Here is a 55206-nt window from a genome sequence, read left to right on the forward strand (position 1 = left end):
CCCTATAGGACCTTTGCTATAAAGGTAAAAAGGTAAAGGTACCCCTGCCCGTACGGGCCAGTCTTGGCAGACTCTGGGGTTGTGCGCCCATCTCACTTAAGAGGCCAGGGGCCAGCGCTGTCCGGAGACACTTCCGGGTCACATGGCCAGTGTGACATCGCTGCTCTGGCGAGCCAGAGCCACACACGGAAACGCCGTTTACCTTCCCGCTGGTAAGCGGTCCCTATTTATCTACTTGCACCCGGAGCTGCTTTCGAACTGCTAGGTTGGCAGGCGCTGGGACCGAGCAGCGGGAGCGCACCCCGCCGCAGGGATTCGAACCGCCGACCTTTCGATCAGCAAGTCCTAGGCGCTGAGGCTTTATCCACATCCATTAGGGCATCTGCTGTCTCTTATGAGAGGATACCTGACATGAGTAGGAATAATTCCCAATACCCCTCATGTTCTAAAATAATCACATGCCGTCATTTGGCGCCATGCCCCAGCATTTGTCTTGCATGGTCTCCTTGTATTCACCCCCCCCCTCCCGCCCGGAGGGGTGGATTAGCAGTAATACAAGCACACTCTGCAATTTTATTCCTCATTCAGGTCTGTGCCAGAAGCTAGATTGTTCACGGAGCTAATCTCCCAGTACAGTGAGCAGGAGTGACAACCATTGTAAAGCAGTTCCAATACTGCAGGGACAACAGAACCAAAACGCTGGTAGAACAGGCGAGATGTTGATTCTGTACTTCTTCAGAGAAAAGGGTTTCTCAGGTCCTGAGAAGCCAGCTTCTCAGTTTTTTCATGCCTATAGCTGGAGCTTAGCTTACAGGTCACAGGAAAGTAACTTGCCGCCGATTCCTATCACACCAGGATTGTTGGTCATTTCACGACTCCATAGGAGGTAGGAAAAAATGCTCAGAAAGAGTTGTTTGGTGGAAAACAGGGGTGGGAACCCTGCAACCCCCCCCCCCACCACCACCCCCAACTACTAGGACTGGCAAGAGCTTGACTCCAACATTTGGAAGGTCACAGGTTCCTCATTGCTGGTCTAAAGTGAACACCTAATGGCTTTTAGGATACCTTAAGTGATGCATGCACAATATGTCACAATAATAAGTCCCATTCAGAACGGCAAGTAAAGACTTCCAGGATCACATGCAGCTTGGCATATTCAAGGAGACAGAGGCTGCAAGTCAAACTAATTCGGGAGTAAGTCCCATTGAACACAATGGGGCTTCCTGCTGAGCAGACACAAAAACGACTGCACTATTAGGTGCCAAACCAGATGCATCTCAAGCACTCTGAGCAACAGCAGGGTGTGTTGTTCCAGTCCCCTTTCCTATCCAGTTGGGTTTCTGAATTCAAACATATGGAAAATTAAGTGGGATAGTTTTACGAAGATAATATTAGGAAAAGCTTCCTAATCATAATTGTTCTGGATTATAAACAAACTCAGTAGTAACTGGTAAATGAAATAAGTTTCTGAAGGACTTAGCCCTCTCCGCAAAATCTCAAGAGGAGACAAGTATCTTAACGAAGGGGAAGGACTGTAGCTTAGTGGTAGACAGGGGCACATCTACTATGAACTAATGAAGCTTCAGCTTCAGGGCCCCTTAATTCTGGAGGGGCCTCAGAAGAAACTTTAGTCCACACTGCTTAAAAGTTTGGGGTTTAGTAGACCCAGTTTGAGTCACACAACTGAAAGTGATTATTTTTGTTGTTGTATATATTTCAACAATCCCAAAGTTTGAGAGTCAGTAGCACAGATGTTATAAAGGGGTTGTGATTTGCCCAAGCTTCAGGGCCCCAAAAATGGAGGTCCGCCAGTGGTGTTGGAGCACATGCAGAAGCTTACAAGCAAGGCCAGGAAGAACTCCTATCTGCAACCTGGAGAGCTGCTGCTTGTCCATATAGACACTCCTGAGCTGGAGGGACCGATCTTCTGTCTCCACATAAGGCAGATTCCTACACTCTGATCTTGCCAGGGACTGCTGGGGTTAGCATCTCAATGCATCACTGCATCCTTGAACACAATAGCTTTCGAGAGCCTTTCCAAATGTGGAATTGCTCCTATGATTCTAAGCTTTTTGTCTTTTTAGCAGAGGCGAATTAAAGATGCACACAGAGCGGTAGAGTTGCACAACACAGAATACATTGTGAAGGAGGGGGACATGACACAGTTTTCTGAACTGAAATTTCAAACAGAATACATCACAAACATAAATACGAATGTGCCAGGCCTGGGGTTCACAGCACCATGTGACTAAGCACCGACTGAAACCAATGCAGACAATAGGCACTTGGATCTATCGACAATAATACTACGGGAAGGTCTGACTATTTCAAACAAAATGAACTATTATCTCCCTTAGGAGCAGCAAGGGCTTCTAAGCTTTGAAAAGCACATCAACTTAAAAAAGATCAGTTCAGAACTGGAATCTTTGTCTAGCAGCAGCTGCTGTTAGGCGTTAGTGGACATGGGGGTACTTCCAGCGAAGGATGGCACCATCAGCGCTCACGCTCACAATGTATTTGTTGTTAGGGCAGATCTTCAGGCGGGTGATGCTGCCACTGTGGCCAACCCCAACAAACATCACTTCACCCTCGTTGTAATCCCACACTTTCACCAGGTGGTCATCACCTCCTGAAGGGGAGAGAAGGAAGGAAGGTTAGACTTTGTGAAAGACTGCCAGCAATCCACTGAAGGAATAAGCAAAGAAAAGGGGCAGCTGCAACAAAATGCATGCCGTTTAGAGAGCTCCTGCTCAAGGTTCCAGGCAGTCTGCCCATGGAAATGTATTTCAGGAGTCTCTAATCCATCAGCACCAACGTGTCCTCAGCAACACAAAACCCTTCATGCTTACCAAGGCTCTCCCAATTTTTATTTTTATTTTAAAAGGGTTGGGGGTATTTTGTTGCTTTCCTTGTTCATGTTTTTGTTTTGGGAGGACATGGATGTTTTACGTGGGTTTTGGGGGGAGGAGGTGATTCTGAGCATTGTGTCTTTCGTCTGCGTGATCATTTATTTTGTGGTGCAGGCTCAGGTTCTTAGCTTTCCCAACACTCTCCCGGGCCCCAAAAGGTCGGAGAACCATCTACACCATCATTAAGTCATCTGCACCACTTTGTCCCCTCTAACAGTCAGCACTCTGAGCCAGTTAAGTCTACTCAGCCCTCAGTGAGTTGCTTTGGGTTTCCTCTCTCCTGGGGATATTTTCCAAAGAGTTATTGTAGCTATGCAAACCTTTGACTTCCCCCAAGGCTGCTGATACCTTTGTTTTGTGGGTGGGTGGTGCCATTTTGGAAACATAAGGATCCATACTCACAGAAAGAGTATATATAGAATGAATTTTGGGGCTAAAATAGGCTGGAAAATGGTAGTCAGAAGTGTAAGTTGTGCAACATGAATGGAGGAAGGGAGCCACGAGTATGCTACATGAATGAAGACTATGGGGAGCAACTCCCTAATCCAACAATGGATTTCAACAGGGACCTCAGAGCGCAGTCATTCACGATAATGATTATCATTGAAGCCTATACAAGTCTACTCAAAATTAAGCACCATTGAGTTCAACTGAGCTTATTCCCAGGTAAATGAGTATAGGATTGCAGCCTTTCAGAAGTCGCCCACCACCACATTTTTCAAAGTCAAATCTCATTTTCTTTCTGGCCTTTACAGAGTATATCTGATTTCTTTAGTTTCAGTTCTCAATAGCACAAGATCTTGTCAGGAATGAATGAGAAAAGGAGCAAGTATCTCTGCAGAAGGTTCATTTTTAAAAATTCAACTTACCAGTGACAAAGACGGTTCCATCTGATGTAATATCCATCCCATTGATAGAACCAGACAGGGAGCCCTCCAGGTCCCTGATTGGGGACCCATCAAACACCTCCCAGTAACCAATCTAGAAACCAGAAGAAAACCTGTGTGAGAGAGCCTTCCTCTGTGCAGCAACAAGTAACCTATTTCATACATTTACTCCAAGAGATGTCTGAGACATGCAGCTGGGTATTTAGGCAGTAGCCCGTCTTGCTGGGCTCATGTCTCAGTGTTTCCTTTACTCACCTTCCGGTCTGTGCCACTTGTAATAAGCTGGTGCTCATCAGGATGGTAACACACACATTTGAACAAGGTGTTGGCCAAGATCATCTGACGCCTCATGAAGCGACTGGGGGTGGGGAAAAAACACCCAGTGTTTCTGAAGTTACGTATTGTTAGGTTTAAGCAGAGCCCTCCACCAATAACTCTTACTTTTCAGACCCTGATCTACTGATCTGTGATTTATTAAATAGCCTAGTCCCCTTCAGCTGCAGAGGCATGCACTGAAGTCCCTGGAGTCCACCCTGCTTTTTTTCCTTTTTTGTCTCTTCGAGATAACCCTCTTAGTTGAAAGAAGAAATTAGCACAATACTGTGGCTGAAGACAGCCACGATTCCAAGCAAGAATGGCCTTACACAAGATCCCAGATAATGCATGTTCCGTCGATACTGGCCGTGACACACTCCTGGTTATTTTTCTTGATCTTGATGCATGAAATAGAAGAGATGTGCTCTTTCATGACCTCTTCCAGTTTGCGCGTCTCCTTGCCAACCTCCCATACTCTCACCTGTAACCCAAACGCAGAATCTTCAGAAAATGCATTTATATAGTGTCTTTCTCTAAGTGCTTTATCTTGGCAATCTATAAATATCCCGTATATTTTGGGGCCAGTATCATTATCCCCTGTTGTAATGTGGACTATAGTTGAGGAATTGGTCTGCTTAAGGCTACTTGGGAAAAAGCATTCATGGTTGAAATGAAATTTCAACGTGGGGCTTGAGCTTTATAGGCTCTTGGGTCTGCTCTGCCACAGGATATATACACCACATAGTTATTCAGCATGCAATGGCGCACAACTGGCCATGTGTCTCATTAAAAAGAAATGTGTTGTAGGTAGGAATCAATCAGTACAAAAGTTGGTAAAATCTGCAAAGGAGATCCAAGGACTTTTGAGGGCTCATTACCTGGCCTTCGCCTCCACCACTGATGATTCTTTTGCCGTCACTTGTGGTAGCCACAGCCGTCACACCCATGCTATGAGCATGTTCGATCACGTACATTAGCCGCCCAGTTTCTGGGGTGAAGGCACGGATCTTCCCATCATTCCATGCTACAATAATATAGAAATATTTTTGCTAAGTCTCTTCTACTTTTCCTTCCTTCACCTGGTGTTTTGCTACTTTCACATTCATTATGGCTGGAAGCAGCAAGAAAACGCACAGTTCTACTACAGAGCTCGCCAATGCCCAGATCACATGGCTTTGATGACCTGCTCTCGCCAAGGAAAATGCTTAGGAAAAGATATGGCACTCACAGCATCACTCTTCAGCGGGTGATTTCTATGTAAGAAGCCGCAGCCACAGAATTTAGGTCTGTGGGGATTCAACAAAACTACTCTCTCTCCGTTCCATGATTCCAAATTATGCAGTGGACAATTGTAGCTCAATTACCCATAATGCAACAGCAGTTGTTCTACAAAGACCTTAGAAAGCGCTGGGCAGACTCTAATTAGACAGAAGGGTCATTAGGCTAATGACAGAAGGACAATTTACAACAGAGGGCAACTGCTGTGGATACAATTCTACAATAAACTGGAACATGCAAAATGTATTTACCTGAAATGATGCTCTTGCCATCCCTCATAAAATCTATGGCATGGCAGGTCATGTTGGGGACTGTTATTCGTAGCAGCTCCCTGTTTTCAGGTGTATACCACACACGGATATCATTCTTGGAGCAGGTGGCAAACAAGTCAGATGTACCACTATGGGAGGCAGAGAAGCTGGCTTAGGAAGATTCAAACAGAATTGCTGCTAACTCTCAATAACCGCAGTATTAAAATGCCAGAGCTGAGCCACTGGGCCATATTCCCCTGAAGGCCTTTCTCATTCAGAACACCCAACATAGTCTTTTGAGAAGAAACTTGACGTGTCTAAGTCCAGCTCAAAAGTGAATGTTATAATCACATTATAGCAAATCCACACAGTGATAATTAAATGACCATAATGGAGAATAAGATCTAACCACTTTCAAACTGGCTCTCAAGGTAATTCAGAAATGGATGAGAGCTTGAATGTCACAGATCTGGTGATTTGCCCAGTGAGGGAAGATAATAGATATGAAGCATGTAGAATACCATGAATCAATGGGTGAGCTTATTACTTGCCACTTTGACTGGTGCTACTGGTGTATTACTAGTTCCGGGCAATTCTGATGGAAACCAGAGCAGCAGATCTAGGGAGCAAGTGTGAGTAGAAAAAGGTAAGGGACTTGTTACATTTTCCCCTCCACATGTTCAAAACCTCCAGGTTGACTGCTCAAAGTTGTTGCTGGATCTGGGGTAGGGCAAACCCTTTCCTTAATGCTGGACTTGGACTGAAAGCCCTTACAGCAGGGATGAGGAACCTGTTGCCCTCCCAATGTTGTTGAGCTCCACTTCCCAACAACCACAGCCAGCATGGCCAATGGTCAGGGATGATGGGAGTTGCAGTGCAGCAACATTTGTAGGCCCACGAATTCCCCAACAGAGAGACATGTGCTAAGAATGTGCTAAGCATGTGCTAATTATGTTAAAGCCCCAGCTTTGAGGACATTGCATTTCAGTGCCCTTCATGGCTATCACACCTTAGCTTCCAGTCATGTTTCGTTACTCCCATGAGCTCTTTACTTCCATTCCACTTAGAAGAAATAATCATAATCATAATCATAATATTTATAGCCCACCCATCTGGCTGGGTTTCCCCAGCCACTCTGGATGCCTTCCAGCAGAATAATAATGATCTAGTGGTATATAAATGCCTTAAACAAATAAATAACCCCTCATAATCTTTGCTTAAAATAACATTATTCTGTCAATCTCATACTAGAGTCAAGCAGTCCATCCTCTGTACACAGAACAGTAGAATACTACAATCACTTTGAAGTATTTCAGAATAAGTCAAGACAGAAAAGAACAGTTCACAGGTTGCACTGTATCCTGCTCAGAAAGAGAAAAGAGATGAGTAATTCAAGTGAAAGCAAACAATAGCCATTCCATCAAGCTCATCTGAACAGCTCTCACACAGGAGGCATGAATCACACGCAAGCGTCAGATTACTGTAAACCTCACAGGGCTGTCTCATTAAACAGAAGATATGTCTGTTGGCACTCCGGTGACAAGGGCGACCTGCAATTGTTCCCAGCACTCGTCTTGATGTAACTTAGCAAAATGTTTGACACTGCATGAAAGGTAGGGCAAGGGAGACAGCTGTGGCCTACAAAACCCACCGTGTCCTTCTGCCCCATACTGCCAGGCTCCATTTGCAGGAGACAGCAACTGAACCATCATTTCGAAGAAATGTCACGGTCTCAGTACTGACAGCAAATGGGAATTCACCTGCCTATTCATGAGGGGAATTCAAACAGATGATGAGCTAGGACAGACAGCACAGCATATGGCACACCCAGAATCTAACCAAGCAAAACACCTTGTGAAACACAACATTGCCACTGCAGTGCTAGCCATGGATTAATTTACATTCAGCGCTTTAGAGGTGGAAAAGAGGGCAGTGAGACTTGCAACAATAAATAAAATGCCATTCAACTGGCTGCAATGCATCCCTGTTTCTTTGTTGTAAGCTGCTTTCAGCATGAAATTTGGGTGGGAAAATGGCATACAAATAAAATGAATGGCTGAATGTCCCAGCTACTTGGGATCAGATTTCTCCCAGTGTGGCTCCCACATTTCCATGAACAGATTGGCCACATGGGGGGGGGGGGCAATTGAAGTGGGTCTTTCTCATGGGATCAGTGTGATTCTGCACACCTGACTGAATCAATTACATACAACCCCAATTATAAGGGAACTTTTCATGGAAAAATAGCTTCCATGAAGCTGGGGCTGCATGTAAAGGACACCTTAGAAATGAAATGGAATCTTCTCACAGAAATGCTCCAAAGGCCTTGCAGACCCAGAAAGAACATGAAGAAGACTGTGCATATAAATCTGCGTATAAATCTACTTGCAGTGCAGAATTTGGCAGGTGTCTAGTCATCACTGAAAGGTAAGAGAATGTGAGGGCCATATTTGCTGAAACATCAATGAGCAAAGCAATTTTTTTTGGAGAGCAGCACTAGCTAGAGTGTAAACCCCCCCCCCCCCGCCAAGCTCCTATTATGTGAGTATCCAGCTGTTTCTTTCCATTCATCCTTGCCCAAAGTATTCTATTCTCTAAATTCTCTTCTTTTCCCCAGAATGTGCCAAACCCAGAGCACTGGGATTGAATAGACCTTGGGCTTATTAGAAAGAACCACCAACTTGAGGGTTGCTTCCAACATTATTTCTTTGCTGGGTGTGCTCACATCTTTTCTGGGGAACCTTATGTGTGCATTATGTTTTGCCATGCATCTTAACACATTGGTTTGCATCCCAATGTCTTTGAAAATAACATAAGCAGAAATGCTTTGAAACGACTCTGTGCAGTGTCAACATAGGGTGTCTTATCCAAAGCTCCAAGACAGAGAAAGAAGAGAGAAAGCTTACAAAGAATCAGATAGTAAAACCACAACCTGGTGCACACCAGATGTTTAAGACTACAACCTTCCAACCCCATTCCGTTACTTTCTTGTCTGTCCTGCTTCCTGGAATTTCCTGCAGGCTAGAGCCTACAGTTTACTAGCTGGTTTTGTTAACCCTAAGTGCCCCCCTTTGCAAATCAGTGAACATACAGGACCATCCAAAAGATTAAGATTGCTGCCTACCAAACTCACTGTACCTTGTACATATATGCAGGATTAACAAAATTCTTTGGATTATACTTACTATGGGAAAATGATATCATGAATGGCCTCATTGTGGCAGGTGGCTATGAGCTCATCCCTAAAGTCTGAATACGAGAACCGATAAATCTGTGCCTCCTCAGTGCCCACAAAAAACTGGTGCCCCTGCCCTCGTGGCGTGATGGATGTGACAGCACCTTCCAACTGAACTTTTCTGTAAAGCCAAAAGAAAGTTTGGTACTGAAAATGACTTTTTTAAAAGACCATTCATCCTACCCAGGCCTTGCTTGTTTAAGTTAATGTTTGTTTTGTGCATTGTTATCCTTTCTTCCACCAATAGCCCATGGTAGGACCTGGCTTCAGTACTCGGTCTGTAAATTGAGAGATTAGGAAGCATCTAATGTTCCTGTTTCTCCTATTAATTGTTGTTGCTGTTGTTGTTATTAATGCTTCTTTGTGATTTTTTTTAAAAATCATTTTCTGAGAAAAAGCTGTGGATATTTTCTATAATCTATTAACTGAAATTGGCTGAAAAATAAAATTGGTTTATTTTTGAGCACAACTGGATGACAAGAATACACTTTAACAAATCTATAGTTCCGCATTGGATTTTGTGAACTGAAAGCCATCAAATTAAGCTAGCAATTCTTGTGTGAAGATCCATATTTAGTGATTTTGGTCTGAAGTTCTCTTGACAAAATGGAACTTCTAATTTCATTTTTCAGTCAAAAGCTCTCTTTTCTAGTGGTCTAGCTAAGAGCACCAACACTCTATTCTCTAGTTTCTCTGCTTACAAAGTAGAAACAAAATGTACTGTATTTTTCGCTCCATAGGGCGCACCGGACCATAGGGCGCACCTAGTTTTTAGGGGGGGAAATAAAGAAAAAATAATAACACACACACCCCGGTCCAGGAGCAGCAGCAAGACTGTGTGCAACCTCGCCGCCGCTCCCGGAGCTTGCGGGGCTGGGGGCAGGGAAGCCCGAGCTTCCCCTGACCCCAGCCCCCAGAACAGACAGATATCCACAAGCCTAGAGAGCGCAGTGGGAACTCCCGCCGCGCTCCGAAGGCTTGCGGATAGCTGCCTGAAGAGCGAGAGGGGTCGGTGCGCACCGACCCCTCTCGCTCTCCAAGCTTCAGTGAAAGTCTGCATTCGCTCCATAGGACGCACACACATTTCCCCTTTATTTTTGGAGGGGGAAAAGTGCATCCTATAGAGCGAAAAATACGGTATTTGACATTCAAAATAAAATTCAAATTTTGTTTTAATAAATTCAAAACTGACTCACTTCACCCCATGGAAAAAGTAGGTGGCATAATGTAATCATACATTTAGTTCATTGTCCTCTAAAGTGATCATTAAGCCTGCTGTCCTATTGGAAGAAAGTCCCATTGAACTCAGCCGATCTGAAGTCCAGCACCATCTAACTAAAGCTCATGCTAAACAACTGTGAATTGCTGTACCATTTTGTGCAATGTACCGGTATGTTTCACATTATTTCCATGTTGAATGCGACTACCAGGGTGCACTAATATCCTTGCTAATGAATGTTCAGAAACTCACTTTATTACTTTATAGTTCGATTCTGAACAAAGAGCTACAATTCCAGCTCCTGTACCAATGACTAAGTCTCCCGTCTTCAGTAATAGCAAAGATGTCACTCCCTGTAGGGGGAAAAAAGCAGGATTAAGACACTTATATGCTAGCCAAATCACTGTATTTGTGCAGGATGATGGGACAGATCAGAGTATTTGCCTTGCAAAGGTGGTGTGTATGCATTTAAGATTACTCCTTTACCAGTGCTGACTTATCAAAAGAGGGAAAGTTGTTGTTATTCAGCAATGTAAAAATAACCAAGGAAAGAAACACCTTTTACAACTCTATTCATATCAGGTTGAACACCACCTCCCTGGACAGACAAGCACATTCATTTTATGTGGTCCATTAGTATTTGTGGTAAGCACATAAAATATGATGTCCATTCCCCAACACAAAGTGTGTATCTGCAGGAAGTGGGAGCTTCACAGTGTTCAGGTTCAGCAGGCTCTTCCTGCATCTCTGAGTGTTTCATTGCTCATTTAGCAGTCACATAAGAACTTCCTTCCTGAACCAGATTAATAGTTTATGCAGCCCTCTATCTTCTTCCCAAAATGTCCCCATTTGTCATTTCTGCATTTATTTCAGCATAGGGCACCAATGGATGATTCTCCTCCTCCCTTGATTATTTCCAGGTTTTTACTGCCAAACACTATGGGACACCCTCAGCAATCTTAGGTCTGATTTGTATCGCAGAGGTAGCTAACCTGAGGCCCACCAGATGTTGTTGGTATGACCCACAACTCAAAGAGACTATGAGTTGTGTGGCAGAGAAGAACAAGACTTCATCTTTGTCCTTGACAGAAGAACTTCCAGGACAGCACAGCCCCAGCTAAGGGACAGAGCCTTGCCAGTCTCTTCCAATTTGAAGGAGACCCCCAGTGCACCATTGTCTTTCCAGCTCCATAAGGGTAAAAGGCTGCAGAACAAGGTCCCTCAAAAACCAGCAGGTTGCAAAGATACCATAGCGGGATATTGGAACTATCCAAGGTCCTGCAAGTGTTCCAAGTGCTTTCAGTTCCTGCTTTGGCATCTTGGTGGGGCACTGCTGCACTTTCCATGAGCCTTGAGCTATTGTAGTTTAAGACAGTTGAATTTCAGCTCCTATCAGCACCAACCAGAAAGGCCAATGATCAGGGAAGACAGGAATTGTAGTCCAAAATCATCTTGAAGATAACAGGTTCATCACCTCTGTCCTATATGCAGCCAATCACATGAACATTTATGAGCAGAGCTCTTGTGAAGTCTGGGTAAATTTTAACCATGCAAACACAACCTCATAGTCTTCCTCAAGCTGACAGTCCAAAACATCTGGAAGACACAGCTCCCATTATCCCAGACCATTAGGTTTGCTGTCTGGGGTCAATGGGAGTTGTAGTCAAAAACATATGGAGGGGGGCAACAGTTTGGAAAATGTCATATTGTTTCAGTGTTCCAAGATGTAGGGTTGCCATATTTCAAGAAGTAAAAATCCAGACATCCCAAAAAATTGTTGAGGGTTTTGTTTTTTTTAGGAAACCCCCCAAAAATGTGATTTCTGCTGCCTTCCAGAAATCCCCACCAAATTACCAAATGTAATGCCCTTCTAAAACAAAGAGGCATAGAAGAAACATCTGTGAATGGTGTGGAACAAATTATTAGCCAAATGGTAGGTGTTCCTATTCTCTATAAATTATTATCCAGAAGCAAGATTACTTTTAAACACAAATCTTTCTTAGGGGTGTCAATGGGACTTTACAAGTGTCCAAATATCAAATCCACATCAGCTCTGTTTTTTGATATGTTGCAGGATACTACTTCCTAAGACAGGACTTGGTTTGAAGAAGGGGAAAAAACACACAGTTGGCACAATTACATATAAACTCTCTTACATTTGAGAAGCTTCATGATGACAGGTTTTCACTACCTTGCTAGGTAATGTGTGGTGTTAACACGATCCTGTCAGGGCTTTAATTTTCCTGGATAGACTGCTGACATCACTCAGTCCTAAACAGCTTGACTTGGAAGCAAGTTCCAATTATTGCAACGGAATCATATCAGAAACCAACTAACAGCCACCAAAAAAGAGAATCTTCAGAAGGACAAGGCCTGCCTATGATGACTGTCCCTTGAATCACAGTGAGAAAGCAGATAGCTTTATAATCCACACTTGTTATTCATAATGCTCAGTAGTTCATATTAATGATGCAATACTCCGCTTTACACCCTGCCATTTCCCTTGTGAGCTAAACACAAAGGCTGCTGGATGGCTTAACATTTCTTTTATTATTTACATGTTACACAAAGAAATCACAGCCATGACTGATTCCGATTACAAGAGATAACTTCCAAGCCAAATAAAGCTCACTTATTTCCCTGCAGGAAAATGAAGCTCTGCCTCCATCCTAATTGCTTTCAAATGTAAACATCCCAATATCTCTGATAAAACCCCTTTCCAAGAAACACAATTCTTTCTTTTCACTTGAATAACTCAGGCTGCAATGTGTCTATAATGAAATGCCTTTTTCCTTACTTTGCTTTCAAAGCATCTTTCATTGTCAGTTGAAAATAAAACCATATCCAGATAGTTACAGTATTGATAACTCGGTGGAGAACATCTCTGCTGCCTGCTTCAATGCATTTCCTATTAAACCAACTATAAAAAAATCCCAATGATTTAAATGGCAATATAATTGTTTTATTTTATTTCTTTTAAATCTGAAGCCCACCCTTCATTGAGTTAATGATCCCAGGGCAGGTTACAGCATGAAAAGATTAAAAAAATATCCCAGTCAAAGAATGAAAGCAGATAAAAGATCATAGTCCAAACCATCACATATTATTCTAAACTGTCTTAAACCTACTATAGTTGACCCCCATTCTTTAACAGATCAGCTGAACACTATTAAGTAAACAAGGCTGGTACCAGCTATACTTCAGAAGGGAAGGGCATTCCGTAAGTGGGGGTCACCACAAAGAAGGCCCTTTCACACATTACTTCAAGAAACAGCTACCCTGGAGAAGGGTCAGAAAGAAGGGTCTATCCTGAAGATCTTAAAGACTGGACTTGGAGTCTGGAAACAATCAGCTACATATTTAATGGGGGAATATATTCAAAACTTAAATAAATAAAGGGATTTATGTGAATGGGGTTACTTGCTTTACTTTTTATTTACCTTTTTATTTTTTGTGGCATTTCATTCAGTAGATGTTACTGCAGTTTATTATATTTAAAATGAATTATGAAGCTCTGCTAATGAGATCCAAATTTGATAAAGTACTGAGCTCCAGAAGCCAGCATGAGAGTCTCCTTGTGTGCTATTTACAATGTTTTATAGAAAACATGTTTTCATGTACATTGTATCTGAAAGCTGAGGGGTTGTTTTTTTTAGTTAAACCAATTTCCTGTCTTGTGCTTCTGATGATATGGCTGAATCTCTCATAAGTCTGAAAACTAGAGAAAGAAGAGGTGAAGATATAGCAAAAAAATAATCTTTAACAGGTGTTTGGTGACTGGAGATTTTGCTTCATGTCAAATATTTGGATTGTGATGTTCTGCTCCAGTTTTATAGGCCTATGATATCAAATCAACCATTAACATGTCTCTGGCCCATGTGTGTCATACATTAACAGGCAGCATATCCTGGGTCCTTCAGACATTATGTTAATGGAGTACACTATCATGAAATAGAATCTCTTTCTAATGTTTTCGTTGGCTCTAGAAAACTACTCTCTGGCTCTAGAATAAAGAATATTTGAAGGACAGTATACTTTTTCTATCTAGTCTGTGCAAACAAGTAGGAATTAACTTGCACATCTCAAACTGTCAAGAACCATCCAAGCTCTGCATCTGTCATCAACGTCATTTATGCAAAAGACTTATAAAGAACAGAGCATGAGGCTCCTAAATTACAGTTGATGAACAAATATATATCTCCCTTTGAATAAAGATTATGACTGATTTACTCACTACAAAAAGTAATTGTCCCTAGTGTGATGTCATGCACATTGAGCACCACTGACTTCAAGTGATTGGGTATTGTTGACTTTGTTGATTGGATCATGTATCGTATTCTGTCTGAGTACACTGCAGTTGTTTTACTGTGCTTGCCATTGTGCTTTTGAATGTTTTTATTATTTTATTATTTTATGACTTGAAGCTGTCTCAAAGCTGCTTGATGAAGATGATGATGATGATGATGATGATGATGACGACGATGATGATATGAGCACAGGCCCAGGAGGGGATAATTATTTGCAAGATGGGATGAAAAAGATAAAGGAATGAATCCTGATACCATTTTTAAAAAAGAGTCTTAGGACATCTTAGAAGCTAAAACAAATATTGTGGCATAGGTTTTTGTTGGATAGAGCCTACTTCATCGTACACATTTTTGTGGCTCGATCTATATGAAATACCATGAGTATAGCAGAGCGAATAATGTACCTTCCTTCAAGCTTTTACTTCATGTATGTAACAAAGCACTAGTCCACAAAAGCTTACATGCTTAATCCTCTATAAATATACAGTGATACCTCGGGTTAAGTACTTAATTTGTTCCGGAGGTCCGTACTTAACCTGAAACTGTTCTTAACCTGAAGCATCACTTTAGCCAATGGGGTCTCCTGCTGCCGCCATGCCGCCGGAGCACGATTTCTGTTCTCACCCTGAAGCAAAGTTCTTAACCTGAAGCACTATTTCTGGGTTAGCGGAGTCTGTAACCTGAAGCGTATGTAACCCAAGGTACCACTGTATAGAAATATGTGTTTAATCTTAAAATGCCTCAAGAGTCATATCCTGCAACACACACACACAAAGAGATATAGAGCAAAACAAATATAGATTATGTTAGGAAGACTCCTTTAGATCAGCATTCCACAAGCTGCTGCCTTCCAGATGTTGTTGGACTACAACCCCCATCAGCACCAACCAGCATAGACAATTGGTTAAGACTGATGGGGGCTGTAGTCCAACAACATCTGGAGAGTACAAGTTGAGGGAAGAGTGCTACTAGTGAGCAGTCCACATCCAAATTGTTGACATAATTTATTAGACTAGAATGGAGAGGGGAGAGAATCACACTGCTAGCCACATGGTATTTTCCTTCTCCCTTCTGTAGAGAAGAAATGCTGCTCCTCTCGCCATTTAATATTCAGTACCAATCAATGCAGATACTGTACAGTCATAGTTAGAAGGCTTATAATCTACAAAAGGCACATGATGTAAAGGCGAGTATCATAGAGCAGTGAGTGAAATATCAAATCAGGGTGAGTCTAGAGTAACTCAGGGAAAGCTTTGCTAATGAGGCAGGTTTTTCAGGAGGAACGGAGGAGAGAAGGGGAAAGCTTTCATAATCACAGGATCAGCATAGCACAAGACACAAAGATAGGAATGGGAGAATGGGGAAAGGGAAGCCAAGAGCAGATCTGGAGCAATTCTGACTTAGGGTGAAGGGGATGCATAGGAAAAATTGAGTGGGAGGACGGATATGATTGAGAAAAATTGTCAACAGAGAGCAAACAGAAAACAAGTAAAGACTAGAATTCTGATACATAGCCAAGAGTCAGTGTATGTAATGAGGAAAAGAGCTGATATAATTATGAGAGTGTTGGGAAGGACAGATTAATTTCACCAGGTATTCAAAATTGCCCACACAAAGATGCTACCATTTGGTCAGGTAGGCGGAGGAGCACTTAGAAATATGAACAAATTTAGCACCCTACTAGATGTTATGTCAGGAAACCCATGTCCAGATTCCTGTACTCTACTATACATAATACTAGTGCTTTTGTCATTCCTCCTAACAACAGTTCTGAGATATTAACTTTGGGTTACGTCTTTCATGCAGAAGGACCCATGTCTAACCATGGCATCAACAATTAAAAGGATCAAGTAGCAGCTAGCACCAGTTAGCATGACAGTACTGAACTAGGTAGACAAACTGTCTGACTTTGTATATGGCAGTTTACTATATTCCTAATACTTACTGTTAGGGATCCCATTTTACAGTGGGAAACGAAGGTTGGGAGAGATTTGCCCATAGACACTTAGACATACCATAGTTTACTGGAGATGTGAACAAGTCCATGCCCAACTATCAGGTAGTCCAGAGAAAAGAAGCTAGGTAAATGGTAAAACTTCCCTGCAGATACACACCAAAAGCCAAGGCGGAGGTAAGCTCAGTCTGCACCCAAATAACAAGTTGCTCAGAATGAAGGGTGCACCCAAAGTCAGGAGTTTTACACAGGATCAGATGCAACTATGTTGGCACTTTGTCACCTGACACCTGCTAAATGTTTGTTACAACCAGAGATTTTGCTCAGCAGGAACTCAGCTCTGGCACCTCTTAGGTGGGCACCATTGCCATTATAAGAGAACAAGGGAGACGTTCATAGTTCTGGCACCTCTTTTTCTAGAAATAGAGCACTGGTTACAATGGTTGGTTGTTGCTATACTATCTGCATGACTACACTCTCTGCTAGTGAGAGGTGGAGCACAGCAGCCACTTACCAGGCTGAATTTCTCCTTCACTGGGCCAAAGGTACTCATCAATGTGCTTTTTGTATTGAGTTTGAGGACATCACCAGTGGATGTCCCAATATAAAAATAACTGTCATCATCAGTCATCTGGGGAAGAATGAAGAGGAGAAAGATTAGAAGCACACGCCACACCTTTTAAGATGACAAGTAATCCTAAATTCATTGTCATAATTTCTTTTGAGTGATATAGGATAGAGATTTGATGTCATCTCACATAGGACCTGGAAATCACAGGGAGAAAGTTCTTCTTCTGTGTCTTTATGTCTCAAACACCATTGCTGTTCAGCTTATTTATTTACACACTCAGAGACAGATGGATGCCAACCAATTTACTTATTTTATTAAATTGTACCCCACACCTTCTAAAAATATTTTTACTTGACACAATTAAAAAAAGACTAAATTGCCAAAAAGTATTAGCAAGCAATGAAAACAAGTGATAGCAAAGTAAAACACAACAGCAGAGTTCACTAAAGCAATCCAACTGTTAGATCAGCAGCTTGCTTACCATAGCACATGTAACTATTCTTTTCAGCTGCCCTGTTTGACACTCAGTTGGTCGGATTTTTCTGTTGGGTAAATCCAATTCCCATACGCGAATGGTTCCACTGCAGCCAAAAAACATATTTCAAAATTGATTCTAAATAGAAAAAAAGTCACACAATTTTCTTGATCATAGTATTCAAAGGTGAATCTACTATTCGTCTTCCACCTACCAATGCCTGGCAGCTTTCGAAAAGTATATGCCAACTAACGATGTGTCACTGCAGCTAAACACAAACTCATTCTATTCTCTTGTTATCCAGGGACAGAAGGCGGAACTGGTTGGTTGATTAGATCATTTCAGAGAAAATAAATATATTTTCTGACCATAACATAAAGCTCCCACATACTACATTATTTTCTATGGAAACTGCCAGCAATTGGCTATAAGTAGTAATCATTCAAGATACAGCAAGCCCCAACAAAAATGCAGGTGACTGATTCCTCTGCCTCACTCTCTATTAAAGCAGATGATTGCATACCATGGGTGATGAAAGAAAGAAACCAGCAATTTCAAAAACACCCTCCTTCCAGTATTAAAAGGCCACAGTGCAGAGCAATTTTACATTGCTCGGCCATTGTAAACGTTATAGATGTCTGCTGTACAACCTCTTGTTAATCGCAAAATTTGAAGATTTAGCTCTTTCTCAATACACTGGTAAGTTTAAAACTGGTGGAAATGCCTGTCAGGAATCCAAAACCATTCCATCATTACTACTACAGTGGTACCTTGGTTTTAGAACAGCTTAGTTTATTAACAACTTGGAAATAGATCACTGGTGTTCCAGTTTGTGAACTTTGCCTTGGAAGTAGAACATGTTCCGCTTCCTGTTGAGTGTGTTCCGTTTGTAAATTGAGTCCCCCCGCTGCTAATCAGAGGCTTCCTGTTGAGTCTGTCAGCTGCTGAGTCCCAAGCACCCATGCAACACAGAGGTGATATTTGGAGCTTTTGTTTTTGTTTTTTTTTGTGTTTTTGTTTGTGTGGCTTTTTCATTTTTTTGACTGTGATTTGTTCTTTGTTTTATGGGATTGACTTGTGACTGTGGCTTATGATTTCGTTTTTGTGACTTGTTTTTGTGACTGTGTGGAACCCAGTTCAGCTACTGATTGATTGATTGATTGATTGATTGTATGACTGCAGAAATGGATAAAAGCCCCCCCCCATAAAAACAATGACTATCATCAGTGCACGTAAAGAATTTTTAAAGTATTTTTTATCACCTACAATCCTGTCTTCTTTATTTTATAGTACAGTATATTGATTATTGCTTTCATTTTATGGATCAATGGTCTCGTTAGATATTTAAATTCATGTTAAATTGCTGTTTTAGGGGTTGTTTTTAAAAGTCTGGAACAGATTAATCCATTTTGCATTACTTTCTATGGGAAAGAACGCCTTGGTTTTAGAGACAGACAGGTTTTGAAACAGACTTCTGGAACAGATTAAGTTTGGGAACCAAGGTACCACTGTACTCAGGAACACTGAAGGAGAAGCCACTCTCTTGCTCATTCAGCATTCCTGCCATTCACTTTTGTACAAGGAAATATATTTGCAGAGTTTGAAGTTCTAAAATGAAATGGGTGCCTTTGTCACAAACAAAGCCATACCTTCCAGCAGTAATGAACATTTCATCCCTGCAGTTGGAACACACCAATGTGGTGGGGTTCCCAGCACTACGTGCAGCAGCAGGGCTACCACAAATGGCCTCTTTCTTTGGGATGCTCCACACCACCACGCTGCCAAAAAGGGGAAATAATTTTTAGCCAGTCATCCATTCATTTAACATTGTTCTCCGGTCAGCTTACAACATAACGTGATAAAATACAATGAAGAACTTCCCGCTGAATTGTGGCTCCAATGTAAGTATGCACAAAATCAGAATCTTAGAAGCGTGACATGTAGAATTGGGTTCAGGCATAACAACAAACCATGGCATGGCATTACAAAAACAAGCAGTCAAGGAGCTGCTCAGTCTTACATGCTCCATCCTCCTCCCCTTGCACCTGCTGCTTTCCTATCTTCAAATGCTGGTTTCTGATGCCCATTTACAGGGCAGGAACAAACTATAGGTTGCCAGTTCGGATAAAATGTTTCAAATCAGGAAGATAGGCAGAAAATCACGGAGAACAAGAGAAAGGAGCACACAAAACCCGCAGCTCCTTGACTCCTCATCGATCACTAAACCATCATTTGACATCATTTGTTACATAGCTGTTCTAAAGAAACTGATTTTTCCATTTTGAAACACTCCCCCTCCCCAAGTTAAGTCTGACACTCAAAAGATAGTTGGGTACAAGTGAATCTCATCTGGACTATTCCTTGGGACACGAGTACCTTAGAATTAGACTGTAAATTTAACTTTGCCAGTGAATAGGACTGAGGCTATTGACTACAACATCGCCACAACATCACAAAACATATTGATGCCAATATTTCAGGTGTTGCAAGCAGATACACTGTTACCAGGACCCAAACATGGTGGAGGAAGATACACTTTACTGGGACTAAGATCAAGGTGGAGGGGTGTCCAGCCTAACTTATTTTGCTGTATCAATGTACAGTAGTTAGATGTTGTGAGATTTGATGGAGTCGATCAGGAGTGTTAGGGTAGAACAAGCACGATTGTGAATAGTGTGTGTGTGTGTGCGTCCAGGCTTCCAGGAGCCCACCCACCATTGGCATTGTATTTTAGTCTGCTTTATTACTTAACTCACAAAGATTGAAGGCTGATTCTCTTAACCCTTATTTTTCTATTTCTCTTACATTTGTGTCAAGAGTTAGAGATAGAAAGGCCAACAGTGTAAACAGTAAAACTAGAACAGTCAGACATGATTTTGACTCATTTAATTGACAGACCAGTTTGCAGCAGCTTTGTCACTTGTGCATATCAGTCTCATTTCAAAATTACAAATACATCATTTGCTAATTTCTCCCAGCTTCCACACTTGCATCTTTGGGAAACACACGAGTAGGGAAAAATAATGTTGGAGTTGTTCTGAAAAGAACTCAAAGCAAATAAATGGAAACAGACATAGACAGACAGGCATAGACAGGGGTTGTCATCTACTTCACATTTGATTCCTGGTTTATCTAATGAAAAAGGAAAAAGAAAGCCACTTTTCAATTAATGTTACCTTCCATCATCCTGACCTCCCAGCGATACTAGGTAAAGGTCATTTGGAGAGAATGCTAGACTTTCAATTTTACCCTTGTGAAGTGATAGCCGAGTCAACATCTCTTTTTTCTGGTAATCCCATAAAATTATATCAGCCTGGAACACACACACAAAAGTATCAGCATAGTAACAACACTTAGGTCAGTTCCAAAACATGTGATGTGAAAGATACTGGAACAAAACAAAACATGAAATTTAAAAAGCCATAAACAACGCATCTTAAACAGCCCTACAGATCAGCTACAGGCCTACTGAGTAAGAGAGCTTGCTGAATCAGTTACCTAACACAAGCATATCTCACTTTAAAGGCAAATGGCAGGGCCAAGAAGAATGTATGGACACAAGGCAGAAGTGCTGAAAAACATGAATGGTTTGACGTGATCCATATTTTTAAAGCACTGTCAAGTTTCTATTCAGTCTTCAGTCTAGGTGTTTACACAGTAATTAAGCAACACTGTGGGCTTCCATATAAGGAAGTAAAAGTTTCTAAGGCAGAGATGGCTAACCTGTGGGCCTCCAGATATTTTTAGAAGTCCAACTCCCATCAGCTGCAGGCAGCATGGTCAGGAATACTGGGAGCTGTAAGCCAACATGGAGAACCACAGGTTAGACACTCTTGCTTGAAGTGATTTGCTCAGGGCCACATGGTATGCTATGAAGTAAATCAGAAATTCAACATCTTCCTTGTTTAAAATTTGGTTTGCAGCATCCCCCACGAATTGCATGTTTACAACTGTACTGGGCCTACATGAGAGTAAATAAAACAAGGTTGTTCAGAGGTATTGCTCATGGGTGTAATGTTATGAGACCTAAACCAGTAGACACAACACAGCCTAAAGGCTAAACAACCATGCCAGTATTGAGAAACCAGATATCAGAACCATGCTTTTGCTAGGTCTTTGTTTGCAGCATCCACTGAGTGTCCAATACATTTTTTAAAAGGTTTCCTTATCCACCTTGAATCCCATGAATGTGATCTGACCAGAAGCCACATAGGATCCACTTGAAGAAACAGTGACACAGGAGACATTGTTGGTGTGACCGTGTAGAAAAGCCTGAGTGCGAATATTTATGCCTTGGACAATGACTGTGCAGCCCAAAGGATAGATGAGGTGCTCTCGATCTGGGTGGCAGATGAGGCCAAAGGGTACATGCCCTGTAAGAAAAGGAAGGACATGAAAGAGAAAGTTTTAGGGAACTAGTCTGAGCATTAGTTAGCTGCACTGAGGTGAGGGAGGGTTCTTCTTAGATACCTTCTACTTTGCTTTCCACATGCAGTAAATGACAGTTCGTGATAAAACCGTATGAGCACAGGATGTCTGTTCCATGCTAACCCACGCTGCTCAGCATACAGACTGCTCTGCACTTCACAAGTGTTTGATAATGCTTCCTGCCACTCAGATTTTCTCCCAATCTCTCATTCCACTCTGCTCTTCCCAGGCATTAGGGAATATACTGAACTGAATACAGAGTTTGATCTAGCCTAAAGTTTTAAGGCAGAACTCTGTGCTCAGACCCTTTTTGATCCATACAGATTGGGTCCCAGTCCGTCCTACCTTTGGGCAGAGATCTAAGAGATAGAAGGTTGTGGTTCTCAGTTGCTTTAAATATTTAACCTATTTTTTTTTCCAGTTGTGGCTTTTGGGAGAATGCTGAAGCAGCTCCCATTCCACAGTCTGAACCGCAACGGGATTGCTGAAAAACATAGATGCTCAAATCTTTTCCTGCAACTCTGTGCTTCCTCCAAATCAAAACTCACAAGTCTCACTCACTCTGTGAACAGAACTCTACATTTTATGTCCCCACTAAACCCTTTAAAATGCAACTATTGTACTCACTTTCCGTAAAAAAAAATGCCCAGTCGCCAATGCTGGTTTTCCATCGTTTGCTTTTCATGGAAAATTCCCCAAGGTGAGCAAGTATTCTGAACTGAAGCTCCTCCTTTAATATATTAGACTTACAGAGAATGCCTTCAGCCAGAGAGGGCATCTGGTTTGCTTCCATGAGGACTTTAAAAGCACACCAAATAAAGCCCAGCAACTGATCACTCCTCCATATCCAGACCCCTGAACCAACTCACTTCTCATTTCTTGGTAAAGGTAAAGGTAAAGGGACCCCTGACCATTAGGTCCAGTTGTGACCGACTCTGGGGTTGCGGCGCTCATCTCGCTTTATTGGCCGAGGGAGCCGGCGTACAGCTTCCAGGTCATGTGGCCAGCATGACTAAGCATGCGAACCAGAGCAGCACACGGAAATGGCTGCCAGAGCGGTACCTATTTATCTACTTGCACTTTGACGTGCTTTCAAACTGCTAGGTTGGCAGGAGCTGGGACTGAGCAACGGGAGCTCACCCCGTCGCGGGGATTTGAACCACCGACCTTCCGATCAGCAAGTCCTAGGCTCTGTGGTTTAACCCACAGCGCCACCTATGTTCCCATTTCTTGGTACTGCACCCTAAAGACTCCAAAGCTCACCGAAGTTACATGCCAGAACATTATTTTATTTTTTGTGTGTTGGTTAGACTTTCCGCTTGGTATGCTCAGAGCAACTAACAAAATAACCATTGCACAAAACAGTTACATCAGTTTGGTAGAAAATCATAAGAGGCACAAGCTTTCTTGATTGAGAGACTTGGAAAAACTGGATTTGGCCACTTCTCTCGGCCGCTGTCAATTATACGTCTTGCTGCTGCAGCAAGAATGGAAATGAGAAATGTAGGCATGGAAATGGGAAAGCTAGATTTATTAGCACTACCCCCCCTTCCCCACAACTGGCGGGTAAAGTACGGTATATGCACGTGCAAAAGTTTTTTTTAAAAAAAAAATATTTATATCCCGCCATTCCACAGTTCTGAGAGGCGGTTTTGAAAGCCATAGCTAGGAAAGAAGGCAGGTGCCCCTGAGCATGGAGCAAGACGGCCTTTCTCCAGCTTCCGAAACCGGGGCGTCCCACTTCGCCAGGCACCCAACTTTGAGCCTTTTCTTCCAGCGAGCGAGCACTCAGCGCCCCTGCCCCCTTCACCTCACTCAGGCACAGGCGACAACCTCCCTGCCCCTCTTCTCGCCTGGTACCATTGAAGCCGATGATCGCCTCCAGATGGAGGCCTTCCAGCTCTTCGTTAGTGGACCCGCTCTCCCCGTTCGGGAGGGCCGCCATGGCCTCCTCCTCCAGCGCTCAGGGGCTGTGTACGGCCGTCGCCAAGGAAACCGCGCAGGCGCGCAGGAGGCCCGCGCGCTCTCACACCCCTCTGCCCGGGGACCTCTGCGCGCGCGCGCGGGCGCCTCTTTGGTGGAAGCGAAGGAAGCAGAGCGTGGCTTCGGCCCACGGGAGGAGACACGTCTCTTGGTTTCTCCTCCTTTTGAGGCACCCGCAAAGCTACTCGGTCGGCGGGCGAGAGGGGGTATCATTCTGAGCTGTGTGGGGCAGCAGTTCCTTCCTCCTGCAGACCCCTAAGTGGGGACCTCGAGGGCTCCTTCTGACCAGATCATAATAACCCAAGCACGCTGTTAAGACGCGGGAGCGGAAGGGGCTCTCCAGGCTGCCAGTGGCCACCTGCCCCGCACCCCTGTCTTGATACAGTTCGTCCTGTATTTCAGGTCTGTTCCTCTCCAAATGCATATGTTTGAAAGGGGGCGTGAAAGGTCACGCATTTAAGCTCTGGGTTGCAAAGCACAGGCAGAATTACACATTCATGTGTATGTGTGTGTGCACGCACACACACTTGTGTGGCAAATTCCAGAGGTGCCATCCTGTTAGGCTGCGATAGGTTGCAATGGATTGCTTTGACGTCACTTCAACACCAGATGGAAATAAAATCCCAACCGCCCAGCCTCGCCTTGTCCTGTATTTTGTCAGAACAAAGGTGGCAACCCTAGTTGGACTTCAGTTCGCAGCAACAGCGCCTTTCGCCAATGGCCCATGGAGAGGGATGGTGGGAGTTGGAGTACGATACGATACGATGCGATATCTTTATTGTCATTGTCCCTTGCAGAACAATGAAATTGAAAAACTACATAAAACTACCACAAAACTACAAAAAACTACATAAAACATTCAAAAACCCTTAAAAACTCTAAAACCCCATTTTAAAATACACTATACTACATAGACCCCTTATGCTGCGTTTAGAACCAGAATTGCATTAGCGTAGAAACTGTTTTTCAGGCGGCTAGTCCTGGCCTTTATAACCCTATACCTTCTTCCAGAAGGCAGAAGCTGAAAGAGATCATTTCCGGGGTGCGTGCTATCATGTGCTATCTCTGCCGCTTTCTTATATATATGGGCAACTGCAGGGTTCCCCACTCCTGCTCTGAGGTGATGCCCTCAGCTCCTTGAGGAGAAGCTGCAAATCTCAGCGAAGGATTCATAGAAAGAGTGGGAACGGCCAGCTTTTCTCTACGTTCTCCTCCCCCCCTCTCCAAAAGCGTTCTTTGTCAGTTTAAAAACTGTGGATCCTATGTACGTTTACTCAGAAGTTAGTGGAGTTGTGTTTTATGGGTCTTGTGGCCAGGAAACTATGCATAGAGTAGTACATGGGAAGGCTGAAGGAACTGGGTATGCTTAGCTCAGAGTTGAGATGTGATGCCACTCTTCAGATGCCCTTGTCGTGTAGAGAAGAGCAAATGGACTTGTTCTTTGCTGCCACAGAGAGCAACAGACCTAAGGTGAATTTCAGTTGAACAGTAGGAGACAGTTCTTTATAACAAGGGCAGTTCAACAATGGGATCAATTACCTGGAGAGATCAGAAGACTTCATGACTGGATGTCATCAAGCAGAGGCTGGACATGTTTTTCCCTCTAGATTTTCTGCTTAAAACATGGTGTTGGATTAAATGGCCTCCAAGCCTCTCCCGCCTCCTTCCCAACTCTCTGGTTGTTTTTGTTTATTTCTGTGTTTCTATGCTGCTTTTCTGCCACCAAATGGCTCTCCAGGAAGTTTACAATCGGTGCTAAAAAGAAATCATATGTAAACAATCAATATCACTGAACAATACTGTCTAACAAACAAATTAAAATAGACATCCAGTTATGAAGGACAGCAGCAGTTAAAACCATCCTCAAAATTCAAAACAGGAGAGCAGGATGCATAAAATAACTGCTTAAGGAGACCTTTTAAAAAGGCTGCTTTTAAAAGCTTTTTGAAAGGTTGCTATGGTTACGTCTTTTTTACACTACATAATAACCACATATTCAGGTGCTCCTGAATACATATGCATAGTCTCAAGTATGGAATGGGTTTTTCATTCCCTAAACAGTGCTTCCCTGTCTATGTCTTCTTCTTCTTTGGCAATCATTCAGAGGCAAGTAAGATTGTCTTCCATAAACATAAACACAGTTTTAACAATGAGTCTGTAAGTGACTGTGGAGGCCAATTCTGGATCCACACGACCAGAATCCACAGTGGGGAAATTAGTTTCCAGGCAGGAGTTTATCACAGTGTGGATTTGCCAAGCATTTCTTCCTCTTAGCACTTTTCTCCTTTGTCTCCTGAGTTCGAGTGTCTTCAAAGCCCATGACACCTTTGGTAAAGGCTGTTCTCCAACTGGAGCGCTCGCAGGCAAGTGTTTCCCAATTGTTGGTGTTTATACTACATTTTTAAAAATTTGCCTTGAGACAAATTTTGTTGACCACCAGCGTTACTCTTTCCATTTTTAAGTTCAGAATACAGTAATAGTTGCTTTGGAAGATGATAATCAGGCATCCATACAACATGACCAGTCCACCAAAGTTGATGTTGAAGAACCATTGCTTCAACACTGGTGATCTTTGCTTCTTCCAGTACACTGGTATTAGTTTGCCTGTCTTTCCAAGTGATGTGTAAAATTTTTCGGAGGCATCGTTGATAGAATATTTCGAGGAGTTGGAGATGGCGTTTATAAGTGGTCCATGTTTCACAAGCGTACAGTAAGGTTGGTAGTACAATAGCTCTGTAAACAAGCATTTTGGTTTCCCTGAGAATGTCCCAGTCCTCAAACACTCTGCACTTCATTTGGGAGAAAGCTGCACTCGCAGACTCAGGCGGTGCTGGATTTCAATGTCAGCCCTTGTGGAAAGATAACTGCCCAGGTAGCAGAAGTGATCGACATTTTCCAATGTTACACCACTGAGTTGGATCTGTGGTGCTGCAGAGGGGTTATTTTGTACTTGTTGCTGCAGCACTTTGTGGTTTTTGTGTTTTTGTTTTGTCTGTGTACTATGACATCTGTTGATGTGTGAAGCAGAAGGGCCCAGAGTCATGCTCCCAGTCACCTCCCCAATACATATGGAAGCAAAAGTCTCCTCTTTTCTATGGCATAATTATGACTAAATGTTGATCAGCTATACAGACAGGGAGATTTACAGTGCAATGAATACATGTTTGCTCAGAAGTAAGCCCCATTGAGTTCAATAGCACTAAGATTCTGTTTAGGGGGAAATAATGGGTTTCTTGCAGTTCTTTGAAGATCTTCGTTTATAATGTTGCCATGTAGAAATGTGGAGTAGAATACATAACCTATACAAACTTCATAGCTCCAAAGAAACATAATTGATGTGTGCTTCCTCTCACCTGTTCAAATTCACCTGCTCGTATCATGGGGGAGCTTGGTCCCTCTCAGGAAGCTGAATTGGAGGTATGTTCCCCCTCAACTCCACTGAAACTAGAAGTCTGGGACTTACAGTGCAATCCTATGTGTATCCAGACCTGTTCAATGGGACCTTATTTCCAGGTGAGTGATAGAGGGTTACAGCCTTAGAAAGCTCATCTTCATCCTCCGTGGTCTGTCCAAACCGCTTCCAAATGGTTTCAGAACGTTGAATAACTGAACAAAGCATAAATAGAATATTGCAGGCACTGATAACAAGATTCAACATTTTCTGAGATAGGATCTGGAGGAGCTAAATCTTGCCTTTCAGGGAAATTCCAGGGCCCCATCACTCCCAGTGAAACAATAAGGAGCCTCATATGCACTGCTCTGGTAAGGCCTAGTGAGGATGACTTGTTTCTTAGAAGATGCCATTGTACCAGTATACTAAGTTTTAATCTCCTTAGCTACCACAGGGAGAGGAGAACAATTAGGAGATATGAGAATGCCATAGGGACAGTGTAAATCTCTTTATATTTCTTTTTTTTAATGTTCTGTGTTGGTTTTTTATGCGGATTTTGATTTCTTTTTATGCTTTATATGTTTTCATCTTGGTTGTATTAATCTGGTTTTCAATTATGCTTTGATGTGTTTGAACGTGCTGTTATATTGTTTTGTGAATTGCCCAGAGGCCTTGTTTTAATGGGTGGTATATAAATGTCAAAATTTAAATTAAAACAAATTAAATAAAATAAAGCCTGACATGCTAGAAGCTAAATCCTGGCTGGAATCAGGTCCTAGACAAGTTCTTATTTCTGCTCACTGATGCCGCAGGACACCCAGCTCGCTCAACTGTTTGAAAAATGCTCCAATGTCAAGTAATCTTTTGAGGGAGAACCACTCTTCTCCTCAGGCCGTAGCAATGATTGTTGGGATCACTGCAGCTTCTTAGGGCTGCCACTATACTCAAACTGTAAATGGACAAAAATGTATAAGCTTCTGCCTTTTTCCATATTTTTAGGATTCTGTTGAGAGAGTAATGCCAGGATCAAATATTTATAGGGGCACTGCTAACAAATTCACCCAAAGTGTCATTAAGGGTTCCCTGGAACGTGGCAAGGCTCTTAGCTGGATTGGGTGGTTCATTGTCAAATGTACATTCTGGGAGCTTTTCCTTTTGCATGGAGCAAAGCAATCATTTTTATAAACTAAAGTGTCTTGAATCAATCTGTTTCCCGCCCCCCTCTCTTCCAGTTGACTTGCTTCCTTTCCTTCTAGCTACTGTAGGGTAGAGAATCCTGCTTTTGATAGGGGCTGCCCTACTTTCAGGCAAGCTGCCACTTTTTTAGTTTTTTCCTAAGGTAGGACAGGCAGCCAATTATGCTATCTTTGGCAAGTGCTGGTGTGTGTATCTGTGTGTCCTACTTTATCAGGCATCTGTACCTGTTCTGACTAAAGGAACACTTTTTCTCATCAGGAGTCTGTGTGGTTTGTGGAGATTGAACAGCCTGTATCTGCCCTGGCTCCGCCTTTTAAGCCTAGTTAAGGAGTTGGTGTGTTTCTCAATTCATGGAGCACTGGTCATACCTATGAGAAATTGAGCACATTAGTATCAGGCAAGAAGGAGACAAACAGTAGTCCTGGAATACAGCAGGCCACGGCTTTTATCTGATTAACTACAGAAAAATCAATTTATGTCAGCGGCTGTGTGAAAGAAAAAAGGATGGGGAAGACAAGGAGTTTGATGTCTGTGCTGCCTGCATGACTGGCCTGGCTCTCCATGGCACAATTGCCTTCAAGCCTACTGCCTATACCAGTTGATGGGAATCACTGTCCTGTTTGCCATAAGCATCTAGTTGACCTCTGGAAACAGAATGCTGAACTAGATTGGCTTTTTGTCTGATCCAGCAGGGCTCTTCCGATGTACATATATTCAACAAAGAAGCTCTGTGTGTGTGTGGTGAAAGGGGTCACAATTCAGTGGAATTCAATGTTGTGCTAATATGATTGTTCCATCAGTGCAAGCATTTCTGAAACAAATCTCTCCTTCCCTGTGCATTGTTCTTGGGGTTCTCCCAAACCTCCAGAATAGATTTGGGGAAGGAGAAAAGGCTCATTGCACTAGTGGAAGTCCTTGCACAGGCTTCCACTACTGCACCAAGTTTGTTGAATCTGGCCCGCTCTGGTGGAGCACATAGTTCAGCCACAGCACATTCTGGTTCCCACAGCTGCCTAGAACCTGCAGAGTGGTCCTCAGCCACCCCCTTCACCCCAATTTGTTTACAGGTGCCTAGCATGTTAGCACAGGTGTCTTGCTTCAGCATCAATGAGCCTTAATCTCCCATCCCTTACTGTTCCACCTGTGATGAAATCTATTATCAGTAATAATTAATGCCACATTTTAACTGAAAGGCAATAACACAAAGACGGTGTACATGCCTCTCCACTGCCATTTAGGACAGCTTGAAACCATTCCTTCCTGGCACTCAGTAGAACAACTGGCTACAGACTAGAATATCTTGACAGCGTCAGAAGATAGATGGGTCCCACTGTCCACCTGGTCTGAATATGACCAAGCTAGTGGTCTTATTGGCCTTATATAGTTGCTCATATGTGTTCACAGCACACCGGACATATGCAAAATATGAATGAGGCATCTCACCTACTTTAACAGTGTATATTGTCTTGAAGTGAAATGAATACAAGCAGAGCTGGATTGAAGTATTTCCTTTTCAGACATGGTTTGTTTGTTTGTCAGAATTGAGTCCTAAGTAAAAAATAAGAATCGGAACCAAATAGTAACTGGCATTTCTAATAGCTGACAAAATGTATGAACATAGGAAGCTGCCTTACTCTGAGTCTGACCATTGTTCTTTGTAGCTTAGTTTTGTTTGACTTCCTAGATTTCCAGATGGGGCATTTCCAGCTCTACCTGGAGATGCCATGGATTGAATCAGGGTAAGAGGCACCTAAGAGATTGTCCCTTCAAGTCCGATGCAGAAGGGATTTAACCACGATTGCCTCTATTAAAAGTTCACCATGGTTCCCACTTATCAAAATGGACCACATCCGAGCTAGTTATCTGACAAAGCTCCCACTTGCCGTACTAAGAATCGCTTTTACAGAAATATGATTCCAGTCGATGCCCTCAGCAGTGGTGGATGGTCGGTACAGCAAAGTACAGTACAAAGAGAGACTTTGTCTGTGTGGGCAACCTTGCATAGAGGACCTATACCACTATTTATTGCAATGCCCGCTATATATAGAACCAAGAGACCGATTTATAAAACCCCTGCTTACGATTGGAACACACTCAAACAGGGCGGAAAGGGTGATATGGCTGCTGAGTGATACTGAGGACTTCGTAACTTATAAAGTAGTACTATATGTGTTGGCAGCTAAAAAGATCAGGAGAAAAGAACTAGATAAAATAGCGGTCAATTGCAAAAGTGATTCGGACATTTAAGCTGGCACATTCTATCTGAGAACCCCCTGCTATTATATCGTTTGCAACAAATAATTTCCAGGAGACGTGACCGTGGTTCATTGTGTTTGCAGTGCCTGATGTTTTTATGGTTTTTATGGTTATTTGTTATTTTTCTTTTTGTTTCCTTTGTGAATGATGTCATGACCTTTGGCTAGTGCAATAAAGTTTATGACGATAATGATGAAACAGGGACCTTCTGCATGCAAAGCAGATGCTGTACTATTGAACTTTGAATTTCATGTAGCACGCCTGTAGTTTTTATCCCCTATGTGGATAAATGCAGCTTTGTTTTGATTTTATATGCACAGCAGAGTCAAGAAAGGCAAAGGCTGGGTTTTTAAGACAACATCATTCATTCATTCATTATATTTGTATGCTGCTTTTCCACAAAAAAGATCATCATGCTCAAAGCTGCTTGCAACAAAGAAATTTCAAACAAACACTGCAAAAACAATTTCATAATAACATAGCAAACAACACAGCACATCAAATGACAGCAAAGCAGTAACATAGTAACAATTTAATCATAATTTAGCAAAACAATAGCAAATATACAAAAAAAACCCTGATATTATAAATAGAACTATAACAACATGCAGCATACAACAGTAAAAATAACAAGGGAGCTTCACAGTTTCACCTTATTCCTAGAAGCACCACTCCCTTACCTTTTCCTCTTCAGCTGCACAGAGTTTTGCATCATTTGAGATTACAAGTTGTCAGCTTCATGATGCAAAAGAAATGTGCAGCATGACAGTTACTCATTAGGGGACTCCTGGAACACAGTCTAATCATCAACATATATCACTGTTCTCACTGCATATTTATTAAGGTGTTTTAAAATGTCTATATTTGCTGTTGGCAAACCCTCCAAGGGCTGCATGCCAGTAGTGACCGTGACCAAGGTAAAAGTTGGTGTGGGCAGTGTTTGTGCATGCACACACACATGCAGACAACACAAACAGATATCCACACACAAGCAGGTGAATAGGGACACACATGCAGACAGGCATTTCAGCTCTAATGGGTCAGACAACCTATTTTTGCTTCTCAGGACAGTGGCAAGAAGAGTGACCCACTCGGGATAAGAGACCTCACTGGGGGCTTCTTGCCCAAGGGCCTCCCAAAATCTGGAGCTGACACTTATCCATGTGCTTATCTGCCCATGTGTACTTACCTCAACTGGGTCTCAGTTCATGCCATGTTAAACTGAGATGGTGTGGTTAGTTATTGATTGATGGCTACTGCCTGCCTCTGTCAACCTGTCATGTTGATCATGCCTGCTTTCCACAGGACAGGTGCAGAGTCTTTCATTCCTACCAGTCTTTTGAATCTTGCCGCATTTATGCCTGGGATATAATTGGATATCAGTTCTGAGTTTACTTAGATTGAGAGATGGCTAAATATTTGAATCTGCATTTTTATTGCTGAGCGGGCATTTGAACATACATTTCCCCCATGCTGCTCAGTGCTGAACTCAAACTGGTCTGCCATGCTGACCTTTGTAAAGAATGTTATCCCTTAAGCATCTCTCATAGGCAGAGACATTCCAAATTGGCTTCCATTTTTAAACTTCATACTGCCTTTTCTAGCTATCTTTGCAAAATTCTGGCCTTTCACCAGAAGTTCTTGGCCTTTAGGATTTATTCTGAGGATTTGTGGCTCACATTTTAGACATTGTCTGGTCTAACGTTAGAGGAGGAATTTGGCACAATTGGGTACTCCCCAAGCTGAAGAAGTTGACTATTAGCGCTTTAAGCGATTGTCTGCCTTTAATCGCCCTATCTAATCCCCAGAATCCACATCATGTGCCAGTTTCTTCTGCCAGGCTAATATTTCAGGTAATGGGGGTACATGCAAGAATAGCAAAGGTAGAAGCCTGCAACATCACTGCATAGGGAGGGAGGTCCCCTGGCAGAAAAGGTACCTGTTATTTCCAAGGTGTTGCATAAAATGTCAGAAGATGTGTGTGAGAAGCTGGTGAACAGACCCATCCTGGAGTAATTGCAACAATGTGCATGTACTGTAACATCTGAAGTTCCTCACTGGCAATAGGTGTAGAATAAATGGATAGGAATATATCTGTTTGCTGGATTTATGCTAGGGTAAATTCTATACATTTCTTTTTATAGTTCTACTGAATTAGAGCATAGGGAAACCGGCTAACTCTTCTGGGAATGCTATTCAGCACAGGCAAATCTATGTGGCCTTTTCTGTCCTGCATTCTGGGCATCCAGTAAGAGGGTCAGGTAATGCCAATGCTGCTTCTAGTCAACGTTATTGATGTAGTTCACCTATCCCCCAGAGCATATACTGCAACGCACCAATTCCTAGGCATTAACTAAACATTTTTAGAACTTTATTCCCACTAAATTCCTAACAACCCTAACCCTGTTTCATTTCTTGATTCTGAACCAGATCAATTTTATTTTAAGAAGTCTTTCTGGTACACCCAGGAAACCCAATGACACACTCCCCCTTTGGAAACAGCCTAAGTCAACCATATCTTACAACTGTGCACAAAAAAAATGTGCAGTTTGGAACAATCCCTTTAAACAGCTTATTCCCAAGGATCCATTTAGACACTTGTTTTTGTCTGCTTGCATTAGAACGTATTAAAGTATCCCAATAGTACATTAAGTAGTTAACACGTGTTGTCTAAATTATACTCTTCCAGGAGATGCAAGTTCTAGTTACCATGTGCGCAACAATTTTTTTCAAATAGCTGAATGCTGAGTTAAAGTGATCAGATCTTCACTTCTCTCTATTGGCTGCCATTCACATTCATTGCAAAACTTATTTACTTAGTATTTTCATGGCATTCCCCTACCCTGCTATTTTGGTCCTTTATTCTGATATATCCCTGCAAGAGACATTCACCATCACTACTCTGTCACCCATGTTCACCCCCAAAGTTTCCTGATCGTTTCTCTCTCTGGTTATCAGTGTGCTGGAATTCCTTTTTAGATGATCTGTGATGGAATTATTATATCTGTATCTGTCCCCTGACCATAATCACATAGTTTTAAAAACTACATGGCCTCAGTTATGACCTTCATTACATTTATTTGTGCTCTTTGTCATTTTACCTTACACTGCCATAGCCTTTTTATGCTATCTTGGGTATATTGATCAGTTATGTGTTCAATAGATAAAGAAAATAAGAGTAAGAAAACAGAGGTGCAATCAGGGACATATATACCGAACACATTTTCCAGAATGGTAGTTGTGGTAATTGCTTGAAAACAACTGGAAAGGGTCTTGTTGTTACACTTTAAACTCTAAACCATTTATTAAGGCACAAAGCTCTATGGATTAGAGTCCACCTCCTCAGATGCAACAAGCCTTATCCTCAGGTACTCTTCTTGTTTGCCATCCCAGAAAGCATCTGGTTTAACAGATAGGCTCTAAAACCTACTAAGTGTTGTGTTTCTCAACGCTATCCATATATATATAGACTCTGCGCTTTAATGAATGTGCTATATACTTTTATATTTTAAACAAAAATGATGCTTGCTGGTGTCAACCATGCTACCAATCTCTTTGTTGTAAATATACATCTTTGATGACAGTGAGGTGGCACATAGCATTGTTTATTCATCAGCACAGGAAGAAATGTGGAATGATTGGCAGCCCTGAAGGGCAGAGACAATTTTATTTCCTTTCATCTTTAGGATGCAGGTGAATTGGGAAAGTAGGTTCCCTGTTTTCATCCCTCGTCTAAAGTAGGTTCCCTGTTTTCATCTTTAAGAGGAAAGGGCCATTTTATGGCAAATCTTTTGCTGACATTTCTTAATTATATCCAGCATGACGCCCAGAGGAACTGCAGAACTGTTTTGAAGTGTTGGTGCAGTGGGAGGTAGTCCAGAGAGCAGCCCAGTCACCAGATGTCTCCTGCCTTTTTCTTGAGAAGGTCTGTGGTTGCTCAAGGGCATTCTGAACTCTTGTTTTGGCCATAGGGAGAGGCTACCTGCTTGTCTGTCGGAGTCTGTCGTACAGATGCAGAATGACACAGGTGTGCATAACAAGTGCTGCTGAATGTAACAGGAGCTTTACAAATGTGGCCTTTTATTCTCCAGAATTACATTTTTAAAAGAGAAGCAAGAATTAAGGGCCAAGGGAACAATGCTGGTTGCGCTCGCTCGCTCTCTCTGCTGGCAAAATCAGCCACCCTGCACAACAGTTAAACCAATGTATACTGTTTCTCATAGAGTCAGGTGATTTTAAAAACAGTTGCTCGTCCCTCTGCTTAATAGTATCATAATCTTATGGGGCAAGAAAGAGAGATCCAGACAGTAATCATTAAGTCACTGTAACAAAGTTTATATTACATGGGTTGGCTGCAGTTGGGGTAGGAATTATGTAAAGTTTGTAGGGTGACCAAAAAACCCCCAATCAAGAATAAAATAAAATAGCTGGGAAACAAAGGATTTGGTTCCGAGTTGCATATGAAGATTAAATATTATCTTAAGAGCCTCCCTTCCCCACTCAGTGTGGAGAAGTGAAAATGGGAAAAAAGAGGATATGTTAAATGGAGCACATGGCAGCAGCATTTCACATATGGGAACATGCTTCAAAAGCATTATTTATTATAACAAAATTTGAAAAACAGTACATATCTCAAAATATAAAGATACCTGAAGGAAAATGCATCATACACAAAAAAATTAGATTGATATACCTTACCTTAGAATTTATTATTTCAATGATTTATACACTCATTTTAAAAAAGCAAAAAAACCCTGCTGTTCTTTTGCTCTAGTATATGGCATTATTATTATTATTAAGCTACCATCTATCTTTGCCCCAAACAATCCAATATAAAAGGAGTTCTTGGAAATTTCCACTCGGTTTGTCTAATAAAAGGGAGCAGAATGTGACCGCTTCTGTATCTTCTTTAAAATTAAACCTCTCAGACATCTAAGTAGAACAGTTTTAAGAGCAAATGACAAAAGCAGAGGTTGGGAAGATGTGGCCTGTCAACTCCCATCAGCCCCAACAACATGGCCAATGGTCATGGTTGTAGGAGATGGAGTCCAACAACAGGTTGGAGGGTCACAGGTTTCTCATCCCTGTGGTAAAATAATATATTTTTTATTATCACCAGAAAGCCTTAGAGACATACATTGGTTTTAGCTCAGGGGTCAGCAAGGTTTACCTCGCCTGGTTCACTGCAGCAGAGATCCTTCCGTGGGCCGGATAGCACACTCGCCTGCGATTTTCAGCGTCTCAGCATGCGCGGACGCAATCTTCGGTGCTGCGGAAGCGAGTTGCCGCACTGTGCCAGTTTAGTACAGCACGCGGGGGCTTGCCAAGCAGGCAGCTCAGCTCAGGGGCTGGTTAAACGACCCCTGTGGGCTGCTTGTGGCTCATGGGCCTTTGGTTGCCAACCTCTGCTTTAGCTGCTATTCCATCTTATTATAATACTTTTCATATACAGTGGTACCTCGGGTTAAGAACTTAATTCATTCTGGAGGTCCATTTTTAACCTGAAACTGTTCTTAACCTGAGACACCAATTTAGGTAATGGGGCCTCCCGCTGCCACGGTGCCATTTCTGTTCTCATCCTGAAGCAAAGTTTTTAACCTGAGGTAATATCTCTGGGTTAGCAGAGTCTGTAACCTGAAGCGTCTGTAACCTGAAGCGTCTGTAACCTGCGGTACCACTGTACTATAGCTACTACATCAGTTTATTCACATTTTTATCCCATTTCCCCTCATCTTATTTATAGTTGGTTGGGACTATTTCCCTTTGTTCGTATTGTTCACTAAAAAGACTAGTGCCAAAAGTCTTGCATTAGTGGACAGTTTCCAAAATGGGTGAAAATGTTCTGCTCCTGACATCTCCAGATACCACCTTGTGTCATTTCTTTCACTGCCAGTTGTCATGCCCAGTGCTGTGGAGACAAATGTCAGCCTGAAATACTGCATCTCATTGGTGCTATCAGGAGTTTTGAAAGCCCCAGACTTCTAGAAGCTGCACCTGGAAGTTTTCTTGGCAGAGAGGAGGGTTGTCAAATGTTTCGCAGTGCTCCGTTCTCCCATGATGCAGATCAGCGTCAATAAACAGAGCTTGGCCTCCTCCACCACCTGGGGGAAAATGAACAGAGATTTGTTGTGGGCTGTTGCTGGCTATGAAAAGCAAACTGAAATGCTGTCCTCTGTTGTTGATCAGTAGCAGATTTCATTGCTGTGAACTTAAATCTGAAACACTCTGATTGGAGGACAGCAGCATATGCAGGGGCACAGAAAAGAAATGTGTGTACAGTATATCGGCCCCAAATTTGGTACTTTGCAAAACTAGTTCCTTTTCATTATAGTTACTCTGTCAGCAAACCACCTGCTGAAACATAGTAACAACCATTCAAATGGCTTCATCTAAATAATTGAACTGGTGAAAGACAGCGAAGGGATTAATCTTGCATTTCCAGAGACTAAACCTGACCTAAATTTCAACACAGTTTGCAAGGAGCTCCAAAATAAGCTTTTAAACTGGAAAGGCATATGCCTATCTTACGCCAAAGTACTTGGGAATATTTTCTGTGCTAATGTGATCATGTAGCCTCCTAGTGGCTGTCATCAGTAGCCATAGTTTTCTCAAGCTGCATGTGCTGCTAGGTTGCTCACGTATAGCACAGCACCCCTGCATTATATATGAGCACAAAGGTCTCTCAGTTTAGATTAATGCCTTATTCTGCATGCAAACAGTGTAGTCCATAGGTGTATATTGCTGCATGCTGCATGCAAGCAGTCAAGCCTCATTGTACCATCACTGGTAGGCTGTCAAGTTGATATTATTTGTGCTACCTTACATAGAGCTGTACCTCATATCAGTGCAAGGCTTCTCATCACTCAGTTCCTCTATGAAATGTTTTGGTTTATCCTTTACCCCTAACAGCAGGGAAGCGGGATCTGTTGCTAAACTGCAACTCCCATCAGACCCAACCAGCATGGTCAATGTTTAGGTGTTTGTGCAGGACAGGTCACATGGCACATTCAGTTCTACCCCAACAACACCATGCCACTGCTGCCTCCCTTCCCTGCCAGCAACTGCCGCTTGAGGCAGCTTCCCCGCTCTAACGATAGGGCCAGTCTTGGGTGTCTGCAGCCCTATGGTCTCTGTGACAGCTATAGTGTCATAGTAGAAGCATAGCTACCTATGATGATCTCTTTCTGAGTTCCAGACATGAACATGGAGGCTGTTTTGGAAGGCAGCTTGAAGTGTCGAATTGCCAGGAATGGAGAGAGGCGGTATTTAATCATGTCCAGCACTGGCACAGTGAGGTGGTTTGAGCTGGTTGTTGAGTGACCCTCGGAAGAGAAGGGAGATGGAGAGCGCGGGCGTGGGGATCGAGGCAGAGCTTTAGCTTGTTCCGGCTTCTTGATGAACACCCACTCATATCGCTCCATTTCTGGGCGAACCTTTCAAAGCAAAATGACATAAATCAAGTATATTTTTCCATTGCGGTTGCTCTGCTAGGGCAGCACATGAACAGGAGGGCACATAGGAAAGTTGCCTGAGCCCATCTGATTGGCAACAGCTCCTCAGGGTTTCAGGCAGGGGTCTCTCCTAACCCTGGAGGTGCCAAAGATTGAACTTGGCACTATTTGCATGCTAAGCAGATGTGCTGCTCTGAGCTGTGGCCCTTCCCCTAGGACAGAGCTTTCCAAACTTTTCATGTTGGTGACACACTTTTTCGACATGTATCATTTCATGATACAGTAATTTAGTTTTACTAGCAAACTGGAGGTCAAACTAACCCCTTTCCAGCCCTGGGAGGTGCGCAGGGAGTTTCATGTGCCACACTAAAGGCAACACACTAAAGTGTCACGACACAGAGTTTGGAAAGCTCTGACTCCTTGAGGGAACTGGTTCAACTGAGCTCCTGGTAACCTCAATATGAACATAGTGCACATAGAATTTAAGGCTTGGAGGGAAACTTCAAGATAATATAGACTAGGGTTTTCCAAACTTGGGTCTCCAGCTGATTTTGGACTACAGTCCCAGTCAGCCTTGACCACTGGTCCTGCTAGCTAGGGAAGATAGGAGTTGTAGTCCAAAAACAGCTGATGAAGCAAGTTTGGGAAACCCTGACGTAGACCAGCCCCCTGATTAGCGCAAGTGGAATGTTGCAATTTCGGGTTGTCATGAGCCCTGAGACTTCTTGGCAGGGCTGGTTGGAGGAGGGTTGAGATATGATGGTTGAGCTGGGTCCTGGGAAGGGGCCAAGTGGCCTAGGAGGTGCCAAGCAGGACCTGGTGGGGACAGGACTGAGTCATTATTTTGGAGACATTTCTACCCTAAAAGTGGCAGATATCTGAACTGAAGAGGGGGAGCTGCCTGACTCAGTCCCCAAACCCACCTCCAGCTAATGACAATTCCACAAAAAATTCAGGGAAGTGCCTGAATTTGGGTCAGGCAGTAAATCAGACTCCATCTCCAAGTACACACCAACATGAATGCTGCTGTGAGCAGACACAGCCTGCTCACAGGAGTGCCTACTTGCTTGCCCAGTTGTGTTACTTGCATCCACACAAATGGCTGTGCCTGCCCTATTCTTCAAACAGAAAGCCAAGGAGGCATGACAGGGGTTGAGACCAGGTGCCTAGCCATGAACTTAGACTCTGCTTATGAACTGTGTAACCTACACCCTGATTTATGTTTAGGCCATGCAGTGAACTGTGGAATGAAGTCTTTGGTAGCAATGAAGCCCAGAGTCCATGTACTGTGTCTGAGAAGGGAAGCCTCCTGGCTAGATAGCCATCTAGCCTCTGCTTAAATACTGCCAATGAAGGAGGGTATGTCACAGATATTAAGCAGCGGTTGTAGTTGGCTGCAACACCCAGACTCCTAGTAGTGAATTAGTTGGTTTACTACTTGGTGAAGCTGCTCTGGCAACGTCTGTACATACAGGAAGCTCACTGTGCTCACATGCCATGCTGTACTTTCAGAACAAGGTGGCGCAGAAGAGGAAATTGCAACTCTTCTACAGCCGGCTGGCCGCCTTACCTAGTAGGGGTGTTGAGACTCACAGCTACATTTTGGGATAGGCAGAGTGGGCTTCAGCTTAAGCCTGAAAATGCATTTTGAGGCCCACATTTAATTTTAAAAATTGTAAAATCAACCCAATCTACATTGCGGGAATAAATTTTAGACTCACTGTGAAAACAAAGCATTCTCCTGTGCCAAAGAAACTTGATGTCCCCCCACTTTTTTTCCTTTCGCTCCAGTCGGAGGACAGAAATGCTCCACACACCTGTATGGAAGGAAGAGACAAGAAACAATAAAGTCTGTCATTTATCATTCTTAGAGGATCTCAGAAAGAGCTGATGATCCAAATATATATATTTTATCACAGAAGATTGATAGGGTCACTCCCTTCGAATGCTTTAATTGGAGCAGCACAGCCATAATTGGATATGGCTATGTACCAAATAGAGTAGTGTCACAAAATGAGATACTATCACAGTCTTTCAGCCATTTTATGACAGTATAATAAGCAGATAAAACTGGAGCAAATATTAGGATAGGGACTTTGGATTGACAGAGAGCTTAAGGTTTGTAATTTGTGATCTCTCGCTGTTAATTAAACTAAATTTTAAAATGTGTCTTCTCTTCAATGACATGCAGATCTGGGGTGTCTAACAAATCAAAGAAACATGAATTACACGCTATAATTCAAGCCTTCTTTTTAAAAGTTTTAAGCTAAACAGCATGAAACCAGAACATTAAAAAGTTAAAAACTTTAACGAGCACCATAAAAGACAGGACTTTAGATAAAGTGTTAAAGTCCTGAAGGCTGAGCCTTCTTAGAGAAGATTGTAGAGGCAAAGCACCACAACAGAAAAGGCTTCTCCTCACGCACCTCTGATCACCTAGACAGAGAGGAGGGCCTGAGCAGGTTGAGGTAGAAGCAAGTGTTCCCTCAGGTACCCAGCCATAAAGATAAGCACCACCCACAATGTGTCAATGTCACTTTAGTCTAGTTAAAGGAAAGCCAGGACCATTTCACCTGTTACATTTTGAAGTGTACACTTAAGATTGTGAGTGGAAAACAATGCATTTTCCTTGGCTGCAGCTCCCTATCGAGTATGAAAACTTGGTGGAACAGAACTCAGTTGTGGTTCTTTTTCCTTTCTCAGGAGTGAAACAGATATGCAACTGGCATGTAACTGACATCCAAAGTAGCACAGTTACGAATAAATACACTCATTCATTTGTTACGACAAAATAGCTTTGCTTGCCCAATATTGCTGTCTTTAAGAGTGACCCAAGAAAAGTAATCGTACCTTCTATCAATTCTGAAAGAACAGTACTGTTTGGAAGCATCCCTTTCACCTGGGGGTAAGGGAACCTGTACTGTCCTGTGTCTCAAAACAGATGCTCTTTATAGCCTTCCTAACCATTCTGACCCAGATCTCAATTTGCCTCCACCATCCCCACTCTTCCCGATTTGGCAAGCATCAGAGTGAGTTACAGATATGAACGAACAAATGCTTGTGTTCACTATTCAGCGAGCATCCTTCAGCGGAGAATTTTGGAACTTGTTGCTAGTCCAAGCAGAGTATACAGAGTACAGTCATACCTCGGGTTAAATATGCTTCGAGTTGAGCGTGTTCGAGTTGCGCTCCTCGGCAACCTGGAAGTAACGGAGCACGTTACTTCCGGGTTTCATCGCTTGCGCGTGCGCAGACACTCAATATGATGTCAGCGCATGCGCAGAAGCGGCAAAAAGCGACGTGTGCGTGTGCGTGTGCAGATGTGCCGTCGCTAGTTACATTTACCTTTAGATGCAAACGGGGCTCCGGAACGGATCCCGTTCGTATCTAGAGGTACCACTGTACTCTGCTGATGGTTTCTGACATTTCTGTTATTTGCGTTTTCAGCCTAGACCCATAGAAGAAAGGCCCGACCCGCAGGTCTCTCGGATGCTCAGAAGAGACTTACTTCCCCCAGTGTGGTTTTTAAGAGCAGTACCGTTGGTTCGTAGCCTTCACAGCAGGAATAAAACCTGTAAGAAACAAAGAAGGAAGAAGGGTGAGCTAATGTCAGGGAAAGCAATCCCATTATAGCACTGAGGTGGAAGTTGAATGGACTGTGACCTGTCAGCACAGTACATTCTACTTTAGTGCATTACTAGGAAGCCTGGGGCAATGAAAGCATCAAGGTGCAAGCAAAACAGGCTTCCTGCATATTCATCCAGATCTACTGCATGCTTTCCACATTAAGAACAAGAGTCCTGCTGGATCAGGCCAAAGGCTCATGTAATCTTGGGCTGGACCCCATGATGCTGGACCCCATCTCCTCCTGCCTGGGTTTGGGGGAGGATTTTCTGGATTAAGTCCACTGCTGGTGAAAGAAGAAGTAACGCAGGGAGGAGATGGGATGGCTCTGAGTTGCAACACTGATACTGCAAGGTCTCTGCAGAAGTTGGACGTAACTTCATCCCTTTGGTGTTTTCATGCATCACTGAGAAATCTGTCTGTGCATCTCTTTCGATAGGTTTGGACACTACTAGTTTAAATACCTGGAGGAATAGCAGTACGTAGTGACAGTCATCAATCTCCTTGTGCTTACCACTGCTGTGTTAAACAGGCAGCCTTTGCAAACTCATAAAGGAGAGGTGGCAAAAACACTCCTTCGTTCATTTTCAGTATTCTTTAGGGATGTGTAATAACAGGCAAGGCTGGCATGCTATGTGGAGTTTGAAGCCAGAATTTTTGCTCAGTGGTGCAAGTAATTGCTCAGATAAAATTTTAAGCACAACATAATCTCAGGGGTACATGCAGGATCTTGACGTACAATTCCTAGGTGTGAAATCAGGCGGCTTAATTGTGATTGTGAAAGTATATTTCTTTGGATGTGAGTGTGTCTTAACTATTATTTGCCCTGGGACTGTGACACTGATCAGATCCTACTATATATCTTCTGAGAGGGCAGGGGGCGCTTTCACACTTCTACCAAGCAGACCATCAGGGCTGTTTTCTAACAAGATTTGCTGTTGTTACATGTGTCCCAGTGTACCTGGCCAGACTTCAATATTTACGTTCTTTTATTTGGAAATGTCAGTAGAAAATAGCTCGAGGCCCATCTCTTTGTAATGACAGAATGGCCAGGTGCTAGTATGAGACGCATGGCCTGCAAAGCGAGTCCTGGGAACTTTCCAAGGTAATCATCACAAATTCATGGTTGACCCTTCTGACATTAGCAGGCTGCATCCCTATAGCCGCTTCTGTGTGCACATTTTCAAAACAGCGGGGGGACGGGGGGGGGGGGACGGAGGACAGAACACTGACATCCAAATGATCCATGGAACAAATTTAAGCAGTCTTTCCCCTCACTTATTTGTGTGTTGCATTGAAATCTTAACATGATATTGTACAGCTTTTTTGCCCTTTGCTTTTAGTCAGTCCTGTTCCCAGAAGGCTTCTCTCCAAGCAACATAAATGTTATAGGAACACTTCCTTTCCATCTGCCTGTAGCAGAGGAAGAGAAGGGAAGCAGGGCCACTCCAGAGAGATCAGCTCCATTTTGCTCCATCTCTTCCTCAGCTGTTTCCATCCCAACTGGTCCTTATACAAACTTTAAAAAACCGCTCCTGGAGTTTTCTTATTCCCTTTTTATCACATTGTGTCATTCTAGTCTGAGGGCACACACTATTATCGATCTCATGTCAGCTACCCTGGGAGCCCTTTTGGCTGAAGAAATGTTTTAAGCAAATATTATCCCTATGGCTATTCCTGTGCAAAAAAATTAAAAATCATTGGGGCACATTCTCAAATTAATTCTTAAGCCTAGATAAATGCCCTGAATAATAAGCAATAGTCCAGTTCTCACAGTAGCCAACTAGTTGCTTCTGGGAAGCTCACAAGCAAAAGCTGAGTGCAACAGTAGTCTCCACACTTGTGATTCCCAGAAACTGGCATTCAGAGGCATACTGCCTCCAACAGATAACTACTTCTTCTTATTCTTTATTAAATTTGTGTGCCTCCTTTCCAGGGCCAGATTTAGGTTTGATGAGGCCCTAAGCTACTGAAGGAAAGCAGGTGGTGCTGTGGGTTGAACCACAGAGTCTAAGGCTTGCAGATCAGAAGGTCAGTGGTTTGAATCCCTGCGACGGGATGAGATCCCATTGCTCGGTCCCTGCTCCTGCCAACCTAGCAGTTCGAAAGCACGTCAAAGTACAAGTAGATGAATAGGTACCACTCCGGTGGGAAGGTAAACGGCGTTTCCGTGCACTGCTCTGGTTCGCCAGAAGCGGCTTAGTCATGCTGGCCACATGACCCAGAAGTTGTACGCTGGCTCCCTAGGCCAGTAAAGCGAGATGAGCACCACGCCGCAACCCCAGAGTCATCCGCGACTGGACCTAACAGTCAGGGGTCCCTTTACCTTTTAAGCTACTGAAGTTAATGGGGCCCTTTATATGTCCAGCTGTTCTTTGTCAACAACAAATTGCTACTGTTTTTTGTGTTGAATATTTTAGGGAACAGGCTAGCAGGCGGGGCCCATTACATAAACATCATAGGAGCCTACACAACACAAAACACTGTTGCTGTATGTAGGTTTTATTTTATTTGTTTTTTATCTGTACATCCAGGGTTTTTTTCTTTACATTTTTTGGGGGGCCCCCAAGAGAGTGGGGCCCTAAGCTATAGCTTGTTTAGCTTATACGTAAATCTGGCACTGCTCCGTTTATCTGAAGGTCACAGGGTGGTTCACAACATAAAAATACAAAGTGAGAACACAAAATACATAATAAACCCAAACCCAAAAGCAACGCACCATTCAAAGGCAACGAAACACACTTCACAGGATATTACCTCATTTCCTGCACAACCTTGAATTATTCCCCAAGCCTCCCTGAATGAACTAGCCCTGTTGTGGCTCGTAACCATTGATACCCATATCCATGATTTTTTTCTCATTTCCTTCTAAAGCCATCCAAATTAGTGGTCATTCCATAGGTTAGCTATGCACTGTGCAAAGGACTGCCCTGAGTCTTCACTGGATAGCCCCAAGTTCTAGTATTATGGAAGAGGGAGAAAAATCTCTCTCCACTGGTTTAGCTATGTCCTATATATTTCCTTTTATGCTTCTTGAAACTTCCCACATTCAGCATCACTGCATGGCCCCAGGTTCTAGTATTAGGAGAGATGAAAAAAAGTTTTTCTTCTCACCATGCATAATTTGATAAAACCTTATCATGTCTCCCATTACTTGCCTTATAACTAAACTAAAAAGCCCCAAATGTTTTAACCTTTTTATCCTGTTGAGAATTCAGATGGTTTGAAACTCACTGTGCAGATGCCAACTTACCTCTGCAAGCTGTATCCATTTTCCGAAGTTGAGAATATGAGGACAGGTGAGAACAAAGAAAATCGTTCAGGGATCCAGGACCAGACAACACGCATTTCCTGAGCAGTAACAATGGTGGAAGAGAAATTGTGGGCATTCACAGTGAGGTGAAATGGTTGCCTGTACAGCAGAGGAGAGAAAGGAAAAATAATTAATCCTGTACTGTAAATAGCTCCATAGATCCCGATCCTGAGGACAAAGATTTTTCTTCCAAAGATACTACTAACCAAACACACAGCCAGCTCTTCATATGTTATGTCCAATGGTAGTAGACATAACAGACTGCTGTGTCAGTTCCAAAGAATGAGATCCAAAATTAGTCAAGGCAATTACTTTTTCGAGAACGAATACAACAATTGGCAATGTGGTATAGATTAATTCTAAAGCAGCTGACCCAGAAATATCACTTTACCAATGCCATGTTCCTTTGTGCTTCCTAAATCCCTTTGTCACTTGGGACAATCCTGGTCCTTTTTGTGCTTCTATACTGAGGCCACAATCACACCATACATTTGAAGCACTATCAGTCATGATTTCCCCCAAAGGATTATGGGAGCTGTAATTAGTTAAAGGTGCTGAGAGTTGTTGGGAGAGTCCTGTTCCTCTCCCAAAGCTACTATTTCCAGAGTGGTTTAACAATCAATCCCCAGGGAACTCTGCAAATTGTAATTCTAGGAAGGGAATAGGGGGCTGCTATCAACTTTCAGCACCTTTAACAAACTACAGCTCCCAGAATTCTTTAGTCACGGGTCATGACTGTTTAAAGTGGGGACCATAGTGGTAGCAGGAAAAAAAAATCTGTATGAGATTATCCTATGGGGACTGAATGTCTCTGGTCATCTGTAGCTGTACTGTAGAGTACTCTGTAACTGACTTAGCCGTAATGTTTGGTGGAGTGCTTCTCAAAAGAGAATGTGCAATATCTAAAGTAGGATGTAAAGGAGATCCTTCATAGAATCATAGAACTGTAGAGTTGGAAGGGACCATGAGGGTCCTCTAGTCCAACCCCCAGCAATGCAGGAATCTTTTGATCCCACAACCTTGAGATTAAGAGTCTCATGTTCTACTGACTGATCTAACTGGATGGTGCCTCATGGCCTTTTGTACCTGTGCTGCACTGCGGTCACTCCTTTCTCCACTAATGCCTTCCTGTTAGCCATTTGAAGGAGCCAGATTTCTTTGCGGGAGAAAAGCCGGATGCTGAATGCCTTTTCCAGAAGCTTGTCAGTGGTCATGTGCTCACGAATGTCCCGCATGAAACCACACAAACTCCCTTTGATATCCACCACCTCCAAGCCTTGCGAAGCCACGGACAGCTGGAACTGCTTGAGCAGGGCCAGCGCGATCCGGTAGAGGACTTTCTGCCCCTCCAGAAGGTACACGTCAAAAATGCGGATGACATAATCGAACGGGAGGCCATCGAAAAGCCAGACCAGCCAGTCGGAATACACCTCAAAGATGTTGTCTGATGAGCTCGCTATCAGGCGGTGGGCAGCTGGGCAGTGTTTGTTGGCCAGGTCCCCAAAGGTCATGCACGAAGCCTCATGGGTGAGGAAGGAGTGGTCAATGTAGGAGGTGTGGGGAGCGTTGCAGTAGAGGAGCCGGCAAGTGTCCTCAAAGCACTGGGCCTCGCCTTGGCTGTAATGGAGCATCAGGGCAGTCACAGCGGGAAGCAGGGGGCAGTAGGTGATGTCGGGGTACAAGCTGGAAATGCAGATGAGTATCCTTTTCACTGCAATTACCCCTTCTTCAGAGAGGCAGTATTCGGGCATGATGCTTCCTTCCAGGAATCCAGGTAATGGGTCGAAGCTCTCGTTCGGGGCTTCAAACAGCTTGCTGGCAACATCTCTGTAGACTTCGGCATCAGGGGTCATGAGCTGGCACGGTATGTGCTGGATTACATGCTGATAAGCCTGCGCCCTCAGAGCGTGACTTCCTGCCCAGCGCCCTTCCCTCCCCAGCTTTTTGAGCTCCTTCATAGACTTGCCAAACAGGTACTCCTGACTGTCCTGCTGCTCGTTCAGCTTGGGCATCTTGTTCTGGTCCACAAATTCGCTACAGCGTAAGCAGGAGGCTGCGTCCATGTCCATCGCAACCACCAAAGGGATTTGCAAGGAGGCCTTAGATAGATCGGTGGTCTCTGTGGAGCAAAAGCACACATCTCACCATTGGGCAGATTGCTTAAACTGTTCCTGACAACCGTGGGTGAAAAGCACTGGGATTTTATCCAGTCTCTTGGGAATTGCAACCACAGACAATTCCCACTTAAAATTTAAACACAAGCACCGGTCATAGTTATCACTTGTCACCTCATAGGCTTTCATTTACTAGATACAGTATTTGGGGATGCTTCCATCTCTCATGTAAATCAAAGCTATCTGCTCATCATTAGTTATAAAGGTAGAACAACAAAACATTTAAATGTGAGTAAGCATTGAACATAGGGACGCGGGTGGCGCTGTGGGTAAAACCTCAGTGCCTAGGACTTGCCAATCGCATGGTCAGTGGTTCCAATCCCCGCGGCGGGGTGAGCTCCCGTCCCAGCTCCTGCCCACCTAGCAGTTCGAAAGCACTCCTAAGTGCAAGTAGATAAATAGGTACCACGTTATAGCGGGAAGGTGAACGGTGTTTCCGTGTGCTGCTCTGGTGCTGGCTCGCCAGAGCAGCTTCATCACACTGGCCATGTGACCCGGAAGTGTCTCCGGATAGCGCTGGCCCCCGGCCTCTTAAGTGAGATGGGCGCACAACCCTAGAGTCGGACACGACTGGCCCGTACGGGCAGGGGTACCTTTACCTTTTAAGCATAGAACATAGGGACACGGGTGGCGCTGTGGGTTAAACCACGGAGCCTAGGACTTGCCAATCAGAAGGTCGGCGGTTCGAATCCCCATGACGGGTGAGCTCCCGTTGCTCGGTCCCTGCTCCTGCCAACCTAGCAGTTTGAAAGCACATCAAAGTGCAAGTAGATAAATAGGTACCGCTCCGGTGTGAAGGTAAACGGCATTTCCATGTGCTGCTCTGGTTCGCCAGAAGCAGCTTAGTCATGCTGGCCACATGACCCAGAAGCTGTATGCCGGCCCCCTAGGCCAATAAAGTGAGATGAGCACTGCAACCCCAGAGTTGGTCACGACTGGACCTAATGGTCAGGGGTCCCTTTACCTTTAAGCATAGAACAAGGGTGGTGGACCTCAGGCCTGGCGGGTTGAATGTGGACCTTGGGACTCTCTCAAAGCCATACCCACCATTAGCCTTGCTTCTCAGCCTCCTTGAGTGTTTTTGCCAGGCTGGAATGTGTCTTTTAACTCCTTGGGTGGAGCAGAGATAAAGGGAGTGAGAGTGTGTGTGGAAACTAGCCTACTGTCCAAGGGTAAAACTTCAATTCATTGCCCCACCCATGTTTGCCTCTGGCCTTGCTCAGCAATGGCATGCGGCCCCCAGAAGGGAATGTGGCCCTTGGGCTGAAAAGGGGTTTCCAATCCCTGGCACAGAGAATGTAGATCCATATACACATTATGCAACATATAAACAGAGGCTTGTTGGTTAGGAAATCAAAAACATTAGGCATTGGTAGAATGAATAAATGGTACTCTAAAACGGATTTATAAACTGTTAAGTTGTGGGTGAACATATCGGACGACACAGTGATTCTTTAAACAGCTCTTGTTTATTCACAGGTCAAGACAGAACTGAACTGAAGGGTTCAGTCAGCCTGCTTATATAGAGCTCCAGTACCACATTACTGTAACAACTTTCTAAAACTATCCAATCACTGAATGTCACTTTCGATCCTTCATTTGCATAACTATCTACAGTATCCCCCTGCTGGCCCAGGGTGAGAACTTCAGTACATAACTTAAACCACACTTTATCTTAAAGTGGTACGAAAAGGCAAAAGGAACCATTTGCATAGCAACAGGATTTTCAAAGTGCATTTTCCCAGACTGTATTTGGAGTCTAAAATCACATATTCTCTGAGGGAGTAAGGAGTTCAGGAACCTAGGAAGTATTCCATAGGCTTCCTTCAGAAAGCTTCAACTCCATTTAGATCTGAAATCAGAATCTCCTAATGTGAAATTGTTGGCATGGACAAAAGGGTATCCACTTGCTTGATGATATGGGCCGTTCAATGTTCCAGAGGCAGGCTTGTGAAAAGCCAATCAAGGCACGAATCATATCATGCAATCTGAGCCAGGCAACTGCATCTTCTTCAAGTAACAAGGTAGATTATCATTTAAATGAGAGAGGGGTGGGGACAGGCAGGCAGGCAGGCAATTAATAACCACTTCCTGGGAAGGCCTCATCAGGAGAAAAGAGATGCCATGCCTGCAGCTGCAGATGACAGCCATAAAATAAACAGATGGGTTACTTTGCTGATTCTCCCCATGATGGAGTTTAGGGCTTTCTAAAGTAGAAGACAGAATGTAAAACTGGTGAAACGTTAGAAATCATGGTGAATATAGGTCACATTAATCACAGTGTGTTTAATACTTAATTGATCCTGCTTCCCGATCTGCTAAAACATAAGTAATAAAATAAAATTTAGGTTGGAATGCCCCATGCAATGTATTGTTAAATAATGTATACAGCTTTCTGTGTCTGTTAGCTATCAGGGTTGTCAAACTTTTGGTTTGCCTGGGTATCTTGCTGTAAATATCCGGATTGTGAAACATTGCAGTTAGAGCAAGGAGGCTACTTTTATAGTGTTACAGTATTTATGTGATGTGTATGAATGCAATGAGGTAAGAACATAAGAGCCCTGCCAGTTCAGGCCAATGGCCCATCTAGTCCAGCATCCTGTTTTTACAGTGGCCAAGCAGATGCCTGTGGGAAGCTAAACACAAGACCTAAATGCAGCAGCCCTCTCCCCTCCTATGGTTTCAAGTAACGAGTATTCAGAAGCATACAATGAAAGCATATCCTAGTCATTGTGGCTAGTAGCTTTATGTTCCATCAATTTATCTAATCCTCTTTTTTTTCCATCTAAGTTGATGACCATCTACATCCCAACACTGCTTCCCATGGGCGTTTATTCCATAATTTAACTATGTGCTTCTAGATTCAGGTACGTAGCCATGTTGATCTGATGCAGTTAAAATAAATAAAAAATAATAAAAATGTCCAGTAGCACCTTAGAGACCAACTAAGTTTGTTCTGGGTATAAGCTTTCGTGTGCATGCATACTTTTTCAGGTACCTTAGAGACCAACTAAGTTTGTTCTGGGTACAGTGGTACCTCGGGTTAAGAACTTAATTCGTTCTGGAGGTCCATTCTCAATCTGAAACTATTCTTAACCTGAGGTACCACTTTAGCTAATGGGGCCTCCCGCTGCTGCCGTGCCACCGCCGTGCGATTCCTGTTCTCATCCTGAAGCAAAGTTCTTAACCAGAGGTACTGTTTCTGGGTTAGCAGAGTCTGTAACCTGAAGCATATGTAACCTGAAGCGTCTGTAACCCGAGGTACCACTGTATAAGTTTTTGTGTGCATGCACACTTCTTCAGATACCTTAGAGACCAACTAAGTTTGTTCTGGGTGTAAGCTTTTGTGTGCATGCACACTTCTTCAGATAACTATGTGCTGTGTAGCATATATTTGCATTTTGCTTTTCTACCAAGAGCACAAGATTGTGTATGTTTTCCTCCCCTCCCCATTTTACATTTGCAACAGCCCTCTAAATTATGCTAGGTTACATTAATCTATCTGGCAAAGCAGCAGTTCTTGTCAATAGATTGGGGGTTGGGATGCAGGGACCTTAATCCCTATACAGTATACTGTTTACAGGAAATCCTGTTGACATCTCTGATGACATGACAGAGTAGGAACTTGCCAAAATCTTTTCTGAATATTATGCCTCCAAGAATGGCTGCCCAGCTCCTAATGCTATTCATCCCTGCATTAGGTTTAGAAGATACATTGGGAAGAGTAATTCCCAAAGCACCTTAGAGGCTGAATAGTTAAAGCTGAAATATACTGGGAGCGATATCACTGTGATTTTGCATGGTCTTGCAGGTGGGAGAGATAACAGTTCGGTGCACACTTGCTGTTGTAGGTTTGGAGTTGATAAGGTCCAGAACTGTTTTCCCAGAATCCTTCATAATGGCTGCAAGTTAAACTGTGCTAATGCTTAGCATTCAGTTAACACCTGTCGCCTAACAATTTATAGCATTGTTATATTATTAATTTGTACTGCAGAGATGCTACAGAAATAGAAATGCCAGAACAGAAACACGGGTGTCAGCTGCAATGGCTCATTGCTTGGGGAAAGAAGGGGGGGGGGAGAGTAGCGAGTGACAATCAAATGCAAAAAAAAAAAAACCATCTGGAAGTTGTTGCTCTCCTCAGAGCTGAAGAGGGTGGTGGTTTGGAGGCCCTGATTGCAGTTACAGAGTCTGTAGCTATGGTTTCCCCCAAATGATGGGTCTCAGGCACTTAACAAAATAATGTTAATGTATTTGATCCCTGGCTTTTTATTTCTAGTCTGGGGATGTAATATCTTTCAGGGTCTGGGAAAGTGACACACTCCAGTTCACTGGTATCTGCAGGAATATTTTAGGTGCTGGGGGGTGTATACATGCATACAGAACTAACACCAAAGAACATGTCTACCATTTCTGATAGATCTGGTGAAAAATAGTCATCGAAGCTGGATAGGCCTGGCCTCTAAGAAACTTATGCACCATGTCTACGCCCATCTCGCTCTCTAAATGGCTAGCCTTTCTGTCTATGTCTGGTATCTACATAACGTCCTTCCACCCTGAACTGAAACTTTTTCCCCTAGCTCCCTTCACCCCTGTACCTTTAATTAATTTCTCAGCTGCTACAACCAATTTCACAGTCCATCCTGCATTTCGCTTTAACAGAGGCAACAACAAACCAGAACAACAACAAAAGGGTTGTCATACAACACTTTTTACTTCGCCGTCCCTCCAGCAAAGTGGGTAAAGCAACACTGGGTGCAGGACTGATACAAACCATATCCTCTCAACCTCCCCGCAATACAGTGATACCTTGGGTTAAGAACTTAATTCGTTCTGGAGGTCTGTTCTTTATCTGAAACTGTTCTTAACCTGAGGTACCACTTTACCTAATGGGGCCTCCCGCTGCCACCGCATGATTTCTGTTCTCATCCTGAGGTAAAGTTCTTAACCCGAGGTACTGTTTCTGGGTTAGCGGAGTCTAACCTGAAGCGTCTGTAACCTGAAGCATCTGTAACTCGAGGTACCACTGTATGGGTATAATAATGATGGATTTCTCTGCATCGGGAAGGTTTTCTCTTTCGTTCTTACAAGTTTCGGGGAAGGGGAGAATCACGTCTTAAATACACTTTTTATGCTGTGAACTGCCCTGAGATCTTCGGATGAAGGGTGGTATCAGGCGCGCCACCTTGGCCCCAAAACAGTGGGTGCCTGGGACATGCTGACACCATCGCAGTGTGCCTGTGTAGTGTGAACATGCCCTGTGGCATGAGCACAAGACATCAGCATGCCCGGCAGCATGCTGACATTACTCACGTACGTAGTGGGGGCGTGCCAAAGTCACATGCACCTGCCCTGTGGTATGCTCACTCCGTGGAGTGGAACCTTGAGGGGGGGCCTTCGTTAAAAATTTGTGGGTACCTGGGCACCAGGGTTCCACATAAGTCAGCGCTTATGGATGGTATACAAATTTAAAACAAACAAGCTGGAGTTAGAAAATTCATAAATGCAGTTACGCTATCACCCTGGATTTCTGAGCTTCATTCTGTGGGGCAGCAATGACATTTTCACCAGGGAAGGCACACACAGACACACCTTAAAATGAACCAAGGAGTATGTCACATTCTCTTTCCCTAATTGGCTAGATCTACTTTGCATTATAATGGGGCTGGCCGTGTTCTTACCACTTGGAAAGCGGGGAGCAGCTCAGAATATAGAAACCAAAGAACTGAGAGCAAGAAAGAAATGAAGAAAAAAGCCTTGCAGCTGTGGTGGGAATGATCTAGAGAGTGGGGGGGGGTGTCCTTACACATCGCTGGCATAAACCATATGGACAGTCCTGGGAACAAAGAAGTTACATGGCAAGGGAAAACATATACAAAACATGTTGGAGAAAATGGATCAAGAGATAAAAGAGACAACTGGAGAGGCTAAACTGTGCCAGGGAAGGTCATTATAGTTGTCTACAGACCCGAGGTGTGCCTAAAACTCCTGCATTACATGAAAACCTCTGAAATTAAATGTGTGTTGTGGGCAAGTTCTTTAGCCCTGCCGTTGAAGTTGAGTCCCCCTGGGGGAAATACTGTGCAATTGCTAAAAAGTGTTAGTTAACGATGACCTAAGAGTAGTTGGAGAGAATGTTTTGCAATTGCTGAAAAATTGTGGCTTCATCAGTACTGAAACTTGTGGTTAAGTGTTTTTAGGAGGTGTTGTCTTTTAACAGCCCATGGATAAATAAATATATCTCAGATAACTTTATGTTCTGCAGCTTGTGCTGTTCTGTAGCTAGGATTTGCTTTTAAAACTATGCTAGTAAAGCTAGCTTATACAACAGAAAGATTCCTGCTTGTGCCATATCTACATGCCTTGCCTGTATCCAGAAATAAGGGCCTGGTTAGACTGAAGCTGTGTACACGCTGTCATTTCTTGGGAAATGCTGCAATTTGATTCATTTCCTCCAAACCAGCTTCAATCTGAATTAAGAAAAGGAACGACTAGCATTTTAAACTGATAATGCATACACAAGCTGAATTGCTGAAAGTCTTGCTTTCTTTAGTACAGTACATTGTAACCCTGTTGTGCAAATAAAACATGCATAAAAAATGAAATGAAACAGAAACAGCCTGTAAATGTATGTTTCCCTCTGTCTAGAACATCTCAGGGAGCATGCTGAATTGAGGGCCTGGAGCTTTAAAGCTGTATGTAGTTGCTGGGTTGCTGTATGTAGTTCAGGTGTGGAAAACCTGTGGCCACACAGTTTGTGTACTAGCCCTCGGAAGAGAACAGACATCAGGTCTACCCCAGCCAAATGCAAAACCCTGCAACACCTGGATCTAATGCACTATTACAATTAACTACGCGTTAAGAGCAAATGACACTTCCATCCAGGTGAACAGCTTGTTAGCTTGGGCTGCTCAAGCCACCTTCTGGTATATAGATACAGGTAAAATCTAGGCTGACTCTCTACTCCCCCCCCCCCCAATGATCTGCAAGGTTGATTGGAGATGTCTTACCTTGTGTGGTCTCCAGGTTGCCTTCCTTGAGCTCACCCATCATGGTGTTTGCTGTTTTCCTTGCCCTTGCTTTGTCCAAAGGGACATCTGCTCTGGGGGCCCCAGTGGGGCTGGTATAACTCAGCCCAATCTGCAGCATCCCTTGTCCTTGCTCGAATGACCTGGTTGAAGCTTTGCTCCTGTGCCTCATTTATTGGGCCCGAGGCCTCCTGTGCAGCCAGCTCCTCCCCAAAGGAGATGCTTATTTGGTGTAAACACTAGTAAAATGTTCCCCCACCTACTCACTCATTCATGCCTGCCATATGCCTCTCTGACAAGCAGGATGTAAATAGGCAAGATACTGATCAAAATATCATCAGGACCATTTAAAAGGCTCATTTATTTTTCCAAGGGTAAACTTTATTTCCCTGTGTGGTCCTTGCAATATCACAAGAAAACGAGTCCCATGTGTACCAGAAAAATAAACATACCAATATACAGAGGAGAGGGGAGGGGAAGTAGGGGTGTCTCTCGATTTCTGTCCTTGTTTAAACGTCCTTGAAAGGATGGAACATAAACAACAAAACTGGCTCTCCAACTGCTTCCTGCTGGTTCCTTTGTTTCTACTTGAAGATAGAAATAGAATCATGTGAACAGTGAATGCCAAGTGTTTTAACTGACGAAGCTGTGAGGTTCAGAGTGTATAAAAACAAAGGGGGGAGCTGTTATAAATGTACCACAGAGCTACACAGAGGAGGCTTTTGTTTACACAGGCTGCATACACACTACACCTTTAAAGCACATTCAAAGCTCATGCCTTCCCTCAAAGAATTCTGGGCACTGTAATTTGTTAAGGGTTGCTGGCAATTGCAACTCTGTGAGAGGTAAACTACAGTGCCCAAAATTCTCCAAGGCAAAAAATGTAATTTCAATGTTCTTTAAAGTTATATGTATAAACAGTTTTAATTTTGAGTGGAATATAATAAGCACAGGGCTGTT

At 43.2% G+C, this 55206-nt stretch overlaps 2 protein-coding genes across 2 annotated transcripts; both read right to left on the reverse strand.

Annotated features, from left to right (window-relative positions):
* Positions 1-2115: 2115 nt before the first annotated feature.
* CFAP52 (cilia and flagella associated protein 52) lies at positions 2116-23849 on the reverse strand. Its single transcript, XM_081900678.1, has 14 exons — positions 23690-23849; positions 21575-21774; positions 20578-20714; positions 19051-19179; positions 17408-17507; positions 16870-16986; positions 10347-10447; positions 8826-8996; positions 5641-5789; positions 4990-5135; positions 4441-4592; positions 4052-4154; positions 3779-3890; positions 2116-2629 (listed from the first exon to the last, which is right to left on the reverse strand). The coding sequence occupies exons 1-14, from the start codon at positions 23772-23774 to the stop codon at positions 2454-2456; spliced, it is 1878 nt and encodes a 625-aa protein (XP_081756804.1). The 5' UTR covers positions 23775-23849; the 3' UTR covers positions 2116-2453.
* A 12442-nt stretch (positions 23850-36291) lies between these two features.
* LOC309360590 (TBC1 domain family member 24-like) lies at positions 36292-54418 on the reverse strand (the record flags this gene model as incomplete). The annotated part of the gene is made up of 7 exons (XM_081895192.1): positions 36292-36757; positions 37825-38089; positions 39829-39924; positions 41616-41679; positions 44985-45143; positions 46131-47163; positions 54229-54418. 7 exons carry the CDS (start codon positions 54416-54418, stop codon positions 36612-36614), a joined length of 1953 nt encoding a protein of 650 aa, XP_081751318.1. The 3' UTR covers positions 36292-36611.
* Positions 54419-55206: the final 788 nt, after the last annotated feature.

Source organism: Podarcis melisellensis (genome assembly GCF_964234715.1).
Source record: "Podarcis melisellensis genome assembly, chromosome: 2".
NCBI classification, from domain to species: domain Eukaryota; kingdom Metazoa; phylum Chordata; class Lepidosauria; order Squamata; family Lacertidae; genus Podarcis; species Podarcis melisellensis.

What these genes read in the sequence shown, in the direction of transcription:
- CFAP52 (XM_081900678.1), bottom strand. Translation starts at nt 23,774, where the DNA reads ATGGCGGCCCTCCCGAACGGGGAGAGCGGGTCCACTAACGAAGAGCTG. An exon ending in TGGCAAGAGCATCATTTCAG is followed by an intron (nt 5,136 to 5,640) that starts GTAAATACATTT and finishes ATATTATTGTAG; the next exon opens with CATGGAATGATGGGAAGATC. An exon ending in TGGAACCGTCTTTGTCACTG is followed by an intron (nt 2,630 to 3,778) that starts GTAAGTTGAATT and finishes TCTCCCCTTCAG; the next exon opens with GAGGTGATGACCACCTGGTG.